This window comes from Elaeis guineensis, chromosome 7 (assembly GCF_000442705.2).
Source record: "Elaeis guineensis isolate ETL-2024a chromosome 7, EG11, whole genome shotgun sequence".
Lineage (NCBI taxonomy): Eukaryota > Viridiplantae > Streptophyta > Magnoliopsida > Arecales > Arecaceae > Elaeis > Elaeis guineensis.
The window spans coordinates 59,820,680-59,892,768 of NC_025999.2; the positions used below are offsets into that span (position 1 = coordinate 59,820,680).

Genomic DNA, 72,089 nt, shown 5'->3' on the forward strand with positions numbered 1-72,089 from the left:
GATCAAGGATCGAGGAGAAGAAGAAGGCCGCAGATCAAGGAGTTGATCTCTCAGTTAAGATCAAAAGAGTTGATCAGAGTCTTCAAGGCCAAAGTTCTTCTTGAGAAGAAGAATCTTCTATGAAAAAAAAATTTGAGATTGATCCCAATGGATATCCGTAGAGGTTGGACACGTATGCAGCTCCATCTTCTACAAATTTGAGATCATCTGAAGCGGTGAATTTCTACCCACGCAAAGGTAATGAGATATGATCTCATATTTTTTTAAAATTTTAGATTAATTATATGTGCTTTCTTCTGGGCTTGAATAGGTTTAGATCTGATATCTTGCATGTGGGGTTAAAAGATTTAACCCGATTTATTTTTCGCTGCATGTTTTCAAAATTTTAAAATCTACATATGCTGCCTATCCTATTTTCTATTAGTGGTATCAGAGCCAGATTTTTTGAAAATACATATGATATAGTTTTTAGGTTAGATCTAAAAGTTTTAATGATTTAAAATTAATTTTATGCTGATATAAGGTTATCATGGTATACGGTTTATCCCCTATACTGCAAAGGTTGTCCTAACACGAGATTGATTGATTTTGAAAACTATTTTCGAAATAATTAAATCAAATCTTTTAAATCTAAAAATTAACATATATGATATGTTTATTTTGATTTAGATCTGAAATTAGAATGATTAAAAGTTCGCATCAAACTGGTATAAGGTTGTCCTGATATAGTGTTTATCCCTTATATTGTAAAGGTTATCCTAGTTTGATGTGAATCAATTTTTAGAAAGATGCTTTCAAAATATTTTAATCATTATTTTAGATCTGATTTTATACATATTTGATATGTGTAAATTTAGTTTTAGATCTGAAATTAATGTATTTATGATACATATTTAATTTAGATCTGAAACTACATATATTCGATATATGAAACCAGGTTTAGATCTGAAACAGTTTCAAGATCATAAGCCATTAATAGCATGCAATAAAATATAATATAAAATTATTTTTAGATCTAAAATTAAGTTATTGCATGTGGGTATAGGTTGAATAAATTAGGTCTAAGTAATCAAACTACAATTAGGATCTAATTGATTAGATCAGGCTAAAATTATTTTTTGATTTTGAGCAGTTGATTGAACCTAATCGATGGATGATTGAGATTAGATCAAAGGAGTTCAAAGTCGACTTTAGTTATAGTTGATCGCATCGATTCATATTTTGATGTGAGTTGATTGACTCAAGATCAAAATTTGGCTCAGTGGCTCGGGCCCGTTTCAATAGGTTAATCTAATCGATTCTAATCGATCAATTTGGTGTCTAAGATAAGTATTTAAATAGTAATTATTTAATTAATTTCGTTGTCTGATCTGATCAATTTTGATTGGTATCTAAGGAAAGCAACGGAGGGACCCCTACGCATCTTAACTTACCTGGCCATATTGAAAGATTTAGTTTCGTATTAGGTTACTTGTTGACTCGAGTTCATTCATGCCAGCTAGGCTGGTTAGACATATTAATGTGCTAATCTAATTTAATCAGTCAGATATCAGATCTGCTGATTTAGAAAAGACCTAAACTCAAATTTTCTCATTAAATATTAAGTCTAGAGGTCTTTCATCGTTGTAGAGATGCGGATGCCTTCTTGATGTTGATCGTTCTCAGCTGATTACAGTGGTTCGGTTGCATCAAAAAGGTACAACCACTCTATTGACATGTGATGTCTCGGGATAGAGATGGGATTGGATCCAATAACTGTTAGGTGAAGATCCCAATGACGGCTTTGCACCCACTGGTGAATGATAGATTTGACTTAACTAAGAAATATACCAATAACTGTTAGGTGAGGCCACAGAACTTAGAGACCTAGCCCGCTGCATCTTACTTAGTGAAGCAATGGATAAAGTATTGTCCACTCATCGGTCTGTACTCATTAATAACTGTTAGGTGAGGTGTGTATAGATTAATGAGACTGCAGTACCCACTTGAAATCGATCACGTATAGATTTTCGTTTCTCTACTTGAGAAGTGTGGAAGATTCAAAAAAATAGTGAGAATTTTTTGTTTATTTTTAAAGTCTTTAAAACAAACAATATTATAAGTACAAAATCTAATTAGAAACTGTTCTCTCTGCAGATAACCATGTCGAGTTCAAACTCTTTAGCCCGAATCCTCGATACAAATAGGTTGACCGGCATCAATTACAAAGACTAGCTCCAGAATTTGAGAATCGTTCTCAATTTCAAAAAGCCCACCCATGTTCTCGATCAAGAAGTGCTTGAGTTACCTGCTCGCCTATCTACTGATCAACGAGCTACACTTGAGAAGTGGATGGACGAAGATAACAAAGCAAAGTGCTACATCTTAGTGTCCATGTCCAATGATCTTCAGCAATAACATGAAGACATGAGGACTGCCAAAGAAATGCTAATTCACTTGCAAGAGTTATATGGTGAACAGAGTCGCACAGCTCGTTTTGAAATCTCCCGAAGACTTTTCAGAGCAACGATGCATGATGGGTAGGCTGTCAGTGATCATTGTTTGACAATGATCAAAGACATAGAGGAGCTTCAGAAGCTCGATATGAACATGGACAAAGAACTACAGGTAGATCTGATCCTCCAGTCTCTTTCTGACTCATATGGACAGTTCATTATGAACTACCATATGAATAAGATTGATGCTACTTTGCCAGAGTTATTGAATATGCTAGTGACTACAGAAGGCACCTTGAAAAGCTCAAGGGGCACAGTTCTAGCTATGGAGCGGGCTTCCTCCAAAAGGAAGTCTTCTTTCAAGAAGAAGAAAAAGCCCGTAAAGAAGAAAAGAATGAGGCCAAGCCCAAAAAATAGGTTCCGAAGAAGGCCGACGATAAAAAAAAATATTTTCATTACAATGTTGAAGGCCACTAGAGAAGGAACTGTCCGGCCTATCTGGCAACTGTCAAGAACAAAAAGAAAGATGAGCCTTCTGAAGGTACGCCCGAGTTGCTTGTTATAGAAAATAACCTAACAATTTCTTCTTCTTCTAATTGGGTTCTTGATTCTGGTTCAAGTGCTCATTTGTGCACTTCACTGCAGGATCTTGAAGAAGTTAGGGGGCTGAGGGAAGGCGAGATCACTCTCCAAGTCGGCAATGGAGCAAAGGTTGCTGCTGTGGCCGTTGGAACCTATCCTCTGCGACTACCATTAGGATTTAGTTTGTTTTTGAAATACTGTTACTTTGTACCTGTAGCCAGTAGAAATTTGATTTCTATCTCTGTGCTGGCACAAGATAATTACAATTTCTATTTCAATAAAGATATGTGTTCTATTTATTTTAGAAATAAACTTGTGTCACGTGCTTTCTTGATTGACGGTCTTTACCATTTGCATACCGATGCAAGTGTAAACATTAACGAGCAAATTATGAATGCCATAGGGTCTAAGAGATCTAGAGATAGGATCAACCAAAAGTATCTGTGGCACCTTAGGCTAGGCCATATTGGAGAGGACAGACTCAACAAACTGAAAAAAGATGATCTTCTTGAACCATTGACTTCCGAGTCTTATCCAGTCTGTGAATCATGTCTTCAAGAAAAAATGACCAAGCTGTCTTTTGTGGGATAAGGAGAAAGGGCCACTGAGATATTAGCCCTGGAACACACTGACGTGTGTGGTCCATTTGATATAAAAGCCAGGGATGGCTATATCTATTTCATAATCTTTATCGATGATTATTCACGGTATGATTTTGTGTATCTGATGCACCAAAAGTCTAAAGCCTTTGAAAAGTTCATAGAATTCAGACATGAAGTAGAAAAATAGACTGAAAAACCCATAAAGGTTCTTCGATCAGATCGAGGAGGAAAATATCTTAGTGAAAAATTTTGGGTCTATCTCAAGAAAAATGGCATAGTCTCACAATGGACACCTCCAGGGACACCTCAACTCAATGGGGTATCCGAGAGGAGGAATCGAACCCTATTGGATATGGTTCGATCCATGATGAGCTTCACAGATCTTTCTGACTTTCTTTGGGGACATACTTTACTGTCTACAATTCATCTCTTGAATCAGATTTCTTCTAAATTCGTTCCTACCACACCATATGAGTTATGGCATGGTAAAAAACCAACTCTTAGGTATCTCAAGATTTGAGAATGTCTGACCCATGTCAAGAGATAGCAGGCGGACAAGTTAGAGGCTAGGTCTTTTAAGGCTCATTTTATAGGGTATTCTAAAAAAACTATGGGATACTACTTCTATATTCCTGAGGATCACAATATGATTATGAGCCGTCATGCCGTATTTCTGAAAAAAGAGTTTATCCAAGATGGAGGCAGTGGGAGGAAGATTGAGCTCGAAGAGAAAATCTTTGAAGAGCATCGAGTCTGAGAACCTGTACCCAATAACGAGCCAATAGATGTGATACCTCCTCCATCTCGTAGATCAAGTAGGGTCTCCCGTCCTACTAAAAGATACTTAGGTATTCTTACAGAGAATTTAGAGGAAGCATTCCTTGTGGGACATTAGGAATGATCCCAAAACCTACAATGAGGCAATATTAGATGTAGACTCTGAGAAATGGATGGAAGCAATGAAGTCAGAAATTGACTCCATGCATTCCAACCAGATTTGGTCCTTAGTAGATCCACCTGAAGATATTGTACCTATTGGGTGTAAATGGATTTACAAAAGAAAGATTGGGTCGGATGGTAAGATAGAGACCTATAAGGCAAGGCTAGTTGCGAAAGGTTATAGTCAACACAAAGGTATCAACTATCATGAAACCTTTTCTCCCATAGCCATGCTGAAATCTATCCATACTCTGCTTGCTATAACAGTATTTCATGATTATGAAATTTGGCAGATGGATGTGAAAACTACTTTCCTAAATAGATATCTTGAGGAAGATATCTATATAGAGCAGCCTCTAAATTTCATGTCCAGTGATAGTGATCACAAGGTCTGCAAGCTGCAAAGGTTCATATATGGATTCAAGCAAGCATCTCAGAGTTGAAACACTCGTTTCAATGATGTGATCAAAATGTTTAATTTTATCAAAAATGAGGAAGAGCCATGTGTGTATAAAAAGATCAATGGAAGCACTGTCACATTTCTCGTATTGTACGTGGATGACATCCTCCTGATTGAAAATGATATTCTCATGCTAACATCGATCAAAGTATGGTTGTCGAAAGAGTTCGCCATGAAAGATCTAGGAGAAGCTTCCTACATGTTTGGTATAAAAATCTATAGAGATAGATCTAAGAGAATGATAGGACTCTCACAGCATATGTACATAGAGGAAGTGCTGAAGAGATTCAGCATAAAAAACTTCAAGAGGGGTCTTTTGCTCCTTAGACATGGCATTCATCTCTCCAAGAAGATGTGTCCAGACACATCTGAGGAGATCAGCGCATGAGCAAGATTTCTTATGCTTCGGCAATAGGGAGTCTCATATATGTCATGTTATGTACACGTCCTGATATAGCACTTGCTGTGAGTGTCACGAACAGATATCAGGCAAATCCAGATGAAGAACACTGGATTGCTGTTAAAAATATCCTTAAGTACTTGAGAAGGACTAAGGATTTAATGTTGGTCTTTGGTGGAGGATCGAAGCTGAAAGTTGAGGGATACACTGATTCAGACTTTATGGTTGATGTCAATGATAGAAAGTCTACATCAGAGTGTATCTTCTTGTGTAATGGTAGTGCGGTTAGCTGCAAGAGTTTCAAGCAGCCAATCATTGCAGATTCGACTATGAAAGTCGAGTACATCGCCGTCTCTGAAGCTGCTAAGGAAGCCTTTTAGTTCAAGAAGTTCGTTGCAGAGCTGGGTGTGATGCCATTAGATGCCATTATACTGTACTGTGACAAAAACGACGTCATAGCCCTTGCTAAGAAGCTCAGGTCTCACCAGAAGTCCAAATACATAGAGTGACGATTTCACATCATACGCGAATACCTCAAGAAGAAGTTCGTCGAGGTGCAGAGAGTTGACTCCGTGCTAAATGTAGCGGACCCGCTAACCAAGTCTCTCAGCCAACAGAAGACCGAAGCTCACCTTGAGAAGATGGGTCTAAGATATATAGCCAATTGGCTTTAAGTCAAGTGGAAGTTTGTTGGATTTATGCCCTTGAAGTCAATTATTGACTGACGTATTATATATTTTTAAGGCCTAAATTTGTACTTATAATACTTTCATTATAAATAAAAGACTTTTTATTTCCAATCATGCTTATGTGTCCATGATTTGTCCTAAAAATTAACAAAGATGATTTTTGTATATTCTTAAAGAGTTAAGAATTTAAGACATATATTAATTAGTGGTTAATTTCTAAATACTCTCGATCAAGAGATCATCACGGAGGATAGTGATCAATCCATTTGAGATCGGTGCACGGTTCACCTCCCTTGTGAGCAGATGAGTCTTGGGTCTACAGTGTAGAGACACTGGGGTGGTTGTTAAAGAATAACTTGTACTGAGCGTGACTAATACGAGAACCACATGGATGTCTACTCACTCGTCAGTGGTCTTCTCGATGCTGTAGTGGTATGAGTGATCTTTTGACCTGCGGTGATATTGGCTATTCGCAGTGAGGCTACTAAGTTTGACTGCACATTTTTTTGGTCCTTAGTCATTCGGGTCCTTGCTGTGTATGTTAGCTTCCGTAGGTTTAGGTTCGTTATTTGGAATAGGATGCACCTAGATGAAATTTATCGACCTTGATAGAAAAGAAAAAGTCCTATGTGATTTGGGAGATTGAGTTCAGAAAGTCTTTGGTCAAAGCAAGTATGAATACTGAAAAAAAAATTTATAGGATTCACAAATAAACTCGAGTCTAGTCAGTCTTATATAAGACTAATGATGGAGTTTGACGAGTTCTCCATGACCTCCGTCAAGTCGGAACTCATGATAGAAGAACTAAATCATACGATAACTGCACCTAGGGGTTCATATTTTCATTCTACTGGATCGCCACTACATACTGCTAGGTGTCACTTGTGGATTGTGAGACTCATCGGGCGTCATCTTGACGATCGATGGCCCTCGAAGGGTAGAATTAAAAATGTTTCAAACCATTGAAAAGAGTTTCGATGATATTATGATAGAGATCACAATATATCTCACTACCAGATAGAATGGAACCTATGGGGTCACACATTAAGAGATTTAATCTCAAATTTATCAATTAGGCTTATGAAGTTTCAATTGGATTAAGATTTATTTGAAACTCTATTAGGTTTATGAGAATCATGCTAGCACCTGGTTAAACCTAATTTTTCTCGGAACTTTGATTTGATCAAGTCCATAGCCTTGAACCTAACCTAAATTCATTTGGGTTTAATTGGGCTCGTAATTATAAGTCCAAGAGGATTTAATTAAGTCAATTAGTTGGCACAATTATCCTAACATTATCTTTTCTATATCTCCTAATTATCTCTAAGTATGCATGTAGAATAAATAGAAGAATGGGTGGCGTAATTTTTTTTTTTGAAAGTTATTGAGCGCCATATCCTAGAGGGGCCCACCCCCTCTTATATGTCATGACGTGAAGGAGAAAGGGTGGGGTCCATGCCCCATCTCTTATGGCTGGAGATCCTTTTATGGGGTGCCAAGAGTTGGCGTCCCAACCACCTGACATGTATTCCATGGATGGCTATTGTACATGCTTAAAAGAGCTGATTAACTACCTTTTATAACTGATTTTATTTGGCATAAATCATATTTAAAAGGTAAATGATTCTTATGAGATAAGGATCTACTTTTTTAAGATGACAGGGTTCTTAATATATATCCGGACTTATGTTATTTAAAGAGAGGTCTCTAGGGTTTTTTAGTATTGATTTTTCATCAAGAAAATCTTTCCTCTCTCCATCTCCACACCTCCTCTCTCTCATATTCTTCCTTTTCATGCCCAAAGGTTGGGTGTTCTCTCTTCCACACACCTAAAAGGAGTTCTGGTGACTTAGAGATCAAGGATCGAGGAGAAGAAGAAGGCTGCAGATCAAGGAGTTGATCTCCTAGTTAAGATCAAAAGAGTTGATCAGAGTCCTCAAGGCCAAGGTTCTTCTTGAGAAAAAGAATTTTTTACAAGAAAAAAAGTTCGAGATTGATCCCGGTGGATATCCGTAGAGGCCGGATACGTGTGCGGCTCCATCTTCTACGAATCCGAAATCATTTGAAGCGGTGAATTTCTACCTACGCAAAAGTAATGAGATATGATCTCATATTTTTTTTAAATTCTAAATTAATTATATGTGTTTTCTTCTGAGCTTGGGTAGGTTTAGATCTGGTATCTTGCATGTAGGATTAAAGGGTTTAACTCGATTTATTTTTCGCTGTATATTTTTAAAATTTTAAAATCTACACATGCTGCCTATCCTATTTTCTATCACCAGCATGGTATTACTGTATAGTTCCCATATCAATCAAACCATTTTCTTTGCACCCTGTTTCCCCAGCACCATGGGCACAACTTTTTCCCCTTCGTTTTTATTCTTTCAAAATAAGAGGGAAAGGAACTCATTGCAAATAGCCAAGCCTAATATTGGATGTCCCAAGGCATGATAAAAAAAAAAATCTCCCGTCTGAAGGTCTGCATAAGTCTCAAAGTGTATTTCTTCAGCATTCGCATTTATTCGGGAAGAAAACAAGAGGAAAAAGAAAAAGAAAAGAAGTGAAATTCCAAAAGCAGCAGCAGCTCGAAGTAGGTCGAACCGGATGGTCAGAGAGAACCGAAGGATGATCACCCGCACCGACCCAAAACGCGAAGTGGTTCAAAATTTCAAAACAGACAAGCATTTAATATTGGTGGGAGGACTCGGCAGTCCAGTTCCCAAAAGGACCAGGCTCCAACAGGCTTATCATGTGGGACCCTCGCACTAGAGTTAGGTTTGTACCAATGTGAAATTAGACAAACCAAGTCCTTCCCTTCATTAGTTATCATTGTAGTGGACCCCCCCAGCATCTCCCCTTCTGATTTTTTTAGGTCTAAGATCAAGAATGTCGAACATAAGTCCCCATCTTGCTCCAAGGTCTATAAAGCATAAATAGTGGTGAAAAGGTTGATGAAGGACCAACAGAAACCCAAAGATAAAAAAGGCCATATGCTCGATGCCTTGGTGTTGCTACGACCAACAAAAAAGAAAGCAGCTTTCCGCAGCTACTACTATTGATCAGAGGGCTATATTGCTATATAAGAAAAAAAAAAAAAAAAAAAAAAGGACCACTGAATCAATGCTCTGCTCTATCATGAGGGGCCCTCCCCAAGATTCCTGCCCACATGATAGCGGACCCAGCTGCAAGTCCTCCCACTAGCCAACCTACAAGTATGTTGAGCTGTTTGCCCTATCATATAAAGGAGAAACTATATCTTACACATACACCACACCAATCACAACTGCTTATAGAGATGCAAATAAGTAGAATTGCTCATTAGCTGCTAGAGCTTAATCTGGATTGAAATTCAATTTGACTTGACTACTATCGAACTCGAGTAGCTCAATAGTTATTTTAAATCGAACTCGAACAGCTAGATATTTGTCTCAAAATCTCGTGGGCCTATCCGAATATATATATATATACACATTATCTATAAATAAGTTAAAATTTAAATTCGAGCTCAAGTATGGTTTAGTTGACATTCAAGCCTGATTGAATCGATCGTGAGTATTTTTTTTTAATCTAGTTAAGCCGTAGTTTAGAATATTAAAATTCGATTAATCTCTAATCGAGATTTAAATCTAAATATTTTGAATTCAATCGAGCTCGAATCTCTAACTACTTAACTAAAATCGGCTCTATTGCATCCCAATCTATGAACTTTATTCATCAAGGCTCGTCTCGATACACTGCTATAGAAATGAATAGCTATGATTAGCATAGTGCACCGCCTAGTGGCGCATACGGTGTAGGATACAATATCTTTAGAGCTCTGTATGTACTATAGCTGTGTTTGCCTTTCTTTTGCACCCATATTTCCTGATGTATCAAGGGTCCCTGTTGAGGTGAAGGTCCACCGGCACAGTAAAATGTAAAACAGAGCTTCCTCGGTAAAGAATATTGGCAACGGGTGATAGACTTGGAGATTCACATTGCAGGCACATCATAATCTTTCCATGGATGCGCAAACAACACTTGAATCATTCTCTAATATGAACTTTAACCATGTTTCGATCCTTAAAGATCCAGGTCAGCATTCAATCGGCTTGGATCAGATCAGCCGAAATCATGATGAATGGGTTGGACAAAACTTGTCTGACTTGGAGCCTACGTCGCTCGCGTTTACATTTTCGATGGATCAACCGTGTCTTGGGTTGCTGAATCCGTTTTGCGGCCACAAGATTTGAACTTTAATATGGTATCATGGCTGTCTAAGATATTTGGACACAAAGGCTTTTCAGTTTCAGTTCCTCTCAATATTTTGTTCCCCCTTCCCCACAAGCTATATTTTGACGCAGTATCACTTTCATAAATAACCGGAGACAATTACGTACCAGTTGGCTTGCTTTCAATCAAATACAATAAAAATATGCGAATTTGCTTAATGCACAAAAAAATAAATAAGAGTTCTTATTATTATTATTATTATTATGACAAGCTTTTCACAAAGAAGCAACAGTAAACGAGATTTTATTAAAAAATCCAATTGATGATTGGATGATGGACTGTTGAATACTAATTTGTCAAAGCTGCAGTGTATAAGCCCAGAGATCTTTACAAATTACACGTATGCCTGTGATTCATTTTCCTTCTGGAACATCGGCAATCTCGTCTTCCTATCGGTCGTTGGAACTCGGAACCCTCTCCCCAACTCGGAGGCTTAAGGATTTCAGGATTGATGCAACCTGTTGGGTATAAAATATCCACAGCCGAAGTCCCCAACAGGATCAGCTCCAGGAGGTTCGCTCGGACTCCTACGGGAGCCGGGCTTCGTCGCCAATGCCAACGACCGCAGACAGACTTCGTCCGAACTCTTACAGGAGCCAGACTCCGCCAACAATTTCAACCGCAAGTAGACTCCGCCCGGACTCCTACGGGAGCCGGGCTCCGTCCTCAACATCGGCTGCCGGTAAGCCTTGTCCGGACTCCTACGGGAGCCGGACTTCGCCTTTAACTTTAATTGCAGGAAGACTCCGCCCGGCCTCCTACGGGAGCCGGACTTCGCCTTTAACTTTAATTGCAGGAAGACTCCGCCCGGACTCCTACGGGAGCCGGGCTTCGTCCTCGACTCCAACGGCCGCAGACAGACTTCGTCCGGACTCTTACGGGAGCCGGACTCCGCCAACAATTTCAACCGCAAGTAGACTCCGCCCGGACTCCTACGGGAGCCAGGCTCCGTCCTCAACATCGGCTGCCGGTAAGCCTTGTCCGGACTCCTACGGGAGCCGGACTTCGCCTTTAACTTTAATTGCAGGAAGACTCCGCCCGGACTCCTACGGGAGCCGGGCTTCGTCCTCGACTCCAACGGCCGCAGACAGACTTCGTCCGGACTCTTACGGGAGCCGGACTCCGCCAACAATTTCAACCGCAAGTAGACTCCGTTCGGACTCCTACGGGAACCGGGCTCCGTCCTCAACATCGGCTGCCGGTAAGCCTTGTTGATGCGGGACAATCCTAAAAAGAAAATCAATCCTAATAATCAAGCTCTCTTCTGTTCATCAACAACAAATCACGTCCGGTCAGGGGCTCATTATTCCCAGGACAGACAGTATAGTTGCCTATACTCTGCTCAGGAGGCGTGATTGATTGATACGAGACTAAAGCGAGATCAATCTAAATGATACAGACGAATGCCATTCGAGAGATCAGTAAACAATTAGTAATAGAAAATTTCATAAACAGATAGCAGAAATTAAACATGCTCACGAGTAGATGCAAAAAAAGAAATAAGAATGGAACGAGAGAAAATAAAATATTAAACCCGTGAGAAAATCCAAGAAGATGATAAGAATCCGGATCGTGGTAGTTAAGAAACTACTCTGATTAGGGCTCTTAATCTTTTAACCAAACAGATCCATCGATAAAGAACTAGGTCTTTACCAACATCGGATTAAAAAAAAAATAATCAAAGATCAACTGTTAAGGAACGAAGGTCCTTGACAGCATATGATCTGTAGAATAAGAAATCACTCCTTCTCTCAACACGACAGATGAAAATTCTGGAGGAGACAGATCTTCTCTTGACGGAATAGGCTTGCGTGGATAGATGGTGGAGTCGATCAGAGTCGCAGGAACACTGAATCTTAAGTAGAAGGAATATGATAGAAAGTGGGTCTCACACCCTCCCCTTGTGGGGCGATTTTGGGTCTCACACCCTCTCCCTCTCGGAGCGATTGACACAAGTATTTGTGGAGTTTGTAAAATCATTCATTGTTTTCTTTCATGAAAGATACAAGGATTTATATAGGACTCTAAGGGTCCTATTTGTTTAGGAATCTCTTATTTTTACAAGGAAGAAATCAACCCTCCACAAAAAAGTAAAGCATTATAATCTACCATAGGAAAGAAATCAGCCTTCAACAAAATAAGTAAGTAGCCAAGAACTCTTAAGGAATTCTAAGGAAGAAATGAAATTTCATGTGGGTGCTTGATGCTTGACACAACTTGGCATGAGCACGGCATATGCTGGCATGCATATTCTTCTCTTGGCATGTGGAGAGTGGTGGCTCCAAAGGTGACGTGGACAAATCCAAGTATGGCCCTATGGACCCAAAGCCAAATGCATTAAAATTTATTGACTGAAAATAAATAACTGAAGTAGAATCAATTTAATGAGGCTTCTTCGATCCAAATCGAACTTAAATTATGTTGCCGATTTTTGATGGCTCTGGTGTCCGCACCACTTGTCCGGACTCCTACGGGAGCCGGACTTCGCCTTTAATTTTAATTGCAGGAAGACTCCGCCCGGCCTCCTACGAGAGCCGGACTTCGCCTTTTACTTTAATTGCAAGAAGACTCTGCCCGGACTCCTACGGGAGCCGGGCTTCGTCCTCGACTCCAACGGCCGCAGACAGACTTCGTCCGGACTCTTACGGGAGCCGGACTCCGCCAACAATTTCAACAGCAAGTAGACTCCGCCCGGACTCCTACGGGAGCCGGGCTCCGTCCTCAACATCAGCCGCTGGTAAGCCTTGCCCGGCCTCCTACAGGAGCCGGGCTTCGTCTTTGACTTCAACTGCAGGTAGGCCTCGCCTAAACTCCTACGGATACCGAACCTCACTACCGACTCCAACCGAACTTCGACCGACAAGTCTGGACCCCCTGGCAGGCCACAGTAACGGCCACGATTCTGCCCCACTCCCTGCGGCGGGCCCTACGCGGCTCCATTACTCCCTGGCAGATCATAGTAACGGACAACACTGCTCCACTCCCCGCGGCGGATCCTATGCGATCCCACCACTCCATGACGAGTCACGACAGCGAACGTCGCTCCACTCCCCGTAACTGACTCCACGTGGCACACCCCGGTGATAGCCACGGGTCCACTCCACTACTCTTTGCAGCAAACTCCGCCTGACCCTGGGTAGCTCACTGCCAGACGGTTACGGATGTCGCTATCAGACTACTGCCCCCTCCGCCTATAAAAGGGGACCCCAGATACGTTATTCTATAAGCTCTCATCTTTTTTATCTAAAAACTCTGCTAAATTCTCCGTTCGAGCACTCCATTCTTGTTGAGACAGAGAACTGACTTGAGCATCGGAGGGTCTTGCCGGAGCAACCCCACCTCCGGTTTAGACTTCCTTTGCAGGTCCCGACGGCGACCGCGACTTCTTCGACTCCAGCTTCTCCGGCGCAAGCAAATTTTTGCACCAACAGGATTGGCGCTAGAGGAAGGGCTTGAACCTTCGCAGTACCCTTGTTCTTAAAGGAGCGCTCAGCGGATCCACCTCCGATCATCTTATTCGGCACCCACTCCTCCTTTCCTCATCTGATGTCTTCTCGCGAGGCCTTCGCACAACTACCTCCGGCTATGGTCGCCGACAAGGAATGGCCGGACGATCGGCCTCTATCGGATTCCGTCAACACCATTTCCGGGGGATCCCAGCGGGAGGCAACCAACATACCATCTGTATCCTCCAAGTGGCAAAAAATTGAAGAACCCATAACCTTTACCGAAGAAGACACCCAGGGGGTCCAATTCCCTCATAACGACGCGGTCGTAGTTTCCTTGAATATAGCAAATTACGACGTCCGTCGCATTCTTGTCGACAACGGAAGTTCGGCCGACATCTTGTTCTACGACGCCTTTTCAAGAATGCCTGCTCTTAGCGGTCATCTGAGGCCGATTTGCTCCCCCCTGGTGGGGTTTACCGGTGACGCCGTTCCGACGGAAGGAATGATAGCTTTGATTGTGACCGCGGGTCAATATCCAAAACAATCCAGGGCTCTAGTGAATTTCTTGGTGGTGAAGGCGCCATCCGCTTACAATGCAATCCTTGACCGACCCGGCCTCAATGCCCTCCAAGCTGTCGTTTCGACCTACCATTTGAAGTTGAAGTTCCCCACCAACCAGGGGATCGGAGAGGTCCGAGGAGACCAGGCCCTGGCCAGACACTGCTACAACATCGCTTTGCAAAGAAGCGATCAGGCTGACCCCTGTCCCGTCGATGAACTAGATGCTCGCGATGATCTCACCGAAGAAAGGGGCGGCCCAATCGAAGATCTGATACCAATCCCTTTGAATGATGGGAACGCGGAGCATGTGGCGCTAATCGGCTCCAACCTGGGGGAGGAGGTGCGGACGCGTCTTATTGACTTTCTACGGAGGAATGCGGACGTTTTCGCTTGGGTTCCAGCAGACATGCCGGGGATTGACACAGAAGTCATGGAGCATCATCTGGCCGTCGATCCAAAGCATCGACCGACGAAAGAAAAAATCCGGAGTCATGCCCCGGAGAGGCAGAAGGCGATAGCCGAGGAAGTGGATAAGCTCCTCAAGGCCGGATTCATTAAGGAAGTCAATTATCCTGATTGGATTTTCAATGTTGTTCTGGTCAAAAAAGCAAACGACAAGTGGAGGATGTGCATAGACTTCAAAAAGCTGAATAAGGCTTGTCCAAAGGACAGCTACCCCCTTCCCAGAATCGACCAACTGGTGGACGCGACCTCAGGCCATGAGCTCCTCACCTTTATGGACGCGTTCTCCGGCTATAATCAAATTAGAATGACGTCTGAAGATGAAGAAAAGACAGCTTTCATCACTAATCGCGGCCTTTACTGTTACAGGGTCATGCCTTTCGGCCTCAAGAATGCGGGCGCAACCTACCAACAGTTGGTGAACAAAATCTTTAAGGAGCAGATCGGCCGAAACATGGAGGTCTATGTGGACGATATGCTCGTAAAAAGCAAGTCTTCCAGAAATCATGTCGCCGACCTCAAGGAGACCTTTGACGCTCTCCGAAAGTATAAAATGAAGCTGAACCCAACTAAATGCGCTTTCGGAGTAACCTCAGGAAAGTTCTTGGGCTTCATGGTATCAGGGCGCGGGATTGAGGCCAATCCAGAGAAAATTCACGCCATCTAGGAGATGACCGCCCCAAAGTCGATCAAAGAGGTTCAGCGCCTCACAGGAAGGATAGCGGCTCTTAATCACTTCGTCGCAAGGTCAGCCGAACGGTGCTTGCCCTTCTTTCAAACCCTCAAGCAGCCGAAGAACTTCTGCTGGACCTCTGAGTGCCAACAGGCGTTCGATGAGTTAAGGAGTTACCTTAGCTCACCACCGCTGCTGGCAAAGCCTGAACCTGGGGAGGAACTGTTTTTATACCTAGCGGTCTCTCCCATGGCCCTCGCGGCCGTCCTTGTCAAAGAAGAAGCGAAAGTCCAGCGACCAGTCTACTACATTAGCCGCGCGCTGAGGGACGCCGAGACCAGGTACACCAAATTAGAAAAACTGACCTACGCCTTGTTGATTGCAGCTCGGAGGCTCCGACCCTACTTTCAAGGGCACACCGTGATGCTACTCACCGATCAACCGATCAAGGCGGTTTTACACCGGGCTGACACCTCCGAAAAAATGGCAAAATGGACAATCGAGCTCACGGAATTCGACATCAACTACAGACCTAGACCAGCAGTAAAGGCCCAAATATTGGCAGATTTCATAGTAGAATGCACCATCCCAGAGGAGGTCGAACCTGAGCAAAGCAAAGTTGACGACCTGAAGTCTCAACCGAACTCCTCCAATGAAGAGGCCAATCCCTCCGATCGCTTTTGGACCCTCTATGTGGACGGATCTTCCAATATGTCGGGCGCAGGTGCAGGCCTGATCTTGGTCAGTCCGGAGGGAGTCATAACTGAGTACGCTCTGCGTTTCGAGTTCCCCGCAACAAACAATGGAGCGGAATATGAAGCTCTGATCGCAGGACTAAGGATCGCTAGAGAGCTGGGAATAAGTCAGCTCCGGGTGCACAGTGACTCTCAACTGGTGGTGGGGCAAGTCAGTGGGAGTTATGAAGCGCGGGAGGACAGTATGGCCAAATATCTTGAGAAAGTAAAGGAGCTTGCCCCCGCCTTTAACAGCTTCGACATTAGGCAGATTCCAATATTGGAGAATACCAGAGCCGACCTTCTCTCCAAGCTGGCAACATTGGCTCTGGCCGAATTGCCCAAAGGTGTTCTCTTTGAAGTTCTGAAGCATCCGAGTACAGAGGAGTCACGGCCCGTGATGGAGATCGACCACGAACCCAGCTGGATCGACCCACTGATAATCTATCTCAGAGATGGAGTCCTCCCTCAGGATGCGAAAGAAGCTCGGAAGCTCCGAAATCAAGCCTCGAGATACCTCCTTTATGAGGGCAAACTGTACAAGAGATCATACTCTTTACCCCTCTTAAAATGTCTCCGGCCCTCGGAAGCTGACTACGCCTTGTGGGAAGTGCATGAAGGAGTTTGCGGAAACCACTTGGGGGCTAGATCTTTATCCCACAAGCTGCTCCGCCAAGGATATTACTGGCCAACGATGCATCATGATTCTGTTGAATACGTCAAAAGGTGTGATCGGTGCCAGAGATACGCCAACGTCCAGAGACAGCCCACCACCGAGCTCACACCCTTGAGTGCCCCATGGCCTTTCGCGCAATGGGGGATGGATATCCTTGGCCCTTTTTCCATGGCGTCTGGGCAAAGGAAGTTCCTTCTTGTAGCGATCGACTACTTCACCAAATGGATTGAAGCCGAACCACTGGCGAAAATCACAGAAGCAAAAGTACAAGATTTCGTCTGGAAGTCGATCGTGTGTAGGTTCGGTCTGCCTAGAACCCTAATCACTGATAATGGACGATAATTTGCGGGAGCAAAATTCGCCGAATTCTGTAAAGATCTAAACATCTCCCACAACTTCACATCAGTAGCCCATCCCCAGGCGAACGGCGAAGCTGAGGTGACCAACAGAACCCTTTTGCAGGGGATTAAGACAAGGCTTGAAAAAGCGAAGGGAACTTGGGCGGACGAACTTTATCATGTGTTGTGGGCGTATCGAACTACTCAGAGGCTACCTACGGGGGAGACCCCTTTCGCTTTAGCCTTCGGTATGGAAGCTGTCATCCCAATCGAGCTTAAACTTCCGTCAGCACGAGTCGTGGCGTTCGACGAACATCAAAGTTTGCAAGGTCTTAGAGCCAACCTCGACTTGCTGGAAAAAAGATGGGAGATAGCTCAGGTTCGAATGGCAGCCTACAGACAGAAAGTTGCTCGATATTACAATACCCGAGTCAAGAACAAAACCTTTAAAGCAGGAGATCTAGTACTTCGACGAGCTGCTGTCTCGCAACCTCAGGACCGGGGGAAACTCGCCCCAAACTGGGAAGGACCGTATGAAGTCAAAGAAGTAGTCCGGCCAGGAATTTATTATCTTAAGGAACTCGGAGGAGCCGACCTCCCACGACCGTGGAACTCGAAAAACTTACGGATGTACTACCAATAACTTCATTTTAATTGAAGGTTGCATACCTGCACGTCTTTAAACAATTCGCACAAACCGTGTCAGAAGCGAAAGAGAAACGTCGTCCCGACAAAGTCGAAGGCCCGGTTCCATTTAGACCGGATGGGGGGAGAGGCCCTACAACGCCCATATGAGCCCCCACAGCCCTGTTAGGGACAGGAGGAGAACCTCACCCTAACTTGAGCAAAGTCGAAGGCCCGATTTCATTTAGACCGGATGGGGGGAGAGGCCCTACAACGCCCATATGAGCCCCCACAGCCCTGTTAGGGACAGGAGGAGAACCTCGCCCTAACTTGAGCAAAGTCAAAGGCCCAGTTCCATTTAGACCGGATGGGGGGAGAGGCCCTACAACGCCCATATAAGTCCCCACAGCCCTGTTAGGGACAGGAGGAGAACCTCGCCCTAACTCGAGCAAAGTCGAAGGCCCGATTTCGTTTAGACCGGATGGGGGGAGAGGCCTTACAACGCCCATATGAGCCCCCACAGCCCTGTTAGGGACAGGAGGAGAACCTCGCCCTAATTTGAGCAAAGTCGAAGGCCCGGTTCCATTTAGACCGGATGGGGAGAGAAGCAAAGTCGAAGGCCCGGTTCCATTTAGACCGGATGGGGAGAGTGTTGGGTACAAAATATCCACGGCCGAAGTTCTCAACAGGATTAGCCCTTGCGGACTCCGCCCGAACTCCCATGGGAGATGGGCTCCGCCTACGACTCCGACCCCAAGGGGGACTTCGCCCGGACTCCTACGGGAGCCGGGCTTTGTTGCCAACGTCAATCGTCGGTAAGATTCGTCCGGACTCCTACGGGAGCCGGACTTCGCCTTTAACTTTGATTGCAGAAAGACTCCGCCCGAAATCCTACGGGAGCCGGGCTTCATCCTCGACTCCAACGGCTGCAGACAGACTCCGCCCGGACTCCTACGGGAGCCAAACTTCACATCTGATTTTGATTGCAAGGAACTCCGCCCGGACTCCTACGGGAGTCAGGCTCCGCCCGTGACTCCAATCACAGGAGGGTTCCGTCCGGACTCCCACGGGAGCCGAACTTCGCCTTGACTTCAGCGAAGAAAAACTCCGAGCAAAAAAGAAAAAGGAAGGCAACGGACTATGACAGCTACGATTGGAAAACGGACAGCGATCGAGGTACAGAAAACTCTGTCACCGCAAGGACTGGGGGCTCCCACAGGGAGTTCCAGCTTTTGAGGAAGTTTTCGACACAAAACAAGACAACCTACTTAGGGTGACAGAAGCTCGGATCCCCGAACTCAAGCCCTAGGAGGGACCCCAGGCCCGATTGGCCCCAAGCAAGCCCGCAGCCATTGACGGGAAAATGACAACCAGGTATCTTCGAACGGCGTAAAAGTCGAAAAGGAGCTCGGCAAATAACAATCCAACACAAATAAAAGAGACCGTCGACGACCTTGGGACGACGTGAAAAAGAAAAGAAGAAAAGAAGGAAGAGAGAAAAAAAAAATAAAGAAGTTCGACAGACAACTACTTGATACAAGATGCAGACGAGGTAACAAAATCTCCTTTTCATTTTTCAACTGACAAGATGTACGTTACAAGACCCGGTGGGCCAAAAAAAAAAATATATATGTATACATCATTGCAAGTCTCGCGAACACGGTTTGGAAAGGATGCACCGGAGGCCACTTCAAGCTGCAAACTTCTCTTCCCAGCCGCGTCGTCCAGTACGTGTGATGGGCTCATCGGCTTTCGCCCCGCCTTGTTTCGCTCCACCTCCGAAGTCCCAACCTCAGGGGGAAAAGGATGGGATAGATTCCCGGGGACGGTAAGGGCAACGGCAGCGGCGACGAAGACCTGTTTCAAGAAGAACCGGAGTCACCCTGGAGGCAACGGTGGCGCCAGAAATATGCGTCATCACCGAATACTCCGTGGTAGCCGCCGTCCAAAACGCTCCGGCAAGGTTGGCATGCGCTACTCTCACCGTCCCCGCAACAGGTTCTACTGCCCCACCGTCGACGTCGACCGCTTCTGGTCCCACGGCCACGACGACATCAAGGATCCCGCCACAGCTTGTGACGACAGCTCTGCCCTCTTGACCGATATCATCCCGCCTTGCTACTCCGAAATTCTCGGACAGAATATCTTTACCGACGGCCCCCGTTGTTAAACCCCTGTTGTTAAAGGAATTCTTCCTTGAGCCCCCTTTGAAGCGACGGGGATCCTCAGCGGCCACTTGATGACCGGCGAACTCACCGACCGCTGTTCTCCTCCTCGCCTTCCTCCGGGCCCTATACATCCCTTCGAGGATGGCCTCCGGAGTGGAGGGCATGACGTGGGAACCCCTTAGAGAAGAATCGAGGGGCTGAAGACGGCGAGGGCTGGTGTGGAGGAAGTGGCTGAGTAGTTAGGCTCTCAGACGAAAGAAAGATGCTGTCCTTTCGGCAGGATAGAGCCCCAAAGAAAGAGTAGGAGGTTTAAATAGCCGGCGGATCTTAGCACAGTTATGGCGACGGGTGTCCCTAGGCCAACTGGTGCATGCCACGTGTCCCACTCGCCGCTATCGAGGATTGACCGTTCGCAAATTTCTATAGCGCAACGCTTGGGATCACGTTTCGGCGGGAGTTCCGAAAAGACTCTTCAGGTCGCCCCGATCCGAAAAGACTCCAGCGCGCGCATATTTAATGCCAAAATATCTGGGGGCGGCAGTGCGCAGGATTCGAGGGGACGATTTCGGCTATGCCCATCTCTCTCTGTGTACTTTCTTCGTTCGAAATTCAAACTCGGAAGTAGGGAGACTGGTGTTGGATATAAAATATCCACAGCCGAAGTCCCCAACAGGATCAGCTCCAGGAGGTCCGCCCGGACTCCTACGGGAGCCGGGCTTCGTCGCCAATGCCAACGGCCGCAGACAGACTTCGTCCGGACTCTTATGGGAGCCAGACTCCGCCAACAATTTCAACCGCAAGTAGACCCCGTCCGGACTCCTACGGGAGCCGGGGCTCCGTCCTCAACATCGACTGCCGGTAAGCCTTGTCCGGACTCCTACGGGAGCCGGACTTCGCCTTTAACTTTAATTGCAGGAAGACTCCGCCCGGCCTCCTACGGGAGCCGGACTTCGCCTTTAACTTTAATTGCAGGAAGACTCCGCCCGGACTCCTACGGGAGCCGGGCTTCGTCCTCGACTCCAACGGCCGCAAACAGACTTCGTCCGGACTCTTACGGGAGCCGAACTCCGCCAATAATTTCAACCGCAAGTAGACTCCGCCCGGACTCCTACGGGAGCTGGGCTCCGTCCTCAACATCAGCCGCCGGTAAGCCTTGCCCGGCCTCCTACAGGAGCCGGGCTTCGCCTTTGACTTCAACTGCAGGTAGGCCTCGCCTAAACTCCTACGGATACCGGACCTCACTACCGACTCCAACCGAACTTCGGCCGACAAGTCTGGATCCCCTGGCAGGCCACAGTAACGGCCACGATTCTGCCCCACTCCCTGCAGCGGACCCTACGCGGCTCCATTACTCCCTGGCAGATCATAGTAACGGACAACACTACTCCACTCCCCGCGGTGGATCCTATGCGATCCCACCACTCCATGACGAGTCACGACAGCGAACGTCGCTCCACTCCCCGTAACTGACTCCACGTGACACACCCCGGTGATAGGTACGGGTCCACTCCACTACTCTTCGCAGCAAACTCCACCTAACCCTGAACAGCTCACTGCCAGACGGTTACGGATGTCGCTATCAGACTACTGCCCCCTCCACCTATAAAAAGGGACCCCATATACGTTATTCTATAAGCTCTCGTCTTTTTTATCTAAAAACTCTGCTAAATTCTCCGTTCGAACACTCCATTCTTGTTGAGGCAGAAAACTGACTTGAGCGTCGGAGGATCTTGCCGGAGCAACCCCACCTCCGGTTTAAACTTTCTTTGCAGGTCCCGATGGCGACCGCGACTTCCTCGACTCCAGCTTCTCCGACGCAAGCGGATTTTTGCACCAACACAACCCATAAGATGTTTCAAGTGAAAATAGGATCCAACTTAATCCACATTTCTGAGTTGGTTTGACCCAGTAACTTCTTGTGGATAGCCATCCCTGTCACAAATACTGAATTCTGTGCTTCCACTATAACTACACCAGGGAGCTAGCTCAGAAGCCGGCACCTCAGATCACCAAGTCCACAACTACACGTCAGTGAGTCCGTAAGAGGATGATGTGTTTAGCTGTTAAAATGTGGGTGCATGGAGTATCGTTTATATCAAGTCAGTTCACATACTCTTCTATTTCTCCATTCCCCAGTACAAATTCTAAAATCAAATTCACCATTAAGAAGGCACTCTGCTGGCATACAAAGCTCTGTTGCCAGGAACACAAGGAACAGCATTCAGAAAGAGGTCAAGACTGGCAAGATCTACCCAAAGACAACAACATAATACATTATCTAATAGCTCTGTGCTTCTCTACATCACTACTAAATTTTTGAATTATGAGGCAAGTGTTAATAGAAAAGAGATACATAAGGTGCGCGTAACAAGATATCTGCAGTCTGAATCAAGGACACGGAACTATTAGGTCGGCAGAATAAAATTAACAATGAGACAAGTTAAAGGAGATATTTACAAGGCAGATCAGGAAAGAAGGGTGGCCACTTTATCTTTTTGAACAGTATGAGGTAAGAAGAAAACATACGGACAAATCTCTGAAGCAGAAATTACAACACATTCAAAACTATATATTAGATAAAGGAAGGCTCCTAGCCTAATATAAGATAGGGTTACTGGCGACATAAAAGTGATTCAGCTAGACCCCACCAAAGAAGAAGCTTTACATGAATCCTTCTCTTTCCCTGACCTCTGTTTCAAAAACCTACAAAAAGCCAAAAGCAGAAATGAAAAGATGAGTCTCTTTCTATTTAATTTCTTAAAGGAAAGATACACATAACAGAAGAATCTGTTTCCACATGCCCTATCATTATCATCAACCTTGAGTTTGGCACATGCAATGCCATATGAGAAATAGTATGCATTACTGTGCTCCTCCAATCTGATTAAAGATATATTTTTAGTAATTCATGTAATTTGATGGACAACTTCAAAATTTGGGAGGTGCACCTCTTTTGTTTGTCTTCCGCAGCGAAAAACTCCAGTAAATGATGTGTATTTATTTTCTGATGGCAACAGTTATAGTGGCATGGGACAGATGACCAACATGGAGTCTCATAAACAACGTGGCAGTAAGGAGTTTCAGCTTAATAATAAATTTTGTATATCAGATGCACGTAAAGAACAAAATCTTCCAAAAATAACTAAAAGAAAACAAATGGCTGCAAAGAGAAGCTTACTGACAACAGCATTTCTACCTAAGTATCCAATTCATTACTTGCTTTAATTCTATAATTTGAAAGATATGCCACTGAGAAAAGATCCTGGTTTCAGTTTAACATAGCAAGAGAAATAAGTTTCCACAGCATCACATGTAAAAATGCATTTTTTTAGTTATAAATAATGAATAGAGTTCATTGTGCATCTTTTTCAGAAGGATCTCATCACCACCAAACACTTTGGTAAAGGAGATGGAGAAGATGAGCAGTATAAAAGAAGGGAAAAGAAAAAGGAAAAAGGAAAACGAAGGCACTCACCCTACCAATTCTAGGAGGTAGCTGTATCAGTTCTCTGAGTTAGGTGTTGTAGGCAAAGGGCCCTTTTTTTCTTTTGCAGCTGTATTTCCTCCCATAACAATTGCAATTCCTTCAGCTCTTGGGTTCAGGGTTCCTGGATTCATCTTCTGAACCTCCTCTCTTGTGTATATATAAATCTTGCGGACCATACTACAGAATTCTCTGCTTACACAAGAATACTCCAGTTACGTTTATGTACATGAGTCCTCAGGACATGCACAAGTCTTCGAATAACAAATTAACATGGCAAATGATATAGATATAAACGTGAAAGAGGATAAGTGCTTACAGCCAAGGGTCATCTCCTACAAGCATCATATCACCCTCATCATCAGTATATACAATCAGCCAATTTTTGTTTGGAGCCATCAATTCTCCATGAAATTCGAACATCTGATCTAACTCTGCAATCAATTCATCATAGCAATTGAACTTTGTAAGGTCCACAGACCTTCCAAGTGCAATTCCTTGTTTGTGGACCTGGAACAAAAATCACCACTTTGTTTATCATAGAGGTAAAGCAGATCAATTCCAAGACTCTTAAACTAGAAGAAAATAAGCAGGGAAAGAATACAGCTCTTAGGATATCAAAAGCTGCATGATAATTTTCTCAAATTCTGACAGATGATTGACGCTCACTTGAATGCCAAATAAAAGTGGAAGTGTTGATAATGGATAGAAATATACTGATAAATAGGTTAACAGAATTAAACAAAAATGAAAAAAAGAACATAACAAATGGCACAAAATCTAAGTCAAGAAAGTGGGGATTTCTTTTGCATAGAAAAGGAGCATTGTACTCGAGTAGAAAGAAAGCATGATAATCGTCATCTCATAGTTTGCAATATTTAGATAAAAATGTAATATCCATATTTTACCAACAGTCTTTCACCAAAGTTGGACGTCATCCATTAAAAAAAATAACACCAAAAGAAGCACAGCAGCAAAATATATGCATATAACTATATTTTTACATACATACATGCATGCATGCATGCATATAGGCATACATATGCGCATATACGCATATATGTATGTGTGTGTGCACACACACACACATACACACACACACAAACACATATGCGCATATGTGTGTGTGCACGCGTGTGCATACATATACATATACGCATATATGCACACATGTATATGTATGAATATATATACATACATATACGCATATATGCATATATGCATATATGTGTGTGTGTGCGTGCATGCGCATATATATATATATGTATAGAGAGAGAGAGAGAGAGAGAGAGAGAATGAAAGCATGATAATCATCATCTCATAGTTTGTAATATTTAGGTAAAAATGTAATATCCATATTTTACCAACAGCCTTTCACCAAAGTTGTACGTCATCCATTAAACAAAATAACACCGAAAGAAGCACATCAGCGAAATATGTGTATATATGTATGTATGTATGTATACATATATTATGTAAATATATACATACATAGAAAAATTAATGCATTTGGTTTGAACTTGGAATAAAGCATAAATAATGAGAGAGAACCTTTGTGCAGCTCCTACTTGAGCTGCCCTGAAGCTTGCTCTGAACTTCTTTAGGAGTCTGTGGGCAATGCTGATGATGCATCTCACGCTCAGTTGCTGCTGGAGCGGTGGTGACTGATTTTGTACCATTGGGCAACTTAGAATGATGGTCACCTTCGAAAGCCTGTGATTGGTTCTGTGCTACTGTAGGTTGAGTATGTGACACTACGTCATTGGTGGCATTCAGCTGTGGCTTTAAATGTTCAGATCTCATTACATGGTCAGATGGAGCAGGACTGCTGTTGAGATGAAAACCAAAGAGCTTGCAATTGCCACTTTCTTTAGTTCTTGTTCCCTCATTCTGGGCTGCTACCAAAGGTTGAGGTTTTACGACCCTTTGATGCGAAAAGTTTTGACTTTGTGAAGTTGACTGTCGATGAGCTGGCCAATTTGGAGGATTTTGTTCGACCCTATGACCTTGCACTAGAGAATAATCTTCCAACTCACCATATGTAACATTTCGAACTTTCTGATAAGGTGACTCAGCAGCATGTGTAGACATTCTAAGTGTTGACTCCATATTGAAGGGAGAGTTTGAAGGCATCAAAGAATACTGGTCCAAACACAAGTTAATACTGCCTTCCTGGTCTTGAAAATGGTTCTTCAAAGGATTTGTAGCAGTTGAAATTTGTTCAATAAAATGTTTGCCAAATCCATGCATGTTGCCAAAAGGTCGAAATCCAGATAGCATGTCCTTGTAGGCAGCTTCATGCCTATTAATTTGCATCCAGTTGTCTGAACCCAACCTTCTCTGACAAGAATCATCATTTTTGTCTTCATCAAGAGATGAACGCCACATGAGGGGCTTCTGAACAGTGTCTGAATCATTACTGTCACTTAAGTTGCTTCTCAAGGTCATGTTTTCTTGGCCTTGCAAGACCCTTGGAACTCCATGAACTTGGGAAGCATCTGCAGTGACTTTGATTGCACCTAAAATCATTAGCATGGAAAAAAATGTTCCATCAATAACAAGACAATAGAATGATCATCGGGGGTCAATTATTTTGATTTATTAATTAAGTTTCAATAATTACACTGTTACCTTCTTTTGTAAGAACAGATGAATCAGGTGAGGAGGGCATGGCATTTGGTCGAGGCCTCTTTGTCCTAGGTGTTGGAAGGGGGTTCAATGGAGGGGCCAGAGCAGGTTCTATGTTCCAAGGAGAAACTCTCTCTGGACGAGGAACAAATGAGGTCTCATCCCACCGCACCTAAAATTCCAAAAGAATCATCCACATTAACATGCTTGAGAACTCTGAGATAAGAAGAATATGGTTTTTGATATTACCTTGAGGCATCTCCATTTTGACCCAGGCCAGCTGTTGGAGTCAACATCATCTGTGCCAACTATAGTGCCAGTAAATCTGCCAGACAGAGAAGCAGCAATTAGCTAAGAGATAAATGATCAAAAGCTCCAATAACTTGGAAGATATAATGTAGGTTCAGTGGCACCAACTGCCAAGGTACAAAAGATGATGATACCTCTGCTCTGGGGCCTCTTCACCTTCAAACCTCATCTTGAATCTCATCCCTATAGAATAGTTGTTCTTGAGAGATTCCATGTATTGATCATAAGGAACAATGAATTCAGATGGGCTTGTCCTGTTTTGTCAGACTCGGTCATCAGTGGAAACACAATTGATAAAAATGACAACGATAGTTTTAAAGAAATTCAAACTCACATATAAATATCCATTTTGTCATTCAATATTTAGCAGTGACACAATTTGTTTTCCATATTAGAATCAACATAACATACAAAGCAGCTGAAACATACAGATCGCACCTTGGTTTGTAGTAAACAGTGAACATTGTTCCAGTTGTTACAGCATGCCATGCTGTAGCAAGGACACCAAGGTGCATACTGTGGCTAGATATGACTGAAGATGGAACATTTGCTTGTTGTCTCATAGCCCGCCTCACCCCAACACGTAGTTCACCATGTTCTCCCCTAAGCGCAAAACAAACAATTCAGTGCCAAATTTATGACCAATTATAAGATGTTGTCATGGACATTCACAGATAAGAAGGATAGCATACCTTAGAAAGATAAAAGCATCCCCAGCAACGAGCCTTTTGGAACTAACAAAGACACTCCATCCACTCTGAAGCAGATGTCTTCTTGGTTGACCTAAGATTATATGCACCTCAGTCATGAATAAGTAAAAAAAAATGCAACTGAACAGCATGACAATTTTAACAAAAAGGAACATGACAAGGCTTCCCTTAAAATCAAACAGCTTGACTCAGCCACTTACCAGCTCGTGCAAGGCCAGCACTCAAACAGTGCATTCGCACTCTATTACCTTAATAAAGTGTCACCATGAAATTGCAATAGTGCTTTGACTCTTAATTTTTCAACAAAAGAAATGTTCTTACATGAATCCCATATTGATGTCCTATCTCCATTATCATATTAACATATCACCACAAACCTAGAAAATAGTTGATCCCTGAAATGTTGGTGGTGACCCCAAAGCACCTCCTCACTAAAAGGCATCCCAATCACACTCCAACGCACCAAGTACCCAAAATTTTAAAGATTCAGCGACAAAAGTACTTACCACGAAAGATGTGGCGGAAGCGCCATTCAACCCCATGCAAATCCTTCGCCACCAGCTCCTGTGTTGGAGGTTGCAAGCGCATATCCTAATGGAAAAAGACAGAGAATAGAACAAATCAAACAACTTGGCAAAGACCTAACCCAAAAAACAAAGACTTAATTAAGAAACAATGAAAGTAAATGGCTCAAGCAAATGTTTCACATCCTCACCAATGGAGGAAGGCATTCGTCGGCATGCCTCCTTAACACAGAGAACCCGCCATGGGTGCTCGTGTCAGATGCAGTCAAAGTCTTGCAGAAAGAGTGCACATGAGGCCTAGGTGGTGGAGGTGGCAAAGTCTCCTTCTCCACTGCGGTCTCATCTTGCTGACAGAAACAACACATAATACCAAAAAAATTTCACAAAGGTGCTCTATTTCCACAGCTCCAACGCCAAAAAGAAGCCAAAACAAGAAGTATGAAAGCACCAAGATGTCAAATTCTTACATTTGCCTCGGGGAACAGCGTCACCTGAGCAAAGACCTCATCCGTCTCTGGCTCAGCCTATCCAACACGATATAAGAAAGCTCAATTAAAGGAGAGGAAAAAAAAAAAAAAACCCGACAAACCCTACTTCTCTAACAAAAAAACAGAAAGGGATTTAGAAGTTGTACCTTCAGCTGGACGTTGATCACTCGGCAAAGGATTTTGGGCGGCAGGTCATAGATTTTCATCTTCTTGTCGGCCAACTGATTTGTAGAAGCCTCCACCTAAGTCCCCACATGAAATCAGTACTTCGAATTTAGAGTTGAAGAAGAAAAATCCCAAAACAATTCTAAGAGGATAAAAAGAGAGAAACCCCTAAAAATCAAGACTTTAGCTGGAGAAATTAGAGGAATTCGAGAGGAAAAGGAGCTACCTGCTCTATATGACCTTGGGGGAAATAGAAGACCCTCTCCCCCTCGCGAGGAATCGTCACCAGCGGCCCAGCACACGCGAGCCAGAGCTCAGTATAAAGCGCGTTCTCCGCATCTGAAACAGAGAAGAAGAAGCAAACGAATTCATGAGTAAGAATCCCTACAAGAAAAGAAACCAAATCCCCATCTCCTACGGCTGGAAAGCCCTACCTCTCCCGGCGGCGGCAGCGGCAGAAGCAGCGGAGGCCACGGTCCTCGCGGCGGCGGCGGCGGCGGCGGCGGCGCCGGACTCGCTGCACACGGAGGAGAAGCTCTCCCCCCTTCCATTACTTCCGTTCCCCCTGGTCACCTCCGAAGACGCCATCTCACGGCCAACGCCGGAGATCGCTCATCCACGCCCCAAAATCCAACGAATTCCACCGCTCAATCGCCTTCTGAAACCTAATCCGACGAAATTAGACCCGAGAACAAGGCCTAATTCAATGATTTCTCTCTGGAACCCCCCCAAAACCCTAGAAATCGCTTCGATCTCTCATTCGAAGCCTCCAGATTTCTCTCCTCTCTCTCACTCTCTCCCCCTCCCTCGCTTTCTGTCTCCTGATCAGAAGAAAGAGGTGGCCGACGGAGAGACGCGGGGAGAGACCGAATCCTGTAGGTCGACTTTTGGCAGCGTGGTGAACTTGGGGGGTGACGGGAACCCGGAGGCATCAGACCACGAGTCGAAAAATGTCTGGCAACCGTTGGTTCGGGTTTTAGCCTTCCAGACCGGGGCATTTTCCTCTTTTTTTTTTTTTTTCTCTCTCTTGAGTCGTCTGGGGAGGGGAGGCAGGCGGCGCACCGTCCTGGAATTAGTCGGCAGGGTTTTAATTAAGGACCTTATGATAGCAAGTTTACAACAATAATAACGATTATTGAAAAGTCGTAATGCACGTGATGAAAAAGTTGCCTACGAAAATTTAAGCAGTTCTTTGATACGTGCACCCCAACTTACTCCTATTATTTATTGCATGCTCTCGTCCCTCTCAAATAATAAATAAATAAAGCAAAGAGAAGTGTGATGTTTTTCTTCCTCTCCTCCTCTAATAGAAACGTTGGACATGGATATTTGTGTAATACCTAAAATTTTAAAACAAAACCCACTAAAAAAATAATATTAATAAATAAAAAAAATTGGATCAATACGTGTAATATATCTAATGAAAATTCGCATACAAAGAGGAGAACACACGTGAGTTCTTTTCTTCTTCGGATTGGGAGTCTTAAAATCCATAAGAAGTTTAGATGAAGTAAAACTCTAAAATATTGCTATTTGGGGTCTATTTAAAAGTCTAAATCTTTAATTTTTTTTCTCATCGAAAAATCTCCAAAACAATCGCTGTTTTCTTCCCTCTTTTCTTCCAATTTTTCCAGTAGGTTTGTTTTTAATTTGGCCATCAAAAGTTAGCTCAAAATCCCATCTAAATCAGATAAATCTCTTCTCTCTTATTCCCTCTATCTTTCCTGATTTTAATCTTAAATTTTTTTGAGTTTTTCTGTTGAAAATCTTGTGAAAATCATTTGTTTTTTTCAAATTTGCTATGTTATCTTCCGTCTTTGATTCCCATCACCGTAAGCCATCGCCAATTGTCGAATCCGATCAATTGTCACCATTGAGGACTGCCCCTCCCATCATGGTGGTTGTTGGGTGGGGGAATATCTCCTGGTTCAGGAACAAAGGGAGCAAGGGCTCCTCTATTCCATGAAGTAAGAAGAGGAAAGAAGGAGGATGTGCGGTCCTCTATTTTTTTGTGAGAAAAAAAAAGAAAAAAAAAAAAGAAAGAAAAGAAAAAAATAACTAAAAAAATAAAAGAGTTTCTCTCTCTTCTCTTTCTCCTTTCAGTCTGAATCTTTACTTTCTCTCTCTAAAATATTGAACTTTCTCTCTCTAGATTGATTCTCTCTCTTGATGGATTTCTCTCTCTCGAAGTTATTTTTCTAAGATTTGTCCAGTGAAGGACTTTTTTTTTTGACGATTTTGATCGAGATTAGTGAAGGATCCAATTTTAAGTGAGGTTTTGATTTAAAATTTGTTTACATCTAATTTTGAATTAAAATTAATATAAAAATATAATTTTGAATAATAGGCACTGAAGAATCTCCTAAAGGTTAATCGATCTGCTCATTTAGTGTTTTGTGAAAAATAAATAATAAATTATCTTCTCGAGATATTTCATATTTATTTTGAAAGCAAACAATCATTCTTTGAAATTATGCATGATTTATGAAATTATGTTTCAAACGAAAAGTGATTCTGAAATACTATGATTTATTGATTATGCATATATTCAGTGAAAATTATGATATGTTATGATACAAAAGTGTTTTGATACGGATCGAATTTATGCTCTCAGTCTAACTATATTTCAGTGGACCCCACTAATAGGGATTATACATTGGTAATCAATGGATCCTGTCAATGAGGATTATATATTGGTACTCAGTGGATCCTGCCAGTGGGGATTGTGCGCTGGTATTTAGTGGACCCTACAGTGGGGATTATGCGCTGGTATTCAGTGGATCTCGTCAATAGGGGTTAAACATTGGTCATAGTCATGACTGTTGAGTTATAAGTATTTTGATTTGAATCGGATTTATGATTATATTGTTTATAAATATTTGAAAAGATTGGATTTGCATTGAATTAGTATGAAATATATTCTTATATTTATTCACAGCATTTTTATTGAATATTATGTAATATCTGAAATGTCTAGTTGAGATATTTGTTACTTACTGGACTGTCTATCTCATTATTTCTCTTTTTAATTTTTTTAGATTCAGATAATTAAGTGCGAGCGTAGGTATTAATTTTGGGACAGAACTTTTACAGGCGAGATTTAGCATTGTCAACTTCATTGAATTTTAATTTATTATTTTATTTTTAATAAAATTTTATTGGATGTAAGACATTTGACTTAGTTATTTCAATTAAAATTGAATAATAATTATTTAATTTTTTTCACTGTGATGTATCAATATCGTGATGAGATGCTCTGCATACTTATAGAGAGAGAGTTCTTCATAAGTATGCAGCGGTTGCCATGATCCTCGGCTCATGATCTCAGATCGTGAGTGTGACAATTTGGATGAGGATTATGTTCTTTATATGAGAGGAGGAGTCACCCTCTTCCGTCCAAATCCATCATTGAATCACATCTAGATCACTTTGAGATCTATACATATGGATAAATGATAAAGTTGGAAGCATTCTCAATCAAACAGATTCATATGAAAAAAGATGAATTCTGTTCCGAGCAAAAAATATAACCGCTTCCCTCCGTATTCGGTCTCCAAGTAATTATCATATGCATATCTTCTGACCAGGCAAGAGAGTTGATTTGCTGTTCAAAGTCATGCTTCGATAACAAGTTTTTATATTTAATAAAGAAAATGATAGGTTTTTATGTATGTGTGATGCCGAAACAAAGGCTTTGGCTAGCTTCACTATTCATATTGATGCAAACAGCATGGTATTTTGTCTCCAATTGCCCAAAGCACTTTGATTTTGTTGGATGCACATCTTTTTGTTATTATTTTTTTTTTTCTCTCTCTTAAACACTAAATTGGAGACTACTCCAAGACTAGATATAGATTGGAAGCATATCTGGTTAAACAGATGTGCACCGCGTGCATGCAAAAATTTAATTACTCATGAAAATGACGTGAAGCATCTTGTGGATTTGCAAGTATAGGCAATGGATTTGTTGGGACATTATCTATTTAAGATGTTACAAGTATAGGAAAGGCGCTTCCGTCTTTAATATTCTTTCTCGTTCCAACACTATTTTAGGGACTCACATGTGTTTGAGTATAAAAAAAAATTCAAGATATATATATATGTACGGTGTATTTAGAAGACTACAGCACCAAGTATGTATTTTTTTATTAAAAAAATATGTTTCATATTATTAAACTGAGATGATGAACTGGTTGTTGTTACTCTATGAACCAATTAACTTGCGCATCTCGGGAGGGGTTATTAGTTGAGCTGGTAAAAAAATAAGCATATCAACATGGTCAAAAAGGAAAAATCCTAGAGATTCAAGGAACCTGACCTTAGAAACTCATGGATTTGTGTTACTGCCGCTTTCTTTGGCACATGCTTTATGCCAGTCCATGTGTGTTAATGTGATACAGCCCAGATGGCAACTATGGTTGACACATTCCATATTCTTTTCTAGTTGGTCAACTAAGTTGCATGCACCAACCATAACCACAACATGATGACCAATGCATCATCTCATGTCCCCATCAAGGAACAGTCAGGGTATCTTGCCAAGGAGTGATCTAAATTCTATCCATTATTATTTATTTTAGCAAAGTAGTTCGCTTGGCTGCATTGCCATCCGGGATACTGAACTAGATTATGGTTGCTCTCATGAAGCTTGACATCTTTCAGCATCATTATGCTAGCTCCAAGTTAGAAGTTGGAGATGCAGATCTTGCAAATCAGCTATTACTTGGTACTAAAGATATTGTTAATATATAGCACCGCACCTCGAGCAGACTTTCGTGAAAATGTCTTGTTAAGTTCTATAAGGAAACACAAAGTCAAAGTTGATGCAACTTATATAATCCCTATAATGTCATAGGGATTACACAAGTAATACTTACAAAACAGTTGGAGAACAATTGGAGACTAAAAGCAATTGGACATATGGATAATCCTTAGAAAACAATTGGAGACTAGAAACCAAAAAAAAAAAAAAGAAGAAGAAGAAATAGAGGAATCTAGATCTGAGACATGCTGGGGAATGCAGAACCTCTATGGATTTAGATTAACAGCAAAACATGGTGTGACACATGCTAGAAGGGAGGAGAAAAAAAGGGGAGTGATAAAGGAATCATATAATAATATATTTTATTACCTGGCTCTTACTTGTTATATTAGAACTCATGCACCTAATATAAAAGGCCACAAATAAATTAAGGTACATTTGGTTAGTCATTAAAAAAATATATTTTTTATTTTTTATTTTTTAAAAATAAAAATCAAAAAGTAATGTTTGCTAATATCATGAAAAATAAAAAATCAAAATCAAAAAAATTAAAATAATTACTTTATATGTAAAGTAAAAATTTTTTACTTTTCAAAACTTATTTTTCTATTTTTTTTTTTTTTACTTCCTCATATGTAAAATGTCAAATCAAAAAGTAAAGAACCCCGATCCTTCCTTCTCGTCGAGTTTTTCACCTCTTCACCTCCTTCTCCCTCCCTTCTCGAACCCTTCTCCTTCATCGAGCTTTTCACTTGCCATCTCTAAATGTTGCTCTTTATTTTATAGCAACGTAGTTATCAAACAAATTTTTTATTTTTTTATTTTTATTTAATAATAAAATAAAAATATTTTTTTAAAAATTAAAAATCAAAAAATGTAACCAAACGCATCAGACCACTATTTTGCAATTTCAACTCAAAAGGTACCATTATAGTAGTCAAACATTTTCCTTGTTTATCTATACTACTATGGGTATCCTATCACAAATTATCACTAAATACTCTCAAACTCAAACGGCTTTATCTCCGTCCTTAGTTTGCTTAACTTATCCTGATGAATACCCGTTGAAGATCAAAATTAATTTAATTATTTGACCACACAAATACTCAAAATCAAAACACACAGACATAGCAGGGGCTTTTTTGAGAAAAAGATGGCAGTTCAGAGCACTCCATTTTTTTCATTAAAAAAACCCAAACATCATAACCACCAGTCCTTTTATAATAAGGAAATCAAGGGCTATATGATCTCATGTAATACACCACTTAAAACACCAAACAGCAACCAATAGAAAAACAAAATAAATATTTTTTAAAACTTGGTTTACTAACTTCTGTATTGCCCCTATTAAATCAAGTTCTTCAACCTTAATCATACCAATCATCTTCTTAAGTTTCAAAAAAATATCTACTTTGAATAATTTTGTAAAAATATCTGCAATTTGATCTCTAGATGAACAAAACAATGATATCCTTTTCTTTAACTGCTTCTCGAATGCAATAAAACTTGATATCAATATGCTTGCTAGACCATGAAACATATTTTTTTGTTAATATAATTGCAACCTTGTTATTATAAAATATTCTTGTAGGCCTGTCTTGATGATGTTGCAACTCTCTAAGCATTTTATTCAACCATACGTCCATACCACTTGAATAGCCTTACTCGTTGCCACTATACATATACTTTGCCTCAACTGTAGAAAAAGCAATCACTTGTTGCTTCTTTGATAACTAAAAAAATATTTCTGACCCAAGATAGAAACCATAACTCGATGCACTTTTCCTCTTTTTAATATTATCTATCCAATCACTATCTGTATATCCAATAAGTTCCATACTATTAGCACATGAATAAAAATACAATCACTTTGCATACCTTTGATATATCTTAAAATACATTTTGTTGCTTGCAAGTGGGATTGATGTGGAGTCTCCATAAATCTACTTATAATTCGAACACTATATATAATATCAGGGATAGTGAAAGTCAAATACCTTAAACTTTCTATCAATCTTTTACAATGGCTTAATTACTAAAATGGTTCATGAGGCTTGAAGCTAAAATTATTTTAGCCCCAACCTTTAAAAAGTTTTAATTAAATCTATGACTTAAGAGATTGAATTTATTTTAGTCATTACCATCAGTATTCCTTTATGATTTGGCAATTTTATAGCACTTATAGGTTGAAGACATGGCAGAGAGAGTAAATTGAGAGGGAATATGCCATGTCAGCATGTGGTTGGAGGGAAGCCTGAACGATTTGGGATTTTAGGGTTCATGTGTTAATTAAAACTGAGAATGAAAAATAAAAAAGTTCAAATTCTCGATTTCTAATTCAATTCCTCCATTCAAATACTACTTGAATTCAAGATTTGTCTTTACTAATCGATGAGCAGGAAAGGAAGGACATAGTAACCTGCTAAAAAGTGAAGGTGTGTCAGTAAAGTAAATATAGTAGATTACCTGCTAAAAAGTGAAGGTGTGTCAGTGAAGTAAACAAAGAAATACCTGAAAAAAAGGAGGTTGTATTGCATAATTTCATGTCTATACTATCGATTCCTCGATATGGTAAAAGTAATGCCCATATTTTCTCTACTATGAATGTATTTATGTGTTTTTTAATTTGTTCTATTGTTACTATGCCAGTGAAGTTGATTACTATTTTTTTACTATGTCACTTAATTGGTATTTGATATTTGGATGATATATGAGTTGTGAATACCAACATTATATCTATAGAGAATGGCCACTTTATTTTTTATTTTTATTTGCTCTATTTTTATCAAGTGAATTATGTTGGTACATGGAGACATATTTGTTTATGAAGATAGTGTGGGGACCCGGCACAAAAATTATTGCCAATTTTTGTTTCAGAAAGGACAAATAAGAAAAGCTACTTTCAAGATAAAAAATCCTAAATGAGCTATTGTTATCTATGCTTTGTCTAACTTTCAGTCTGAATGAGATGAGTAACCTGAGTTCCAAATCTATTAAAGCTTCTTTCACAGAGTCTAAGATAAATTGATATTCTATCTTACTTTTACAATCACTAGCTGCTTAATTACTACCTCCTTTGCATATTTATCTCTTTAAATATGATTAGACTATATTAAGCTCACACACATTATTTATATCTTTTTAAAATTGGTCTGCTTCTAATGTAGTACATGTATCATTATTTTTTACATGATTATACTATCTATGTTTTGTGTATGGTAGATGATCCTGACTATTTCACAGTGATTTTACATCATAATGGTCATTTTGTTCAAGTGCCAAATAAAATATAGTTAACAGAAAGGTTGACTATTATGACTATTGTAATGTAGATGCAATATCTACACTTGAAATTAATGACACGGTAGAGAAGTTAGGATACTGTGGATTTATGACTCAAATTATTATTGGAGAGAACCAACAAAAACTTTGGATGATGAGTTAAAATCTTTTAAGTGTGATCAAGATGTTATAGAAATGATAAAGCATCTCACTAGAAGTAAGGAGATTGAAGTATATTTGGAGCAGATATCTAGGGATAATGGAGTGCAAAAAGATTTGGGCATTGATGATGTAGTGCAAATGGACTTGAGGATGGATCATAGAGTACCAAAGGATTCAGATATTAATGATGGAGTGCCACAAGATTCAAGCATTAAAGATGATGAATTTGATTTTGATGATAATGACTATGGCTCCATAAATGATGATTTAGAATTTGAAGAAAATGTGGACCTAAGGATTGAGAGAGATAAAGGGAAGCAAAAAGAAAAATCCAGAGAGCCAAGTCTGTTTCGATGTTAAATCAATATAGTTAATAATGATAATGAGAAAGACTCTTTTTATAAGGATTCAAAGGACCTTAATAATATTGGTAGTTCAAACGATGATGATGGCATTGGTGGATAGAACTAACCTGAGTTTAGAAATAGTGATATGAGTGATCCTAACTTTATGGTTGGGATGAAATTCAGCAATAAAGACTAGATCAAAATAGCAAGTAATGAATATATTTTAAAAAACATGTACAAATTTATTAAAAATGTCAAAAGAAGAGTTTATGCGAAGTGCAAAGATGACTGTCCATGATTAATTTTTGTAAGCAACACTCCTAGGAATCCTACATATCAAGCAAAAAGTTATGTTAATGAGCATAACCACAATAAATCCCATACCATAAAAGAATGAGTTCAAAGATTCTTACACATAAATATTTGAACAGATTTAAGTCAGATCCCAAGTGATTTATGAGTTCATTTGAAGATGCTATTAAGAAGAACTATAACATCTCAGTACCTAAAAGTAAGTTTTGAAGGGCTAAAAGCCAAGTACTAGACTTACTAGAGGCTAATTTTAAGGTGCAATATAAGAGGTTTGGTGATTATGTAGCTAAACTTAGAAGGACAAATCCTAAAACAACCACTACTACTAAGCTAGACATGTTAATTTTTAAAAAAATCTGTATTTGTCTTGATGCTTGTAAAAAAGATTTTCTTGCTGGCCGAGGACCGCTGGTTGATATTGGTGGTTGTTTCCTCAAGGATAGATATGGGGGTTAGTTGTTATCTACTATAGGGATAGATACAAATGATTACATATACCCCATTATATATGTTGCAGTTGAAATTAAAAGCAGAGATTCTTGGGCATAATTTTTGAAGTTGCTGGCAAAAGTCTTGAGAATGAAAAATCAACATCATTGGACCTAGATATCTTATCGACAGAAGGTATTAGATATCTTGTTCTCATTTTTTTCATTTGTCATTAACTATGTTTACTTTCAATCTAACATGCACATACATCATATGCTAAGGATTGGTACCAGCATTTGAAGAGCTTTGCCCATAGAGTAAACATAGCTTCCGTATCAAACATCTATACTCCAGCTTCAAGGCAAAGCATCTAGGAAAGGGGTTGAAGGATGTTTTGTGGAACTATACTAGAGCAATGTATGTGGAGAACTTTGAGGAGAAGATGGACAAGCTGAAGGAGTTATATAGGGATGCTTATAAGTGGCTTCAAGATAAGTCACCTTTTCTTTGGTCAAGATCGTAGTTTAGCACATATTCTAAGTGTGACATATTGCTGAACAATCTATATAAAGCCTTCAACAAGTTTATTTTAGATGTGATAGAAAAGTCATTTTCACAATGCTTGAGTATAAGAAGTAAAATAATGAATAAAATCATGAACAAGAGGAATAAAATGATGAGATTCAAAGGAGAAATTTGTCTCAAAATTCAAAAGATGTTGAAGAAGAATAAGGACCAATCTATTAGGTGTTGGCCTAGCTCTTCGGAGGGTCCAAAAATTAGGATAAGTTGTCTAAATAACTTAGATGGTTTTGTAGTTGATCGGAGAGAGCATTCTTGCAACTGTAGGAAGTGAGCCTTGAGTGGGGCTCATGTGCATATTATTGTGAAAGCAATTTAGGATAATAGAGAGGAACCTGAGGCTTATGTTCATGGCTATTTTAAGGACACCTATCTAAAAATATGTGACTCAATTATTAACCCAATTAATGTCCTAAGCTATAACAAAAATCTATTATGGGAGAAATACAACCTCCTAATGTTCTTAAGAAGACACCAAAAGGGCCAAAAATATGAAGAACGAAGGAGGCAAATGAGCCAAAAAATCTAACCAAGCTCAAAAAGAGCTTCAAACTATGTTGCTGATAATGTGGTGGAGAAGGATATAATAAAAGAACATATAAAAAAGAGATTAGTAGGAACTTAGAACCACTATTAGCTAGTCAACCAAGTAGCTCAAGAGAGTCTAATACAACAATAAAAGTAACCTATATTCTTAAGTATAATGATACAATGTCCTTTTTAAGCAGAATGTTTATTTTAATACATGGCTTCTTTCTTGAATTGAAGGATAAAAGGATTGTGAAAGCAATGTAGATCAACCATTACTTGGTCCATCAAGTAGACCAATAAGAGGAAATGTAGATGCAACAATTTATTAATGAAGATGATCCAATAATATAATTTTTACTTAACTGAATATCATTTGTAATTTCAATTTATACATCATATTTTTTGAAATAAAAGTTACAAAAAAGACTATGTATGGAAGGAATTCATCATATATTCAAGGGCTCTCATCAATGATCCGTGAGATAGATGCTTGATGTGAGCTTACCCATATCCTTATTGTAATCCTTTGTTTTATCTTTCATTTGTCCTCTTATATATCCCATATTTGTTAATTTAATTGCTTCTACTTTGCATTTTAGGGCTCTAGCCAATATTAAACATCACAAACAAATAGAGCTATACCATCTACCATACCTAATATAATAAATATTATATTCAGCACCAAGTCAGTCCACATCAACTGTCTGAACCCACAGCAATCTCAAGTATACGACAAAGCCAGACAATCATTGGAGTGTATTCCAATACAAATAAACCCACTGCAATCCAATTTGCTAGAACTAAGTAATATTGCAGTGCAAGAGGATATATCTAGTTGAGGGTGTGGAGGGTATTTTGTTTTTTGATTTGTGGGTAGAAGTCCTTGTTAGTAGCAATGTAACCATAGCCACATATTATATGTTGTAGTCTTTTCTTGTATAAATATTGGTATCAAATTGTACAGACTGACACTTAATTAAATTTTTGATATATAACTGAATTACTTTTTTGTATACCATTCTCTTCTTACAAAAATTAATTAAAGTAATTTTTTTTACTTGTATCATAGCTTTTTAGAACAAGTGATTAATAATCCTAATATTTGTACTACAATTCCAAATAGTTTTTATTATACACTAGCAATATTATGCAACATTATCTGTTTTGGAGTTAATAACAATGTTGCAAATGGAATATTCTATTCAGACAAATTCATGTATCAGTAATTGATTTTTCCTCTAGTATATGTGATTGAGATTTGCCTTATCTTGCCAAACATGATTCAAAAAAGAGTAACCTTCTATTGCTGAATGGATTTGCCTTACATGGTTAGATTATATGAATGTAGCAACAAAATATTTTGTACAAGATTCATTGGTACGTTCAACTGTCATGTGGATTCTATAAGGCTTTCATAGCATAGACTTGCCTTACATGGTCAAGTTATATGCCTACTCTGCGATGGTCATCAAAACTTAAAAACTATCGCAATTGAAATGCTATGCTATACAGAATTTATCAGTAGCTTGTTATCATAATAGTCCATATCTAATCTGCTACTTAATGATACATAACAAAAAAGAGATTAAACAAAAAAGGCACTATTCCAAAACATAAATAATAACAATTCATTACAGATTTTTGTAGTCATTACAGGGCCATTATTACAATTGTAATCAGCATTATCCTAACTGAAGTACATAAAAGATAATCCTCTCCATCATAAATATTGTAATGTCATCTACACTAGTTTAAACCACACAAAAAAGGCATAAGCCCCAGGCAACCATTGGTGTTTATTGCCATCACAGTCCATGATAATTTTTTGTTCTAGCTAGGCAAATAAGAAGAGAGACCACAGAACACACAAAGCGGCTGGTGCAAATCCAAAAAAAATAATATAGTTTGAAGCATCTTTCCCTTCTTCTTTCGACTGTATTTTTTATCTCTATTCTCTTAATTTTTCATAGTAGCCCTATAATGACCTGGAGGGTTATATCAAAAAAAAAAAAAAACCCATATACACCAAATTGCTGGAATCAAAAAGAAAATAAGGAGGTCAAATGCTTTGTGCATCAAATAAAGAAAGAATACAGGATTTAATTAGCTAATGAAAGAAGAAAGAAAGAGAAAAAAAGATAGCTAACTTATCTCATAGCTCTTGCATCCGAAAAATCTCCTCCCTGGATTGACCTCTGTCCATGAAGTCTTTAATGATACACTTCCTCATAAAAATAGATGGGGATGACCATATTATGAGCTTCCATCTTTGAAGACCAGGTAACTCCTCTTTCTCTCTCAATCCCTTATTTTTTCTCTTGCAGGAGCTTTATTCTCTCTCAAATCAGAGTTTCTCCTCTCTTTATTTTGGTAAAAAATTTCCCCCCAACAATATAATGATGTGGCACATTCCCTCCTGACTGATTCTCTGTGCTGTGTCTTAGACCTTTTAGTATCGTCCAAAGCCACATATCAAGTTTCGTTTGATTAGCAGCAGAATACCGATGGTAATGACTAAAATGGATTCAATCCCTTAAGTTAGGGATTCAATTGAAACTTTTCAAGGGTTGGGGACTGAAATAACTTTAGCCCTTAATCTCAAGGACCATTTTAATAATTAAACTATTTTAAACTTTATAGTATCTACCAATTCACCTATTCCATCTTTTACCAACTTTAAACTTTCTTCAATTAGAGTTAAAATTGGCTTGCATGATTCCATCTTGAATCTCTCTAAAATATCACTAGCATACTTTTTTTGCAAAATAAATACACCATCATCTGTTTGAGCCACCCCAATGCCATGATAATAAAACATCAAACCATTATCTAGGATCTCAAACTAAGCTATCATAGCCTTCCTAAATTCTATCATCAACTTCAAATTATTACCAATATAAATAAAGTCATCCAAATATAAATACATAATATCACCTTGTGAATTAGATTAATATATAAAGCAAGATCATAAGAACATCTACTAAATCTATACTCAATAAAATATGAGTCGATATGCATCTACCATACTCTAGGTGCTTGCTTCGATCTATACAAAGTCTTCTTCAACCTATAAACTTTATTTTCTTCTCCTTTCTTCACATAGCTTGGGGGATGTTTAACATAAACTTTCTTTTCTATTATATCATTAAAGAAAGCAGATTTCACATCTATTTGAAATATTTTTCAACAATTATGTGCAGCAAGAGAAATAATCATGTGTATTGTATCAACTCTAGCAATAAGAGCAAACACCTCAAAGTAATCAAAGGTCCTCGTTTTCTACCCTTGGGAGCTGATCCTTTTGCCTCCTCTATTCTATTACTAATTGGGAGCTGATCCTTTTGCCTCCTCTATTCTATTACTAATTGGGATCATCGGTGATGTACCCCTACCATCCAAATCAGAAGTGATGTTCCAATTCTGGTGTACCCTCATGTCTATTATTATCTCCAACCTCCTCACTTGCAGCATTTTCTAATGTCTAAGTGAGATCCCCAAACTTGGAGCCAAAGTTGCCCCTAGTGGCTACTATATCCCTGTTCAACTCATCCAATTCAAAAAAAATATTTCAAGCTCTTTGACCTTGTAATTTGATCGATCTAGATTTTTCTACACACTATTAGAAACATTCATTTTTATGTAAACAATGAAGATAAATATATAAATCAAAATGCATACAAGTACCCTAATTTTCGCTTCCCACCAATTATCCGGAGCATCCATAGTTTGCTTTGCATGATCCCAACCTAATCCGACTTCTTTATCCACTAAAGTGCCACTCCTCCACATTATCTCCATAATTTTTCAATTGGATCCTATCATAATTTTTCTTGGCCTCTTTATTAAACCTTTTCACTAACAAATCCCGCCCATCTTTTGTGAAATGGGTACTTGGTCTCTACCCAACCCTTACAAATTCCTTACAATGTGTAACAAAAATGGCATAGTTTCTTATAAACTTCTTGCTCACTATTATCATCATCAGCCTTGCCTTTACCTTTTTTTTGTCTTGAAACTTTGTCCCTTTGAAAGCTGGACATTTTTTTCTGACTTACTTTTTTCAGGAGTAATAAGATGTTCCAAAAATATTGAAAATTTAATAGCTAGAAGTATCTACAAATAACGATCAAAGTATTTACAAAAGAACATTTAACAATTAATGAACAAAATAGTCTTAAAAAAATGCCAAATATCCTATGGTTGGTTAACAATCATAGAAAACTGTGACTCCTTTTGGTTCCATTATCATAGGTTTTTTTATATAAAAAAATTGTATCTGGTCAACAAAGATTAGACAAGTATTCTATAGTGAAATAAGTATATATTGGGAAGAGGTAAACATAATGCTATTCCACGAGAAAAGGCATCTATTTCCTAGAAGCCAATATGTACTTCTCCTATTCATCTACCTAATAAGCATGCTCACAGAAACAGTCCCTATGCACATAACAGCATAAAGGCCAAAATATCATGGACCATTATGAGAATAATATTATAATGAAATCACTTATTGGAAATATTTTATATTTACAAGATCCTGGCTTTAAATTTTCTACAAGTTAACGAAATTTTTCCCTGCATAAATCAAATAGTTTTTTGTTAATTTGTGCATAGTTTGAGACAATCTAAGTTGAATTCCACACATACATCAGGCAAGCAACAACTTTATCGAGAAACTATTTTAGTTGGATTGATTATAACCCAGTTTCTGCTTTTCTAATAGCAATCTTCATCTTCAACTGATGTTCTGGTAGCTTATGTATGCACTGCACCATTTTTTCATGATGCTAGGAGCCTTAAGCTGACTTTAAGGCTGAAAACGGACCAGATATGGATCAAAGACTGGTATATCCATATTGTATCCATATTTTTCAATGAATACAAATATGGATATTAAAAGGATATCAAAAATTAATATCCATATTTATTTCAAATGGATACAAATATGAATCGAATATTAAATATATCCATATTTGTTATAAACGGATATGGATACAAATCAGATATTAAGAATATCCATATTTGTTATAAACCAATATGGATATAAATCGGATATTAAATATATCCATATTCATATTTGTTTATCTGGATATGTATATAAATCAGATACTATTTTAGATACTAATCAAATTTTTAGCAAAACTTAATGATAGAAATCAGATTGAATGATATGAGCATAAAGAATCTAAGATAATCATAATCATAATTACATGCAAGAAAGATAATTATAATCTGAAGCTCTACTAAAAATAAGCAGATCATAAAAATCTAATATATTCAGAAAAAAGATAATACATATCTTATATTGAGAATCCAAATGATAACCAATACTCTTACTAGCTAATATGAATGTATACTTATCATATTTGTAATAAAAGTACCTAAATGCAAATATGATAATAAGGAAGTCAATTAAGATGCATCAATATTTCTAAATAATAATCATTCAAAAAAATAATAAATATATACTTATTTTCTCACTAGAACTCCTATATTTTGACTTCATTACAATAAGAACCATAATATTATTTTAGATCTATGATGTCCAATATTAAAAGAATAAGAATGTAATGATAAATGATTCACATAAGTAGCATAATCCTCATAAGATAAATGATATAAGATTAAGGATTTAAATGCATAAATAGTATCAAAAATTCAACTACCATCGATCATAGTTAATCTCATTCAAAGATAAATATTAAATACATCCCACAAACTCAAATATCTTTAAAAAAGTTTCATAAACTATTAAGTAGAATAGTTTAGTTGAATTAAATAACATCATACAACAAACTTCAATGCTCCAATCATCCTGAAATAAAAATGATAATATTAGTATAATAGTTTCAATATATAAAAATAATAACTAATTTTTTAAAACTAAATTTTATTTATTTATCTTATCATAATGTATAAATTGATATAGATTTGTTTGTCTTCAACAGAGACAGAATAGCTATCCGATGTAGCAGGAGAATTAAGATCATGAATAACAGATGTAATGGGACCTAAAATAAAATAAAATAAATAATTAGTAAAGTACTAGAAATAAGTTAAATATAATAAAAATATTATATAAAATATAGCAAGTTATATTTTTTTTCAAATCTTAGCCAATATTGAAGACAAATCACAGCTCAACAATATCAATATTAGGATCTAATGAACTTCAGAATACATCTATTACTTGTCCACTTGTACTAAATGCTGATTCTGAAGTTACAATAGATACTGAAATTGTCAAAATATCTTTTATAATCCGGGATAAAATAAAATATTTTGAATCATTAGATTTTCATTAGCCTAAATTATCAAAAACATTGCTTTCGACCCATAGCCAAGTAAATTCCTCTCTCTCTCTCTCTATATATATATATATATAGTCAAATATGTTCTAATCTTTTTTTTTTCATAAATAAGTGGAACAAAAAAGGAAGGAAATTTTCTTTCATACTCACTATAAAGCTTCCAAATGACATTATGAACATTATTGATCCTTTTTCTCTATTTAAAGAATAAATCTAAGTAATAAAGTTTCACCATCTTCATTTTACAGTGAGGATCTAGGAACGAACCCATCGTTAGCAAAATATTAGATTATTGCCAATATTTGTTAAATTTTTCCTTCATTGATAATGTCATAATAAAAAGTTGATCCTTAAAATTTGTGCACCACTCAACAATTTGCAATTGGATTTCACAAAATTCTTAAAAAAAGAGATTTATAATTGGGCATGTTGTGCCGAAAAGAGCTTGATAATGTTATAAAGGTTTTTCAAAGTTTGACAAAATATTTTACCTTTTTCCATTGGCCATTTGTTGGACACATCAAAATTTATAAGGATCAATACACTGCAATCTCTTGAAGGCCTCATAATAACAAGCATCCCTAAGCATCATATACGTAGAATTCCACCATGTAGGGACATCAAGTGACAAACCTCTAAGTGTCTCCAAATTACATTATTTAGCCCTCTTCTCAAACTCCTCTAACCATAGTGGAGAGCTTCAAACAATCTTTTACCATTTTTTGGATATTTGAAATTATTATATTAATAATTTTTAATCTATCTTGCACAACTAAATTAATAATATGTGCAACACATCTCATATGAAAGAATTGACCATTACATACAAGTATTCTTTGAAGTCTTTCTACGATTTCTCTAGCACAAGCATCATTGACACGATCATTATTCAATGTTAATATAAATAGCTTACGATCAATATTTCAATCAATTATATTTTTGATAAATGTATTGCACAAATTGACTCCTGTACGTTTTCCTACCATATGCATAAACTTAATTATTTTTTTAAATTTTAATTATCATCAATAAAATATGTTGTCACACACAAATAAGATTTATTTTGTCTAGAAGTCTATAAATCCATAGTCCCACATATCTGACAAGAAAGTAGACTAAACATATCATATAACCTTTTTTCTCCTCTAAATGTCTCGATAATCTCCTTTCTACGAGTTATGTGACTCTTTAAGTCAAAAGATGGTTGCAAAGGCTTAATAAAATCAATAAATCATTCATGCTCAACCTTAGAAAATGGGTACTCATGCATGACAAACATCTGTATAATCGTATTACGGCTAACCTCTTCATCATATGTACACGTATCTAGAGAACAAGTACTATCCTTTTCAATGATATTTGCAACATTTGTTAGCCTTTAACATTAACATTCTTCACAAATGGATGCCACTTATCGAAATGATTTTTCAAATGTGTTATCCCTAAATTATTGACTCCATTAAATATTCTTTTACAGTAATTACATCGTGCTTCTTCTTTTTTACTAATTTTTCCATCTACTTCCCTTTCTAGTTCATACTTTGTAATATCATCCCAAATTTTAGATATTAGCTTTTTCTTTTGTCTTTGCCCCTCTGTTTGATTTGTAGGCTCAACTAATTTGCTATTTGCATCTTCAATAGTCCCACTGGAAGATATGATGTATAATAACTACATTCAAAATGTAAGAAATAAAATATATAATAACCAAAAAATATAATAACCAATTAAATGCATAAGGATTATTTTCTAAATAATACAATTTATTGATAATGCAATGTAAATTATTGACAAACAAATATTTTACACCATCTAAGAATCAAACTAAAAATCTCTATTACCAATGAGGTAGGCCCGTGTGATAGGAAATCTTTACATAATCTTCAAGTGATAGGACCTTGTTGTCACAACCCATCCCTGCAATTGGGATTTGGATGCATAATTATCCAAAAATTCCTCCATGCATAAGTAGGATTTTAGTCCATAATTAACAAGGCCAAATAATTTCTTATAGCTACAAGATAAGCAAATTCCTCTATTAATGAAATTTCATGAATATTTATAAAATATCCAACTTAACAATTTGAATCAATTCCATGACATATGCTAAACAAAGATAATAATATGAACTATAAGAGGTTCAACTAAAGAAGTTTTCTTGTAGAACTAAATAGTAATATCTCTAATATATTCCAAGAACTCCTATGAAGAAACTATGAATTCTATCTAAAAGAAAGGCTCTATTTGGAGCTCCTCAACTAGCATCCATGCTTGACTCCTTTGATTCACTAAGAAGCCCCCAAACCTAATCAATTGTAATGGTAGAATTGGTTAACTAGACAGCCAGTAAGCAGCAATCCGCAAAATAAATGGAATAGAAGCCCACCATATGAAAAGCTTTGATAGAAAAATAACATTGGAAAAATAATATCAATAGTTTATTCAGAAAGAAGGATCTTTTTCAATTACAACAGAATACAATGTCAGTACTTTATGGACAATAAACACTACAAGGAACCTCATCTCCAAAAAAACCTACTAAAAACCTGCTAACTCTCATCACTCTTTTTTTTGGTAGAGAAGAGGAACTTCATTCACAAATATAAATAATAGACAAAAGGTTAGGATGGAGCCCCAACACAGACAGTAACATCACTGAATAGAAGAGGATCAGTTCCAAAAGTAAAAAGGAAAAAAGAGTAACAGAGAAAAACATTAATACAGAAAATCCAAGAAGTATACAAAGAGGTAAAATACAAACACTAATATGGATAACCCAGTCAACATCTGTAACTGAGGAACAATTGTGTAGCATGAATATTAAGACAGCCCAACAACTGTAACAAGGATCAGAGGCCATAATCCGGAAATATGAAGAGTTGGCAAGATCATATGAGCTGCAGCTGTTATCACTCTTTGATCCCACCTCATCCTAATTTTGTTCCTGGCTTCCACCCATCTTTATTCTTTAACAAAGAAACAGAATTTTTTTTAAAAGAAAAGAAGTATGGATATAGACCGTAACAAAATCCTTTTATGTAAACTTTAGCATGAGGAATGCATCAATTACCATTAATCAGCACCCAATCATAAAACCTATCTTAACAGATGTCTATACAATAACTAGTAAATGTCCTTCATGATTGTTCTGCTTTCTAAATTCAAAAAAATATTTACTCATGTTTACAAGCAACATAGATTTAATTTGTATAGAAAAGACAATAAAACAGGATGATGCAGAAAATATATACAGAGAGAGATGAAGAGCCGAAGAGAGGCTATAAAGCTCTGCCCTATTTCATGTTCTACAAGGAGAGGAAGGTGAAGATAACTGATGAGTGATAAAAAGAGGGGAAATGGGAATCAGGTTCATAGAATCACAGTAGTAGATAGGAAGAAATGAAAGGGGAAAAAACACCACCCACTTACACATCAAAGGCATCAAATTCTCCACCAAAAATAGGCGTGTACCATTAACAGCAACCACAGAGAGAGAAAGAGAGAGGAGCACAAACACGGTTCTAATGGAAGAGTATGACCATAGACTAAAGTAGTTAAAGAACATACCTGTTTAGCTCTGAATGCTGGTTGGGTTTCATTGTCGGATGCTGGTTGAGAATGATGCTCCTTGTCAAATGCTGGTTGAAAAGAACACCTGTCGCCAAACACCAGTTGGGAAGGCTTGTCATCGAATGGTAAATGCTGGTCGGGTAGGAGATTGGTTGCCTATCACCGGTCGCCGGTGGGGTAGGGATGCGGGAGAGAAACCCTAGTCGTTGTAGATTGGTTGCTTATCACCGGTCGCCGGTGGGGTAGGGATGCGGGAGAGAAACCTTAGTCGTTGCGGTGGCTTTCACCTTTCGAAGCTTTGAAGGAATCGACTGCGATGGGGTTGGACTGTTTTGGGATTATGGAAAAGGAATGCGGATGCAGATCAGCAGATGTGAACCCCAGTCCTTTAGCATAGATTCTTATATCATATGGATATCCGAATCCATATCCAAAAAAAAATAAGAAAATCTGTATCCAAATCTATATTCAGCTATGTTTTGAACCAAGTATCTGGATCCAATGGGACTGAAAAATATATGTCCGAATCTGGCCCAATGCGGATACGGATATAGATACGATCAGACTTTATCCGACCCATTTTCAGCCATAGCTGACTTATATGTTTCATATAGAATGGGAAAGGGCTCCAAGTTATGCATTTTCAAGTGGGACACAAATATGATCCACGCTTTGACTACTTTCTTGATGAATTCAACACTAAGAATGCGGGTCAGTGTATGGCTACACTGCTACTATATTTAAATGTTATTCATGTCTTATATCCCTTCATTTTTTTTTTTTAGAGAAATATATCGCTTGATATTTTTCTACAATTACATTAGGCTACTTCCACAGACAACTATGATATTTGAGATCTCTCTCTCTCTCTCTCTCTCTCTCTCTCTCTCTCTCTCTCTCTCATTACATATATAGTTTAGACAAAATAACCTTCTACCAAGGTCAATATTTCTTTACCATGGTACAATGAACTATCAAATTGTGGAAAGAAATGTCTTTTTGTTAAACCAAACATGGGAGATGCCTTACTCTCTTGGAGCATGAAACGTGATGCCACTCTAGAGCCATTAAATTTGCAAGATTTTAGGCCTAGCCTATAAAATCTTCCAATTCAGGATCATACATCAATGTACTCTACATAGCATCGGTCTTATTTCTTGAATATGTTGTCTCATTGTATAAAATTCATTTTGTTGTGTAGAAGCTATTGTTTCTATGAAAAAATTGTGAATTTTCTTGTCAATACCCAGTTTTTGAATATAATATTATTCCTTTTTTTTCAGGTGGATGTTCAATGATCAAAAGGGAACAAGTGGTCATCTACAAAATGGATACATAATGTTGCAGACTAGTCCTTCCATACAACATTTGGTGCACATCTTCTCTATTGAAAGGAGCCAGATGAGCTAGAGGATTATGGAATTCTTTACAAGCCTACAGATTTGGCAAGAAGGTGAGATATTTTTTAAACTCTTACAAAAAGTGCTGGAGTAATTCTAGCTATTCAAATTATGACACAAGTACATATCTTAACCATTTATTGTACATAGTAGAGTCTATGAAAGGGGAAAATCTCATTGGCCAAATCATCAAGCAAAAAGTTGTAAGAGTTCTTTAGTAGAGTACTACTTTTCATTCTTCCAAACTCACTATTTCTCTTTTGTGTGTGCTCTTCTTCTCCCTTTCTGAGAGTTCTAGTTTGAGGGGCTAGAGTGGTAGGCTAACTTAGAGGCCATTATGGACAAGCAACACTTCTAAGTGTTGCATGGGTACTTGAGGAAATACCAAGCTTGTGACATTGAGCATCCATGCAGCACTAAGAAGCTTTGCTTGCTCACAATCACCTCTAAGTCAGCCTACCACTCTAGCCTCTCAAGTTAGAACTCTTAGAAATGGAGAAAAAGAGCATACACAAGACAAAGAGAGAGTTTGGGAGAATGGAAAGTAGTTTTTCGCTATAGAACTCTTACAACTCTTTGCTTGATGGTTGGGCCAATAAGACCTTCCTCCTTGTATAAGCTCTACCAGGTTCAACGATTGGTGAGGATATGTTTTGAATGGTGAGGATCACTCCAGCTCTTCCCATAAGAGCCTAAAAAAATATCTAACTTTCTGGCTAAATTTGTGGGCTTCTAGAGAATTCTGCAAACCTCTAGCTCATTAGGCTCCTTTCAATAAAAGGAATATGTGCACCACATGTTGCATGGAAGGCTCGATCCCTGACATTGAGGAAATACCAAGCCTGTGACAGTATGGATGAGTATAAAGTCTAATGTATGACAGAATTTTAATTATTCATGTTTACTTGTAGAATTGGTTCCACTTCCTTATGGACACCTTACCAACCTGATATTCAACCAGCAAATTTGAACAAGCTTCCATGATCCAGATATGTCATACTTAGAACCTTAATTCCTTTTACCAACTCTCAGTCATACTTTTCTACCTTACTGATCTCAAAATTGCAGTTTGCAAGGATATCATACCTTACTTAGAAATCATAGGATTAAAAAAAAAAAAAATACTTGCTCTGACTTAATTCCTAGCTTGTAGGAGTGGCTTAATGAAAATATTTTACCTACGTATGCTTTTGTCTACATGCTAACTTGGACTTGATACAGTTAACAGTTAGTGGATTATACTAGATACCCAATCAAGTGTAATATCATTGCCACGTATGTTTCTCATGTTTAGTTAGATCCCGCTCCCCCTCCCCCACCCCCCCAAAACAAATCCTTCCAAACAAGTCTGAATCCCTTCATTATTGGGGCCTTTTTTTGGGATGCAAACCTATTTGTTGTTCATGCTGGTATTATAGCAGTCAAGTCATCAGGCAAGTGGAAAACATGTTCTTTGATGACAAAAGAGTCTATCATTTATTGCTAGGGTGAATTAGAGCACTCACCTTGGAGGTGCTCAACTACATAAGTTTACGTTTTATAGGACAGCATCTGGAGCTTAGGTATGAGATGTAAGAGAATGAGAGTATTATCTACCAGGCTTACAAGAATCACCCTTTATAATATAATGGCACATGCAACTCCACCAGCATTACTTGCCAACAAGAATCACTCCAAGTCTTTTTCAGATTTCCTAGGTGACACCAACTACTCAGCACATAATAATAAGTATCTAGGAAAATAAATAGGGGCATCCTCCTCAAGTTATGGAATCATGTTTTCCTAACATTGTAAAAAATGACCAAAAATTTAAGATTACATAAATATGTTCTAATCTCCAACTACTGAAAAGAAGAATAGAACATAAAAGACAAGAAAATTGTGATGGACATGCATAATTATGATTTAGACATATCATACTTTATTTAGGAATCGGGCAATTAATCACCACCTCACCAATAATCTTTCCCCATCTAAGTATGACATCATAATGTTTTGTTTGGTTGGGATCATAAGGTTCTTTTATTTCCATATGAAACATCATTTTCCTTTCTTCTTTACTTCGGATTCCTCTCTATGTGATATTAATAAAAAATCAAATGGTATTAGATTTCAAAATTGTGATCATCTCCACATCCAATAATGATAAGAGATTAAGTGAAAGTTAGGGAATCACATTGCTCAAGAAACCCTAATTACAAGAACTGAATTGAATGTTGTAAAAAAATCATACACACCTTAGAAATTTTGGGGGAAGAAAGAGTGCAGAGGAAGGCAGGATCGACAAGAAGACCGCAGTGGATCGATTCGATGTTGCGAAGAGATTGAAGAGATGGATGGAGAGGAAGGCGGGAACCATCGATGCCGAAGAGATGACTGCAGCAGATCTATTCGATGTTGCAAAGAAATTGAAGAGATGGATGGAGAGAAAGGTATTGGAAAGTTTCATAAAACAAGGGAAGCTTGTTAGAGAGAGAAAATTAAGAAAGAAAGAAAGATACCTGACATGCTTGGAAAGAAGTGGATGTGCAGGGCGATTTCGAGGAGGAAGAAATTGAGAAGGGAAGGGAATGCCAAGGGGCGGCATTAGTATTTTTATGACAAAGTAATTTCCTGCAAATGCAATATTCGGCTTGCCATTCCACATCCACGGGAAGCAGGAAGAGGCCAACCTTTTTGCAAACTATTTTGGAGGGTCTCCAATGCAGTCCAAAGTTTTACTTTTGAGCCCCCACACATGCACTTAAGTTTGGTCAATAAAATGATCAAGCATCGGAACTTGGAAATCATTTCCATCTCCTCATGTAGTTACTGTATCATTTAATTTAAGTGTGCAACAGGGGCCAATAACCTGCTGCCCCAACCCAAAGCTGACTATGATTCTTAGTTTGTGCCCAAAAATTAATGTTGATGACCCATTCAGTTTGGTTTGAATTTAGATGGACTAATAACAATGACCTGATTGTATGCATGCATATGCATATGTTACATATATGCATACATTACTTTTTCCGGAAAAAAAACATTTTGGGTGCATTAAATAATTTGAAGAAAGATAATCCATAAATATGCCAAGGTGGCATAGTAAGTACTTGGCTCCAGCCAATATTGGATTAGATTATGTGGGATTTGGATTTTGTCTGGACCTAACACGCACTAAATATGACCAAACTCAAGCTGTTTCCATCCCTATTTAAAATGCTTTACTTATTATTTGGGTTTCGAGATGATTTAGCTCCGATCTGAAAATTTATACCATTTAATCTGGGCTTTTTTGCATTTACACCTTTATAAATATCTGAAATTGCATGTATACATTTACAAATTTACTATTTTCATGTCTACCCTAATAAATTATTTCTTTTTGCATGTATACTGTTATAGATATATGAAATCGTGGGTGTACCCTTGCAATTTTGCTACTTGCATGTATATCCATATGAATTTTTTCTTTTTGCATGTTTACCCTCGTTGAGTTAAGTATATACACATAATAAGAAATAATATATAAGAGTATACATGCTAATAGTAAATTTGCAAGGGTATACGTGCAAAAAATGCATTTATTCTAAAAGGTCTTACCCACAAAGGTAGAATGTTCCCTAACCTTTTTTTAATCATCATATGTCCCTTTCAAGATGTTGTATAAAATGGATCCACCTTTTGATTACCTATGAAGGTCTTACCCACAAAGGTCTTACTTTTTGTGTTGATTTTTTCAACTTACTAAATCACTGATGCTATTTTCCACTTTTATATGATTGTTTCAGGCTCATTATTCTCAAGTGAAAGATAGAGAAGTTGGCTATACCCAAAAAAAAAAAAGAGGGATAGAGAGAGGGAGAGAGAAGATGGCAATTTCAAGATAATCCATAAGTTTTCGAATATCAATTGTTTGACAAGACAGATGATAACTTAGGATCGTGGTATCTCCTATTCTTCTTTTCTCCTATAGCAATAATATATTTGATAGAGAGACTTCCGTCTATTCTTCTTTATAATCAAGATTTTTGGTCTCAATATTGGACCCTGTATTGGCAAGCTTATCAATATGAGTCAGCTCAGTATTATAGGCTTGTGTATCGACGTATGGTGTGTTGCTAGAGATGAGATAGCGTTACCATGTGTTGGTACAATACCATATCGAGCTCCTATACCATAGGCTGCCCTACTAAATCGGGATGGTGCACCAAATACCAGACAGTATGGAGGCAGTACAAAAAAATCTTGTATATAATAACATTAAGTATTTATGGATGTCACTAGATTTTAGTATTGTTGAATCACCTAATGAAAGGGATTTTTATAGCTGGTTCCCTGTTTTTGAGATCCAATGGTTAAAAAGATTTTAAGAAAATTGTATCCATTCCCCTTGCTCTCTAAAGTGAACAAAATAAGTAGTGTCATCTAATGATCTCTTAGCCCTCATTTCTTGCAAACTACTACTTCCTCTATAGGTTGATCCATTCTTCCATTTGATAGCTTCAACAAAAGTGCTAATTGACCTGAAAGTAGATCAAGGATGAAGAGTACCAATGGGGCTGCGATGAGAATAATTGATAGAAATTCTACCCTTTCCAAGAATTATTGTCATTTGAAATACAATAAGTTAACTGTACTAATGAGATCTGGATGGCCGAGGACCATTCTGTCCATTTTGAGTGGGCAGAAAACACATGGGGTTAACCTAGTTTTTGTTGGAAGAAGGGGACTATTTTGGCATTGGGTCTCCTGCAGGGGACTTGTCATACAGCCAAATAATTTGTGCATATAATTGGGAATGTGAAACACTGAGCTCATTGGAGAATATTGATTTGTGATCTTCAGTAAATGAGTTGATGGCTTGATTGATTGAGAGAAAGTGTGAAACATCATCTGTTGAACTGTAAGTCATCCTTTGTTAATGCCATCTGTTGAAAGAAGCCAGCCTTTCAATTTGCAGTCAGATGCGACACTCATGCTTATGAAATGACATTTCAATCATGCTTTGTGCCATTTATTTCCTACCTTTGCATTTGAAAATTGTTATAAGCTGTAGTTCTTTTATTCTGTACAATTGTGCATTTATTTTTACATCTGCACTGTTTAGTTCTAAAATATTATTATCTGTATTCAATGGAAAATCTTTATCACCATATATGCCTTCTAACAATAGAGTGATTTATAGTGAACCATCATATAAGCTTGATTAGTAAAACCACCTAGCGTCACCACATGCAAGTCACTTGCCATCTGCTACCGTACTCATTATATTGTTTAAGATGCTTTGCCTATTTGTTCGGGTTTCAACCAGATGTTACTCCAGTCTAAGAACTCATATCATTTGTTCTCCTTATACAGCAAAAATTAGGTTGAAGAATTATGCTTCTTAAAGCCTTCATGATCTTATCGTATTACATCCAAAAAGACTTATCCACAAATTCTAGCTAGTGCTTCAACATTTTCCACTTTTTCCTTTTTAATTCTTCTGTTAGATTCTGATTTGCTGCATCATGTCATTTTATATTGAAAGTTTGTCCATGCAACATGTTAGCGTCAAACTATATGTTAATTTTTGTGTCCCATTAGGTCAGTTCGTGCAATCAGTGTTCCAAACTATGTGACTGCTCGGGCTTTCTTATTTTTAAGTGACAGATCTAGAAAAGATGAGAATGATTGAGAAGACAAAGGAAGAATAAGGATGCTAGTATCTCTTTCTTTCTGTATTTTTGTCTTTTTTAATTAATAATTTTATTTGCTAAGAAAGCGAGGTTTCAGTGATGCAGTATTTTTTTTTAAAAAAAACACTTTGTTTCCTGTTATAATAGAAAAACTGCCATTTTTTTGGACATAGATAATAGCTGTTATATCGGCTGTTATTAGTCATTATGATAGTAAAACAACATGTTATATTTGGTTGTTGTGCCCGTTATATGATGGCCAATTTAGTCAGGTAATTCCAATTAATGTCCCTCAGTTAAAAGAGATATACATCCATATATACATACTGTAAAAATTGCATAGGTTTGATTTCGGACATTGAAGACCTGCAGGAGATCTATTAACCTTATCCAGTTTTTCCAAAGAATCAAAATGGCTGTCAATGGAATCCCTTGTCAGCTTTCTGAAGGTTCCATTGGAACATTATTTATTTCAGAGTGCCTCTCCTCATTGTTAAAAAAGAAGTAAAACCACATAAATCTCCAGTCTAGACTGATATTATTCAATTCAACAGTTTGTTTATTCGGGTTATATAACATAACAAGAGGTCTCTGAAGTCATTATAACTGCTAATGTTATGTTACGTTAGCCACACAGTGAAACTTTGAGACTGAGATCCTTGATTCTTCCTGATAGCCAGACAAAGTATTTATCAGTGATTTTCTAATTTGTCTAAATCATATATTGAATGAAATCTCCCATCTCCAGTTGCAAAAATAAGTCAGATCATCAAATGCGTCAGAAATTTGAAGTGCATAGAGGCTTAGCATGTCAAAACCAGTAAGAATGAGCTCCAAATCTTTAGCGAATAAGTTGCTTGATTTATAGTTTGCTCCGTTTCATGATTTTAGTTTTGAAAAAAAAAAAAGAAAAAAGAAAAGAAAGAAAGGAACTCAAGAAAACATTATCTAATGTGAAAACTGCAGATGTTAGTGCCAGTGCTACATGTGACTTGGGCATACAAAACTAGCAATGCTGTGAAAAGCATCATAACTTACTGATTTCTCCAGTCTGAATCAAGGTGATAAAAAATTACAGGTTTGCCAGTCCTAGGTTTTTGAGACCATTTGGATATTTTTGCATGAAATCTTGTGATGTCGCTTGTAGCTCTATTATGAGGTGATGTTTTGGAAGTGTTGGTGCAAAAATCTGCTTGCGCCGGAGAAGCTGGAGTCGGGGAAGTTGCGGTCGCCGCCGGGACCTGCAAAGGAAGTCTAAACCGGAGGTGGGGTTGCTCCGGCAAGACCCTCCGACACTCAAGTCAGTTCTCTGCCTCAACAAGAATGGAGTGCTCGAACGGAGAATTTAGCAGAGTTTTAGGTAAAAACTAGAGCTTATAGAATAACGTATCTGGGTCCCCCTTTTTATAGGCGGAGGAGGCAGCAGATTGATAGCGACGCCTGTAACCGTCTGGCAGATGGCTGCACGGGGTCAGGCGGAATTTGCTGCGAAGAGTAGTGGAGTAGACCCGTGGCTATCACTGGGGCATGCCATGTGGAGTCTGCTGCGGGAAGTGGGGCGGCATTTGTTATCGCATCTTGCCAGCGGATGGGAGAATCGTGCGGTATCCGTTGCAGGAAGCGGAGCAGGATCGTGGCCGTTTATTGTGGCCTGTCAGGGAGTAATGGAGCCGCGTGGGATCCGTCGTAGGGAGTGGAGCAGTGTTGCGATCGTTACTGCGGCCTGTCAGGGAGTGATGGAGCTGCGCGGAATCCGCTGCAGGAAGTGGAGCAGAATCGTGGCCGTGATTGTGGCCTGGGAGTGCAGATCTGTCGGCTGAAGTTCGGCAGCGGTCGGAGTCCGGCTCCTGTAGGAGTCCGGACGCAGTCTGTCTGTAGCTGTTGGAGTTGAGGACGAAGCCCGGCTCCCGTAGGAGTCCGGGCGGAGTCTCCCTGCAATTAAAGTCAAAGGAGAGGTCCGGCTCCCGTAGGAGTCTGGACGGGGCTTACCAGCGGTTGATGTTGAGGACGGAGCCCGGCTCCCGTAGGAGTCTGGGCGGAGTCTACTTGCGGTTGAAGTTGTTGGCGGAGTCCGGCTCCCGTAGGAGTCCGGACGGAGTCTGCTTGCGGTTGAAGTTGTTGGCGGAGTCCGGCTCCCGTAGGAGTCCGGACGAAGTTTGCCGGCGGCCGCTGGAGTCGAGGACGAAGCCCGGCTCCCGTAGGAGTCCGGGCGGAGTCTTCCTGCAACTAAAGTTAAAGGCGAAGTCCGGCTCCCGTAGGAGTCCGGACAAGGCTTACCGGCAGCCGATGTTGATGACGGAGCCCGGCTCCCGTAGGAGTCCGGGCGGAGTCTACTTGTCGTTAAATTGTCGGCGGAGTCCGGCTCCTGTAGGAGTCCGGACGAAGTCTGCTTGCGGTTGTAGTTGTTGGCGAAGTCCGACTCCCGTAGGAGTCCGGACGAAGTCTGCTTGCGGTTGACGTTGTTGGCGGAGTCCGGCTCCCGTAGGAGTCCGGACGAAGTTTGTCGGCGGCCGCTGGAGTCGAGGACGAAGCCCGGCTCCCGTAGGAGTCCGGGCGGAGTCTTCCTGCAACTAAAGTTAAAGGCGAAGTCCAGCTCCCGTAGGAGTCCGGACAAGGCTTACCGGCAGCCGATGTTGAGGACGGAGCCCGGCTCCCGTAGGAGTCCGGACGGAGTCTACTTGCTGTTGAAATTGTCGGCGGAGTCCGGCTCCTGTAGGAGTCCGGACGAAGTCTGCTTGCGATTGACGTTGGCGACGAAGCTCGGCTCCGGGCGGACCTTCTGGAACCGATTCTGCTCAGGACTTCGGCTGTGGGTATTTTATACCCAACACCAGTCCCCCTACTTCCGAGTTCGAATTTCGAATGAAGGAAGTACAGAGAGATGGGCACAGCCGAAACCGTCCCCTCAGCAGAATCGGCTCCAGGAGGTCCGTCCGGAGCCGAGCTTCGTCGCCAACGTCAACCGCAAGCAGACTTCGTCCGGACTCCTACAGGAGTCGAACTCCGCCGACAATTTCAACAGCAAGTAGACTCCGTCCGGACTCCTACGGGAGCCGGGCTCCATCCTCAACATCGGCTGCCGGTAAGCCTTGTCCGGACTCCTACGGGAGCCGGACTTCGCCTTTAACTTTAGTTGCAGGAAGACTCCGCCCGGACTCCTACGGGAGCCGGGCTTCGTCCTCGACTCCAGCGGCCGCCGACAAACTTTGTCCGGACTCCTACGGGAGCCGGACTCCGCCAACAACGTCAACCGCAAGCAGACTTCGTCCGGACTCCTACGGGAGCCGGACTTCGCCAACAACTACAACCGCAAGCAGACTTCGTCCGGACTCCTACAGGAGCCGGACTCCGCCGACAATTTCAACAGCAAGTAGACTCCGCCCGGACTCCTACGGGAGCTGGGCTCCGTCCTCAACATCGGCTGCCGGTAAGCCTTGTCCGGACTCCTACGGGAGCCGGACTTCGCCTTTAACTTTAGTTGCAAGAAGACTCCGCCCGGACTCCTACAGGAGCCGGGCTTCGTCCTCGACTCCAGCGGCCGCCGGCAAACTTCGTCCGGACTCCTACGGGAGCCGGACTCCGCCAACAACTTCAACCGCAAGCAGACTCCGTCCGGACTCCTACGGGAGCCGGACTCCGCCAACAACTTCAACTGCAAGTAGACTCCGTCCGGACTCCTACGGGAGCCAGGCTCCGTCCTCAACATCAACCGCTGGTAAGCCCCTTCCGGACTCCTACGGGAGCCGGACCTCTCCTTTGACTTTAATTGCAGGGAGACTCCGCCCGGACTCCTACGGGAGCCGGGCTTCGTCCTCAACTCCAACAGCTACAGACAGACTGCGTCCGGACTCCTACAGGAGCCGGACTCCGACCGCTGCCGAACTTCAGCCGACAGATCTGCACTCCCAGGCCACAATCACGGCCACGATTCTGCTCCACTTCCTGCAGCGGATTCCGCGCAGCTCCATCACTCCCTGATAGACCGCAGTAACGATCGCAACACTGCTCCACTCCCTACGACGGATCCCACGCGGCTCCATTACTCCCTGACAGGCCACAATAAACGGCCACGATCCTGCTCCACTTCCTGCAACGGATACCGCACGATTCTCCCATCCGCTGGCAAGATGCGATAACAAATGCCGCCCCACTTCCTGTACGTTTTCCTACCATATGCATAAACTTAATTATTTTTTTAAATTTTAATTATCATCAATAAAATATGTTGTCACACACAAATAAGATTTATTTTGTCTAGAAGTCTATAAATCCATAGTCCCACATATCTGACAAGAAAGTAGACTAAACATATCATATAACCTTTTTTCTCCTCTAAATGTCTCGATAATCTCCTTTCTACGAGTTATGTGACTCTTTAAGTCAAAAGATGGTTGCAAAGGCTTAATAAAATCAATAAATCATTCATGCTCAACCTTAGAAAATGGGTACTCATGCATGACAAACATCTGTATAATCGTATTACGGCTAACCTCTTCATCATATGTACACGTATCTAGAGAACAAGTACTATCCTTTTCAATGATATTTGCAACATTTGTTAGCCTTTAACATTAACATTCTTCACAAATGGATGCCACTTATCGAAATGATTTTTCAAATGTGTTATCCCTAAATTATTGACTCCATTAAATATTCTTTTACAGTAATTACATCGTGCTTCTTCTTTTTTACTAATTTTTCCATCTACTTCCCTTTCTAGTTCATACTTTGTAATATCATCCCAAATTTTAGATATTAGCTTTTTCTTTTGTCTTTGCCCCTCTGTTTGATTTGTAGGCTCAACTAATTTGCTATTTGCATCTTCAATAGTCCCACTGGAAGATATGATGTATAATAACTACATTCAAAATGTAAGAAATAAAATATATAATAACCAAAAAATATAATAACCAATTAAATGCATAAGGATTATTTTCTAAATAATACAATTTATTGATAATGCAATGTAAATTATTGACAAACAAATATTTTACACCATCTAAGAATCAAACTAAAAATCTCTATTACCAATGAGGTAGGCCCGTGTGATAGGAAATCTTTACATAATCTTCAAGTGATAGGACCTTGTTGTCACAACCCATCCCTGCAATTGGGATTTGGATGCATAATTATCCAAAAATTCCTCCATGCATAAGTAGGATTTTAGTCCATAATTAACAAGGCCAAATAATTTCTTATAGCTACAAGATAAGCAAATTCCTCTATTAATGAAATTTCATGAATATTTATAAAATATCCAACTTAACAATTTGAATCAATTCCATGACATATGCTAAACAAAGATAATAATATGAACTATAAGAGGTTCAACTAAAGAAGTTTTCTTGTAGAACTAAATAGTAATATCTCTAATATATTCCAAGAACTCCTATGAAGAAACTATGAATTCTATCTAAAAGAAAGGCTCTATTTGGAGCTCCTCAACTAGCATCCATGCTTGACTCCTTTGATTCACTAAGAAGCCCCCAAACCTAATCAATTGTAATGGTAGAATTGGTTAACTAGACAGCCAGTAAGCAGCAATCCGCAAAATAAATGGAATAGAAGCCCACCATATGAAAAGCTTTGATAGAAAAATAACATTGGAAAAATAATATCAATAGTTTATTCAGAAAGAAGGATCTTTTTCAATTACAACAGAATACAATGTCAGTACTTTATGGACAATAAACACTACAAGGAACCTCATCTCCAAAAAAACCTACTAAAAACCTGCTAACTCTCATCACTCTTTTTTTTGGTAGAGAAGAGGAACTTCATTCACAAATATAAATAATAGACAAAAGGTTAGGATGGAGCCCCAACACAGACAGTAACATCACTGAATAGAAGAGGATCAGTTCCAAAAGTAAAAAGGAAAAAAGAGTAACAGAGAAAAACATTAATACAGAAAATCCAAGAAGTATACAAAGAGGTAAAATACAAACACTAATATGGATAACCCAGTCAACATCTGTAACTGAGGAACAATTGTGTAGCATGAATATTAAGACAGCCCAACAACTGTAACAAGGATCAGAGGCCATAATCCGGAAATATGAAGAGTTGGCAAGATCATATGAGCTGCAGCTGTTATCACTCTTTGATCCCACCTCATCCTAATTTTGTTCCTGGCTTCCACCCATCTTTATTCTTTAACAAAGAAACAGAATTTTTTTTAAAAGAAAAGAAGTATGGATATAGACCGTAACAAAATCCTTTTATGTAAACTTTAGCATGAGGAATGCATCAATTACCATTAATCAGCACCCAATCATAAAACCTATCTTAACAGATGTCTATACAATAACTAGTAAATGTCCTTCATGATTGTTCTGCTTTCTAAATTCAAAAAAAATATTTACTCATGTTTACAAGCAACATAGATTTAATTTGTATAGAAAAGACAATAAAACAGGATGATGCAGAAAATATATACAGAGAGAGATGAAGAGCCGAAGAGAGGCTATAAAGCTCTGCCCTATTTCATGTTCTACAAGGAGAGGAAGGTGAAGATAACTGATGAGTGATAAAAAGAGGGGAAATGGGAATCAGGTTCATAGAATCACAGTAGTAGATAGGAAGAAATGAAAGGGGAAAAAACACCACCCACTTACACATCAAAGGCATCAAATTCTCCACCAAAAATAGGCGTGTACCATTAACAGCAACCACAGAGAGAGAAAGAGAGAGGAGCACAAACACGGTTCTAATGGAAGAGTATGACCATAGACTAAAGTAGTTAAAGAACATACCTGTTTAGCTCTGAATGCTGGTTGGGTTTCATTGTCGGATGCTGGTTGAGAATGATGCTCCTTGTCAAATGCTGGTTGAAAAGAACACCTGTCGCCAAACACCAGTTGGGAAGGCTTGTCATCGAATGGTAAATGCTGGTCGGGTAGGAGATTGGTTGCCTATCACCGGTCGCCGGTGGGGTAGGGATGCGGGAGAGAAACCCTAGTCGTTGTAGATTGGTTGCTTATCACCGGTCGCCGGTGGGGTAGGGATGCGGGAGAGAAACCTTAGTCGTTGCGGTGGCTTTCACCTTTCGAAGCTTTGAAGGAATCGACTGCGATGGGGTTGGACTGTTTTGGGATTATGGAAAAGGAATGCGGATGCAGATCAGCAGATGTGAACCCCAGTCCTTTAGCATAGATTCTTATATCATATGGATATCCGAATCCATATCCAAAAAAAAATAAGAAAATCTGTATCCAAATCTATATTCAGCTATGTTTTGAACCAAGTATCTGGATCCAATGGGACTGAAAAATATATGTCCGAATCTGGCCCAATGCGGATACGGATATAGATACGATCAGACTTTATCCGACCCATTTTCAGCCATAGCTGACTTATATGTTTCATATAGAATGGGAAAGGGCTCCAAGTTATGCATTTTCAAGTGGGACACAAATATGATCCACGCTTTGACTACTTTCTTGATGAATTCAACACTAAGAATGCGGGTCAGTGTATGGCTACACTGCTACTATATTTAAATGTTATTCATGTCTTATATCCCTTCATTTTTTTTTTTTAGAGAAATATATCGCTTGATATTTTTCTACAATTACATTAGGCTACTTCCACAGACAACTATGATATTTGAGATCTCTCTCTCTCTCTCTCTCTCTCTCTCTCTCTCTCTCTCTCATTACATATATAGTTTAGACAAAATAACCTTCTACCAAGGTCAATATTTCTTTACCATGGTACAATGAACTATCAAATTGTGGAAAGAAATGTCTTTTTGTTAAACCAAACATGGGAGATGCCTTACTCTCTTGGAGCATGAAACGTGATGCCACTCTAGAGCCATTAAATTTGCAAGATTTTAGGCCTAGCCTATAAAATCTTCCAATTCAGGATCATACATCAATGTACTCTACATAGCATCGGTCTTATTTCTTGAATATGTTGTCTCATTGTATAAAATTCATTTTGTTGTGTAGAAGCTATTGTTTCTATGAAAAAATTGTGAATTTTCTTGTCAATACCCAGTTTTTGAATATAATATTATTCCTTTTTTTTCAGGTGGATGTTCAATGATCAAAAGGGAACAAGTGGTCATCTACAAAATGGATACATAATGTTGCAGACTAGTCCTTCCATACAACATTTGGTGCACATCTTCTCTATTGAAAGGAGCCAGATGAGCTAGAGGATTATGGAATTCTTTACAAGCCTACAGATTTGGCAAGAAGGTGAGATATTTTTTAAACTCTTACAAAAAGTGCTGGAGTAATTCTAGCTATTCAAATTATGACACAAGTACATATCTTAACCATTTATTGTACATAGTAGAGTCTATGAAAGGGGAAAATCTCATTGGCCAAATCATCAAGCAAAAAGTTGTAAGAGTTCTTTAGTAGAGTACTACTTTTCATTCTTCCAAACTCACTATTTCTCTTTTGTGTGTGCTCTTCTTCTCCCTTTCTGAGAGTTCTAGTTTGAGGGGCTAGAGTGGTAGGCTAACTTAGAGGCCATTATGGACAAGCAACACTTCTAAGTGTTGCATGGGTACTTGAGGAAATACCAAGCTTGTGACATTGAGCATCCATGCAGCACTAAGAAGCTTTGCTTGCTCACAATCACCTCTAAGTCAGCCTACCACTCTAGCCTCTCAAGTTAGAACTCTTAGAAATGGAGAAAAAGAGCATACACAAGACAAAGAGAGAGTTTGGGAGAATGGAAAGTAGTTTTTCGCTATAGAACTCTTACAACTCTTTGCTTGATGGTTGGGCCAATAAGACCTTCCTCCTTGTATAAGCTCTACCAGGTTCAACGATTGGTGAGGATATGTTTTGAATGGTGAGGATCACTCCAGCTCTTCCCATAAGAGCCTAAAAAAATATCTAACTTTCTGGCTAAATTTGTGGGCTTCTAGAGAATTCTGCAAACCTCTAGCTCATTAGGCTCCTTTCAATAAAAGGAATATGTGCACCACATGTTGCATGGAAGGCTCGATCCCTGACATTGAGGAAATACCAAGCCTGTGACAGTATGGATGAGTATAAAGTCTAATGTATGACAGAATTTTAATTATTCATGTTTACTTGTAGAATTGGTTCCACTTCCTTATGGACACCTTACCAACCTGATATTCAACCAGCAAATTTGAACAAGCTTCCATGATCCAGATATGTCATACTTAGAACCTTAATTCCTTTTACCAACTCTCAGTCATACTTTTCTACCTTACTGATCTCAAAATTGCAGTTTGCAAGGATATCATACCTTACTTAGAAATCATAGGATTAAAAAAAAAAAAAATACTTGCTCTGACTTAATTCCTAGCTTGTAGGAGTGGCTTAATGAAAATATTTTACCTACGTATGCTTTTGTCTACATGCTAACTTGGACTTGATACAGTTAACAGTTAGTGGATTATACTAGATACCCAATCAAGTGTAATATCATTGCCACGTATGTTTCTCATGTTTAGTTAGATCCCGCTCCCCCTCCCCCACCCCCCCAAAACAAATCCTTCCAAACAAGTCTGAATCCCTTCATTATTGGGGCCTTTTTTTGGGATGCAAACCTATTTGTTGTTCATGCTGGTATTATAGCAGTCAAGTCATCAGGCAAGTGGAAAACATGTTCTTTGATGACAAAAGAGTCTATCATTTATTGCTAGGGTGAATTAGAGCACTCACCTTGGAGGTGCTCAACTACATAAGTTTACGTTTTATAGGACAGCATCTGGAGCTTAGGTATGAGATGTAAGAGAATGAGAGTATTATCTACCAGGCTTACAAGAATCACCCTTTATAATATAATGGCACATGCAACTCCACCAGCATTACTTGCCAACAAGAATCACTCCAAGTCTTTTTCAGATTTCCTAGGTGACACCAACTACTCAGCACATAATAATAAGTATCTAGGAAAATAAATAGGGGCATCCTCCTCAAGTTATGGAATCATGTTTTCCTAACATTGTAAAAAATGACCAAAAATTTAAGATTACATAAATATGTTCTAATCTCCAACTACTGAAAAGAAGAATAGAACATAAAAGACAAGAAAATTGTGATGGACATGCATAATTATGATTTAGACATATCATACTTTATTTAGGAATCGGGCAATTAATCACCACCTCACCAATAATCTTTCCCCATCTAAGTATGACATCATAATGTTTTGTTTGGTTGGGATCATAAGGTTCTTTTATTTCCATATGAAACATCATTTTCCTTTCTTCTTTACTTCGGATTCCTCTCTATGTGATATTAATAAAAAATCAAATGGTATTAGATTTCAAAATTGTGATCATCTCCACATCCAATAATGATAAGAGATTAAGTGAAAGTTAGGGAATCACATTGCTCAAGAAACCCTAATTACAAGAACTGAATTGAATGTTGTAAAAAAATCATACACACCTTAGAAATTTTGGGGGAAGAAAGAGTGCAGAGGAAGGCAGGATCGACAAGAAGACCGCAGTGGATCGATTCGATGTTGCGAAGAGATTGAAGAGATGGATGGAGAGGAAGGCGGGAACCATCGATGCCGAAGAGATGACTGCAGCAGATCTATTCGATGTTGCAAAGAAATTGAAGAGATGGATGGAGAGAAAGGTATTGGAAAGTTTCATAAAACAAGGGAAGCTTGTTAGAGAGAGAAAATTAAGAAAGAAAGAAAGATACCTGACATGCTTGGAAAGAAGTGGATGTGCAGGGCGATTTCGAGGAGGAAGAAATTGAGAAGGGAAGGGAATGCCAAGGGGCGGCATTAGTATTTTTATGACAAAGTAATTTCCTGCAAATGCAATATTCGGCTTGCCATTCCACATCCACGGGAAGCAGGAAGAGGCCAACCTTTTTGCAAACTATTTTGGAGGGTCTCCAATGCAGTCCAAAGTTTTACTTTTGAGCCCCCACACATGCACTTAAGTTTGGTCAATAAAATGATCAAGCATCGGAACTTGGAAATCATTTCCATCTCCTCATGTAGTTACTGTATCATTTAATTTAAGTGTGCAACAGGGGCCAATAACCTGCTGCCCCAACCCAAAGCTGACTATGATTCTTAGTTTGTGCCCAAAAATTAATGTTGATGACCCATTCAGTTTGGTTTGAATTTAGATGGACTAATAACAATGACCTGATTGTATGCATGCATATGCATATGTTACATATATGCATACATTACTTTTTCCGGAAAAAAAACATTTTGGGTGCATTAAATAATTTGAAGAAAGATAATCCATAAATATGCCAAGGTGGCATAGTAAGTACTTGGCTCCAGCCAATATTGGATTAGATTATGTGGGATTTGGATTTTGTCTGGACCTAACACGCACTAAATATGACCAAACTCAAGCTGTTTCCATCCCTATTTAAAATGCTTTACTTATTATTTGGGTTTCGAGATGATTTAGCTCCGATCTGAAAATTTATACCATTTAATCTGGGCTTTTTTGCATTTACACCTTTATAAATATCTGAAATTGCATGTATACATTTACAAATTTACTATTTTCATGTCTACCCTAATAAATTATTTCTTTTTGCATGTATACTGTTATAGATATATGAAATCGTGGGTGTACCCTTGCAATTTTGCTACTTGCATGTATATCCATATGAATTTTTTCTTTTTGCATGTTTACCCTCGTTGAGTTAAGTATATACACATAATAAGAAATAATATATAAGAGTATACATGCTAATAGTAAATTTGCAAGGGTATACGTGCAAAAAATGCATTTATTCTAAAAGGTCTTACCCACAAAGGTAGAATGTTCCCTAACCTTTTTTTAATCATCATATGTCCCTTTCAAGATGTTGTATAAAATGGATCCACCTTTTGATTACCTATGAAGGTCTTACCCACAAAGGTCTTACTTTTTGTGTTGATTTTTTCAACTTACTAAATCACTGATGCTATTTTCCACTTTTATATGATTGTTTCAGGCTCATTATTCTCAAGTGAAAGATAGAGAAGTTGGCTATACCCAAAAAAAAAAAAAGAGGGATAGAGAGAGGGAGAGAGAAGATGGCAATTTCAAGATAATCCATAAGTTTTCGAATATCAATTGTTTGACAAGACAGATGATAACTTAGGATCGTGGTATCTCCTATTCTTCTTTTCTCCTATAGCAATAATATATTTGATAGAGAGACTTCCGTCTATTCTTCTTTATAATCAAGATTTTTGGTCTCAATATTGGACCCTGTATTGGCAAGCTTATCAATATGAGTCAGCTCAGTATTATAGGCTTGTGTATCGACGTATGGTGTGTTGCTAGAGATGAGATAGCGTTACCATGTGTTGGTACAATACCATATCGAGCTCCTATACCATAGGCTGCCCTACTAAATCGGGATGGTGCACCAAATACCAGACAGTATGGAGGCAGTACAAAAAAATCTTGTATATAATAACATTAAGTATTTATGGATGTCACTAGATTTTAGTATTGTTGAATCACCTAATGAAAGGGATTTTTATAGCTGGTTCCCTGTTTTTGAGATCCAATGGTTAAAAAGATTTTAAGAAAATTGTATCCATTCCCCTTGCTCTCTAAAGTGAACAAAATAAGTAGTGTCATCTAATGATCTCTTAGCCCTCATTTCTTGCAAACTACTACTTCCTCTATAGGTTGATCCATTCTTCCATTTGATAGCTTCAACAAAAGTGCTAATTGACCTGAAAGTAGATCAAGGATGAAGAGTACCAATGGGGCTGCGATGAGAATAATTGATAGAAATTCTACCCTTTCCAAGAATTATTGTCATTTGAAATACAATAAGTTAACTGTACTAATGAGATCTGGATGGCCGAGGACCATTCTGTCCATTTTGAGTGGGCAGAAAACACATGGGGTTAACCTAGTTTTTGTTGGAAGAAGGGGACTATTTTGGCATTGGGTCTCCTGCAGGGGACTTGTCATACAGCCAAATAATTTGTGCATATAATTGGGAATGTGAAACACTGAGCTCATTGGAGAATATTGATTTGTGATCTTCAGTAAATGAGTTGATGGCTTGATTGATTGAGAGAAAGTGTGAAACATCATCTGTTGAACTGTAAGTCATCCTTTGTTAATGCCATCTGTTGAAAGAAGCCAGCCTTTCAATTTGCAGTCAGATGCGACACTCATGCTTATGAAATGACATTTCAATCATGCTTTGTGCCATTTATTTCCTACCTTTGCATTTGAAAATTGTTATAAGCTGTAGTTCTTTTATTCTGTACAATTGTGCATTTATTTTTACATCTGCACTGTTTAGTTCTAAAATATTATTATCTGTATTCAATGGAAAATCTTTATCACCATATATGCCTTCTAACAATAGAGTGATTTATAGTGAACCATCATATAAGCTTGATTAGTAAAACCACCTAGCGTCACCACATGCAAGTCACTTGCCATCTGCTACCGTACTCATTATATTGTTTAAGATGCTTTGCCTATTTGTTCGGGTTTCAACCAGATGTTACTCCAGTCTAAGAACTCATATCATTTGTTCTCCTTATACAGCAAAAATTAGGTTGAAGAATTATGCTTCTTAAAGCCTTCATGATCTTATCGTATTACATCCAAAAAGACTTATCCACAAATTCTAGCTAGTGCTTCAACATTTTCCACTTTTTCCTTTTTAATTCTTCTGTTAGATTCTGATTTGCTGCATCATGTCATTTTATATTGAAAGTTTGTCCATGCAACATGTTAGCGTCAAACTATATGTTAATTTTTGTGTCCCATTAGGTCAGTTCGTGCAATCAGTGTTCCAAACTATGTGACTGCTCGGGCTTTCTTATTTTTAAGTGACAGATCTAGAAAAGATGAGAATGATTGAGAAGACAAAGGAAGAATAAGGATGCTAGTATCTCTTTCTTTCTGTATTTTTGTCTTTTTTAATTAATAATTTTATTTGCTAAGAAAGCGAGGTTTCAGTGATGCAGTATTTTTTTTAAAAAAAAACACTTTGTTTCCTGTTATAATAGAAAAACTGCCATTTTTTTGGACATAGATAATAGCTGTTATATCGGCTGTTATTAGTCATTATGATAGTAAAACAACATGTTATATTTGGTTGTTGTGCCCGTTATATGATGGCCAATTTAGTCAGGTAATTCCAATTAATGTCCCTCAGTTAAAAGAGATATACATCCATATATACATACTGTAAAAATTGCATAGGTTTGATTTCGGACATTGAAGACCTGCAGGAGATCTATTAACCTTATCCAGTTTTTCCAAAGAATCAAAATGGCTGTCAATGGAATCCCTTGTCAGCTTTCTGAAGGTTCCATTGGAACATTATTTATTTCAGAGTGCCTCTCCTCATTGTTAAAAAGAAGTAAAACCACATAAATCTCCAGTCTAGACTGATATTATTCAATTCAACAGTTTGTTTATTCGGGTTATATAACATAACAAGAGGTCTCTGAAGTCATTATAACTGCTAATGTTATGTTACGTTAGCCACACAGTGAAACTTTGAGACTGAGATCCTTGATTCTTCCTGATAGCCAGACAAAGTATTTATCAGTGATTTTCTAATTTGTCTAAATCATATATTGAATGAAATCTCCCATCTCCAGTTGCAAAAATAAGTCAGATCATCAAATGCGTCAGAAATTTGAAGTGCATAGAGGCTTAGCATGTCAAAACCAGTAAGAATGAGCTCCAAATCTTTAGCGAATAAGTTGCTTGATTTATAGTTTGCTCCGTTTCATGATTTTAGTTTTGAAAAAAAAAAAAGAAAAAAGAAAAGAAAGAAAGGAACTCAAGAAAACATTATCTAATGTGAAAACTGCAGATGTTAGTGCCAGTGCTACATGTGACTTGGGCATACAAAACTAGCAATGCTGTGAAAAGCATCATAACTTACTGATTTCTCCAGTCTGAATCAAGGTGATAAAAAATTACAGGTTTGCCAGTCCTAGGTTTTTGAGACCATTTGGATATTTTTGCATGAAATCTTGTGATGTCGCTTGTAGCTCTATTATGAGGTGATGTTTTGGAAGTGTTGGTGCAAAAATCTGCTTGCGCCGGAGAAGCTGGAGTCGGGGAAGTTGCGGTCGCCGCCGGGACCTGCAAAGGAAGTCTAAACCGGAGGTGGGGTTGCTCCGGCAAGACCCTCCGACACTCAAGTCAGTTCTCTGCCTCAACAAGAATGGAGTGCTCGAACGGAGAATTTAGCAGAGTTTTAGGTAAAAACTAGAGCTTATAGAATAACGTATCTGGGTCCCCCTTTTTATAGACGGAGGAGGCAGCAGATTGATAGCGACGCCTGTAACCGTCTGGCAGATGGCTGCACGGGGTCAGGCGGAATTTGCTGCGAAGAGTAGTGGAGTAGACCCGTGGCTATCACTGGGGCATGCCATGTGGAGTCTGCTGCGGGAAGTGGGGCGGCATTTGTTATCGCATCTTGCCAGCGGATGGGAGAATCGTGCGGTATCCGTTGCAGGAAGCGGAGCAGGATCGTGGCCGTTTATTGTGGCCTGTCAGGGAGTAATGGAGCCGCGTGGGATCCGTCGTAGGGAGTGGAGCAGTGTTGCGATCGTTACTGCGGCCTGTCAGGGAGTGATGGAGCTGCGCGGAATCCGCTGCAGGAAGTGGAGCAGAATCGTGGCCGTGATTGTGGCCTGGGAGTGCAGATCTGTCGGCTGAAGTTCGGCAGCGGTCGGAGTCCGGCTCCTGTAGGAGTCCGGACGCAGTCTGTCTGTAGCTGTTGGAGTTGAGGACGAAGCCCGGCTCCCGTAGGAGTCCGGGCGGAGTCTCCCTGCAATTAAAGTCAAAGGAGAGGTCCGGCTCCCGTAGGAGTCTGGACGGGGCTTACCAGCGGTTGATGTTGAGGACGGAGCCCGGCTCCCGTAGGAGTCTGGGCGGAGTCTACTTGCGGTTGAAGTTGTTGGCGGAGTCCGGCTCCCGTAGGAGTCCGGACGGAGTCTGCTTGCGGTTGAAGTTGTTGGCGGAGTCCGGCTCCCGTAGGAGTCCGGACGAAGTTTGCCGGCGGCCGCTGGAGTCGAGGACGAAGCCCGGCTCCCGTAGGAGTCCGGGCGGAGTCTTCCTGCAACTAAAGTTAAAGGCGAAGTCCGGCTCCCGTAGGAGTCCGGACAAGGCTTACCGGCAGCCGATGTTGATGACGGAGCCCGGCTCCCGTAGGAGTCCGGGCGGAGTCTACTTGTCGTTAAATTGTCGGCGGAGTCCGGCTCCTGTAGGAGTCCGGACGAAGTCTGCTTGCGGTTGTAGTTGTTGGCGAAGTCCGACTCCCGTAGGAGTCCGGACGAAGTCTGCTTGCGGTTGACGTTGTTGGCGGAGTCCGGCTCCCGTAGGAGTCCGGACGAAGTTTGTCGGCGGCCGCTGGAGTCGAGGACGAAGCCCGGCTCCCGTAGGAGTCCGGGC

The 72,089-nt window shown here is 39.3% G+C and overlaps 3 protein-coding genes across 13 annotated transcripts; all 3 read right to left on the reverse strand.

Moving 5' to 3' along the window:
• Window positions 1–22,441: 22,441 nt before the first annotated feature.
• Window positions 22,442–29,307, reverse strand: LOC105049021 (auxin response factor 2A). 2 transcript variants are annotated; one of them, XM_010928556.4, is made up of 15 exons: window positions 28,807–29,307; window positions 28,599–28,711; window positions 28,354–28,449; window positions 28,187–28,243; window positions 27,911–28,066; window positions 27,702–27,786; window positions 27,178–27,268; window positions 26,924–27,088; window positions 26,620–26,739; window positions 26,426–26,501; window positions 26,180–26,348; window positions 25,100–26,067; window positions 23,868–24,058; window positions 23,540–23,740; window positions 22,442–22,767 (listed from the first exon to the last, which is right to left on the reverse strand). In XM_010928556.4, exons 1-14 carry the CDS (start codon window positions 28,958–28,960, stop codon window positions 23,566–23,568), a joined length of 2,616 nt encoding a protein of 871 aa, XP_010926858.2. In that variant the 5' UTR covers window positions 28,961–29,307; the 3' UTR covers window positions 22,442–22,767; window positions 23,540–23,565. The 2 variants fall into 2 exon arrangements, with proteins under 2 accessions (XP_010926858.2, XP_010926859.2); XM_010928557.4 differs by having other exon boundaries at window positions 22,530–22,767; window positions 23,545–23,740; window positions 28,807–29,207.
• A 15,495-nt stretch (window positions 29,308–44,802) lies between these two features.
• LOC105049022 (uncharacterized) lies at window positions 44,803–52,787 on the reverse strand. 5 transcript variants are annotated; one of them, XM_010928558.4, is made up of 4 exons: window positions 52,562–52,787; window positions 52,298–52,447; window positions 48,658–48,745; window positions 44,803–47,007 (listed from the first exon to the last, which is right to left on the reverse strand). In XM_010928558.4, exons 1-4 carry the CDS (start codon window positions 52,705–52,707, stop codon window positions 46,963–46,965), a joined length of 429 nt encoding a protein of 142 aa, XP_010926860.2. In that variant the 5' UTR covers window positions 52,708–52,787; the 3' UTR covers window positions 44,803–46,962. The 5 variants fall into 5 exon arrangements, 2 of the variants coding, with proteins under 2 accessions (XP_010926860.2, XP_073117220.1); XR_012142889.1 differs by having other exon boundaries at window positions 44,812–47,007; window positions 48,658–48,987; window positions 52,562–52,786; XR_012142888.1 differs by lacking the exon at window positions 44,803–47,007 and adding an exon at window positions 47,507–48,056 and having other exon boundaries at window positions 48,658–49,046; window positions 52,562–52,786.
• Window positions 52,788–59,969: 7,182 nt separating this feature from the next.
• LOC140859421 (uncharacterized) lies at window positions 59,970–66,601 on the reverse strand. 6 transcript variants are annotated; one of them, XM_073261128.1, is made up of 4 exons: window positions 66,376–66,601; window positions 66,112–66,261; window positions 62,476–62,563; window positions 59,970–60,824 (listed from the first exon to the last, which is right to left on the reverse strand). In XM_073261128.1, the coding sequence occupies exons 1-4, from the start codon at window positions 66,519–66,521 to the stop codon at window positions 60,780–60,782; spliced, it is 429 nt and encodes a 142-aa protein (XP_073117229.1). In that variant the 5' UTR covers window positions 66,522–66,601; the 3' UTR covers window positions 59,970–60,779. The 6 variants fall into 6 exon arrangements, 1 of the variants encoding a protein (XP_073117229.1); XR_012142893.1 differs by having other exon boundaries at window positions 59,975–60,824; window positions 62,476–62,805; XR_012142892.1 differs by lacking the exon at window positions 59,970–60,824 and adding an exon at window positions 61,324–61,873.
• Between the last annotated feature and the right edge of the window lie 5,488 nt (window positions 66,602–72,089).

Bases quoted from the DNA above. Each gene is read 5' to 3' on its own strand.
- LOC105049021 (XM_010928556.4), bottom strand. From the start codon at position 28,960: ATGGCGTCTTCGGAGGTGACCAGGGGGAACGGAAGTAATGGAAGGGGG. The intron at 28,712-28,806 runs GTAGGGCTTTCC...TCTCTGTTTCAG, and splicing joins CGCTGCCGCCGCCGGGAGAG to ATGCGGAGAACGCGCTTTAT. The intron at 27,269-27,701 runs GTAAGTACTTTT...ATATAATCTTAG, and splicing joins CTTCCGCCACATCTTTCGTG to GTCAACCAAGAAGACATCTG.
- LOC105049022 (XM_010928558.4), bottom strand. From the start codon at position 52,707: ATGTGGAATGGCAAGCCGAATATTGCATTTGCAGGAAATTACTTTGTC. The intron at 52,448-52,561 runs GTATCTTTCTTT...AACATCGAATAG, and splicing joins CTTCTTTCCAAGCATGTCAG to ATCTGCTGCAGTCATCTCTT. The intron at 47,008-48,657 runs GTATGTTCTTTA...TCCCAATTGCAG, and splicing joins CAGCATTCAGAGCTAAACAG to GGATGGGTTGTGACAACAAG.
- LOC140859421 (XM_073261128.1), bottom strand. From the start codon at position 66,521: ATGTGGAATGGCAAGCCGAATATTGCATTTGCAGGAAATTACTTTGTC. The intron at 66,262-66,375 runs GTATCTTTCTTT...AACATCGAATAG, and splicing joins CTTCTTTCCAAGCATGTCAG to ATCTGCTGCAGTCATCTCTT. The intron at 60,825-62,475 runs GTATGTTCTTTA...TCCCAATTGCAG, and splicing joins CAGCATTCAGAGCTAAACAG to GGATGGGTTGTGACAACAAG.